At 44.7% G+C, this 71897-nt stretch overlaps 2 protein-coding genes and 1 long non-coding RNA gene across 4 annotated transcripts; 1 reads left to right on the top strand and 2 right to left on the bottom strand.

The window, feature by feature from the left end:
• Nucleotides 1–23026: 23026 nt before the first annotated feature.
• On the bottom strand, nucleotides 23027–29205 carry LOC111854089 (uncharacterized). Of its 2 annotated transcripts, XR_002840599.2 has the most exons (7): nucleotides 28911–29205; nucleotides 28166–28275; nucleotides 27890–28083; nucleotides 25232–25303; nucleotides 24910–25143; nucleotides 24706–24812; nucleotides 23027–24168 (listed from the first exon to the last, which is right to left on the bottom strand). It is a non-coding gene; the product is annotated as an uncharacterized lncRNA (long non-coding RNA). The 2 variants fall into 2 exon arrangements; XR_011984781.1 differs by having other exon boundaries at nucleotides 25232–28083.
• LOC111854088 (ladderlectin-like) lies at nucleotides 28554–33073 on the top strand. Its single transcript, XM_023831689.2, has 6 exons — nucleotides 28554–28805; nucleotides 31078–31107; nucleotides 31251–31320; nucleotides 31609–31655; nucleotides 32294–32388; nucleotides 32600–33073. Exons 1-6 carry the CDS (start codon nucleotides 28754–28756, stop codon nucleotides 32711–32713), a joined length of 408 nt encoding a protein of 135 aa, XP_023687457.1. The 5' UTR covers nucleotides 28554–28753; the 3' UTR covers nucleotides 32714–33073.
• A 22592-nt stretch (nucleotides 33074–55665) lies between these two features.
• LOC111854086 (lactose-binding lectin l-2-like) lies at nucleotides 55666–63176 on the bottom strand. Its single transcript, XM_023831687.2, has 8 exons — nucleotides 62880–63176; nucleotides 61579–61608; nucleotides 61366–61435; nucleotides 61032–61078; nucleotides 60034–60128; nucleotides 56784–56918; nucleotides 56519–56630; nucleotides 55666–55921 (listed from the first exon to the last, which is right to left on the bottom strand). The coding sequence occupies exons 3-8, from the start codon at nucleotides 61422–61424 to the stop codon at nucleotides 55836–55838; spliced, it is 534 nt and encodes a 177-aa protein (XP_023687455.2). The 5' UTR covers nucleotides 61425–61435; nucleotides 61579–61608; nucleotides 62880–63176; the 3' UTR covers nucleotides 55666–55835.
• Nucleotides 63177–71897: the final 8721 nt, after the last annotated feature.

Genomic DNA, 71897 nt, shown 5'->3' with positions numbered 1-71897 from the left:
AAGTGGGTTGAAGCATTTCCAGTGAAAACCAAATCTGTTGCAGAAGTCGCAAGATGCCTTTGCAGTGTTATATACAGGCATGGCTGCCCAAAGCACATTCTCTCTGACCAGGGAAGAGAGTTTGTTAATGAAGTATGTATATTTTAATAACAAGCTTTCAAAGCATCGGCACAGTTGTGTGTTAGTCTTAATGTCAGATAATTAGTTGGATTTTTACTGATTTCTCTGTTTTAAGCTCAACAACAGACTTTGTGATTTGCTCTGCATTGAGCGAAGTGTGACAGCAGCGTATCATCCACAAACAAATGGCCTGGATGAAAAAACTAATGATAACATCAAACGGTACTGTTGTAGTAGCTGTAAGTCAACACATTCATTATTGTTTCAAATGTACTGTTTTTCATGATTATGGTTTCATTTTAGAGTTCCCAAGAAACTGGTCAATGACTAACAAAATGATTGGGACATTTATCTTGAAGCAACCTTATTTTCTTTGCGATCCAAAGTTCACAGTACTACAAAGTACTCCCCCTTTTTTATGTATGGAAGAGAAGCAGTATTTCCATCAGAGGTACCTGCTGAAATGCCGGTGAGTGTGTTATGATGTATGATTTCATTTTATCTGTATGGTAAAGTTTGTAATACTTGAGCCTGCAGATATCTGACCCCTCCCTGAACTGTTTGTAAGAGAAATCAGACTCTTAATTTAATCGACTTTGTCCAAATGTCATGCGCACCAGCCAGGTGATCGCCACTAGGACCCGGAAGTAGGTGATCGTCCGGAAGATAAATAGCGGAGCTTCACAGTCTTTCGCCGCTCAGTCATTGCTAAATGACCCAAGCCGCTTCTACCTCCATCGTCGGTACTGTGAGTACTTCAGCCTTTGGTTCCAGGATTCTGATTGTGTGTTATATAGAACGGGGATTCCGGTGGGAATTCCTACTCGTTATAAAAGGAGCGTTCTTAGAGTAATCGCGTGGTTATCCTACCTTTTCGTGTACACTCCGCGTCTGGGTTATCTTCCACGCTACATTAAAAACCCGCTGTCTTCATATCTTCGCCGTGTTTTGCTACGGGAATTCCTGACAGAATGACTGAGCCCGGTGCGGTTAACCCAGCGGAGTTCGCCGCTATCTGCGACGCTGTCGCAAATCAATCGGTACTGCTCGATCAGCTCCAGCGTGAGGTTGCGGAATTACGCCAAAGCAACCAAACCCAAGCTGCGGCGAGGTGGAGGCGCTGCGGCAGGAGGTCGCGAGCCTTCGCGAAGCTGTTCGGGAGCTGGCTAGCGAGCGGCACGCACCGCGGGCGGCGGTTCGTCTTTCGTCACCTGTTGTTGACTCCCATCTTTCACTGCCTGAGAAATGGAACGGGGTTGACGGGAAGTGTGATGTTTTTCTCACTGCGTTAGATTTAGTGTTTGAGTTCCAACCTACCCGATACTGCACAGATAGGCAGCGCATTGCACTTCTCGTCTCCCTTCTTACCGGGCAAGCAGCGGAGTGGGCTACTGCCATTATTCGGTCCGGATCCGACATCGGACACTCTTATCCCGAGTTCATTTATCAACTCCGTACTACGTTTTGTCATCCGGATAGTGAGGTGGAGACCGATTCAAGGTTGTACCATCTGCGGCAGGGGGGCTCGCCCGTAAGCCGTTATACGGCGGATTTCCGCACCCTCACAGTACAAACCACCTGGGGTGATTCCGCTCTCCGGACGGCCTACTATGAGGGGTTGGCTCCCCGTATTCGGGATGAGCTTGCAGGTAGGGAGCTCCCCGCCACTTTGGAGGGTCTCATTCAACTGGCCCTCCGGATCGACCAACGGATGAGCTCGCGTCCGAAGCAAATTCCCCGTAACCTGCCATCCACATCGTCACCTCATTCACCTGCTGCGTTCCCAACATCTGCGGGGGCTATCACCCCACCTTGATCTGTGGACCACCTGGGAGCTGGGGAACCCATGCAATTAGGGCGTGCCTCTCTGACCACAGCAGAGAGGGAGAGGCGTTATAGGGAAGGTCTGTGTGCCTACTGTGCCTCTCCCAAGCACCATCGCGCCGTCTGTCCCTTCCGTCCGGGAAATGGTCAGACCCGGTGAGTCCTGGGAGGAGCTCACCGGGTCTCTTACATCTTTTCTCCACTACTACGGCGGTTTCCCGCCTCACGATTCCGGTACACCTCCAGTTTGACCACAAATGAGTTAAAACCTCGGCTTTTATTGATTCAGGAGCCGCAGGGAACTTTATTGATCTAGCCTATGTCAAACAACTAGGGATGGAGCTGGTGGCGTTACCTCAGCCAGTTTCGATCACTGAGGTGGATGGTCGACCGCTGACCACCAGTCCTATTACCCACCAGACTCAAGTTATCTCCCTAAGCATCGGTCAACACCATGAACGTATCCAGTTTTTTGTCACATCCATCCACTCACCTCCCATCATCCTAGGGCACCCTTGGCTCTTTCAGCACGACCCCCTCATCACCTGGACCCAACAGCGGATTCTTCAGTGGGGTTCGACCTGCTCCGAACTGTGTCTACAGACAACAGCGGGGGCGTGTGTCGGGGATTCCGAGGTCCCTGATGTCGACCCAGAGGCCATCCCTCCTTCATACCGTGACCTAGCGGAAGTCTTCTGCAAGAGACGGGCCGTTAAATTACCTCCTCACCGGCCCTATGACCTCGCCATAGACCATTTACCGGGTGCGACGCCACCCCGCGGCAGACTTTTTTCCCTTTCTCCCATAGAGATCAAGGCTATGGAGGAATATGTTGCTGACGCTCTCCGTCAGGGCACTATCAGGCCCTCTTCCTCACCCGCGGCCGCGGGATTCTTCTTCGTGAAGAAGAAAGACGGTGGGCTCCGTCCCTGCGTCGACTATCGGGGGCTCAACACCATCACCGTGAAGAACTGTCATCCACTTCCGCTGACCAACACCGCCCTGGACGCTCTGTCCGGTGCTACCTACTTCACTAAGTTGGACCTCCGGAGCGCATACAACTTGGTGCGCATCAGGGAGGGCGATGAGTGGAAGATGGCTTTTATCACTCCCACTGGTCACTATGAGAGTCTGGTGATGCCCTTTGGTCTGTGCAATGCCCCTGCTGCCTTCCAACAATTTATTAACGATGTGCTACGGGACATGCTAGATCGTTGGGCATTCGTCTACCTAGACGATATCCTCATCTACTCCCATACCCTAGAGGAGCACATCCAACATGTCCGGGCGGTCCTTAGGTGCTCATCAGTTGTACTGTAAGTTGGAGAAATGCGCTTTCCACCAGCGTTCCACCACGTTCCTGGGTTTTGTCATTTCACCCCAGGGTGTGGCCATGGATCCCCAGAAGCTGGAAGCTGTGCGTCATTGGCCCCTGCCCAGGACGCTTAAGCAGCTGCAGCGTTTTCTGGGGTTCGCCAATTTCTATCGGCGTTTTATCCGGGACTTCAGTACAGTAGCTGCACCTCTCACCGCTCTAACCCGTCCTTCCACCCATCCTTACAGCCTCACTCCGGATGCCATCAACGCATTCCAGAAGCTATGTCTCTTTTTTACTACTGCCCCTATTCTTCTTCACCCGGATGCTACCAAACCCTTCGTGGTGGAGGTGGACGCCTCAGACGTAGGCGTCGGAGCGGTCCTCTCCCAGCGGGGTCTGGACCAGAAACTGCATCCGTGTAGTTTTTTCTCCAGGAAATTCAACCCCACTCAGCAGCGTTACGGGGTAGGGGACCGTGAACTGCTGGCCATTAAATGGGCCCTGGAAGAATGGCGTCACTGGCTCCAGGGTGGCAGCGAACCATTCATGGTCTGGACGGACCACCAGAATCTCATCACCATCCAACACGTCAAACAGCTCAACCCTCGACAGGCCCGATGGGCCCTGTTCTTTGAACAATTCAACTTTCACATTTCATATCGCCCGGGGTCCAAGAACACCAAGGCTGACGCTCTCTCCCGCCAACACGAGGCCGATGTACCTCGGATGGATCCGGCACCGGTGGTGCCCACCGCTCGAATCGTCGCCCCTCTCCAGTGGGATCTGGAGACCAGAGTGCGCCAAGCTCAGACCACGGAGCCCGCTCCGGCAGATTCTCCACCCGGCCGGCTCTACGTTCCCACATCCATCCGGCCAGAAGTCCTTTCTTGGGCTCACTCCTCTGCACTGGCAGGACACCCCGGTGCCAAAATAACCTTCCAGTACCTCCAGCGCGCCTTCTGGTGGTCGGCCATGGATCGGGATGTCCGAGAATTCGTGCGAGCCTGTCCGGTGTGCGCCAGGGCCAAAACTAACAATCAACCGTCTCCGGGTGGACTTCAACCCCTCCCGGTTCCTCGTCGGCCCTGGTCACGCATCGGCCTGGACTTTGTCACTGGCCTGCCGGAGTCGGAGGGGAAAACTACGATTCTCACTATCGTAGATCGTTTCTCCAAGGCGGTGCACTTGGTTGCCCTAGCCGGACTGCCGTCGGCTAAAACTACCGCTGAGCTGATTTTAGAACACGTGGTCCGTTTGCATGGGTTCCCCAGGGACATCGTCTCAGACAGAGGGCCTCAATTCACCGCCAGGTTCTGGAAGGCCTTTTGCCGCATGATTAACTCCTCTTGTAGTCTGTCTTCAGGTTATCACCCTCAAACCAACGGTCAGACAGAGCGGACTAACCAACAACTGGAACGCTACCCGAGATGCTTCGTGGCGGATAAGCAGCATTCCTGGGCGCGCTATCTCACAACCTGCACACTTCCGCCGCAACTGATCTCAGTCCGTTCGAGGTGTGCAACGGTTTCCAACCCCCTATGTTCGACTATCAAGAACCAGAGGTGGATGTCCAATCGGCCCAACGGTTGGTCCGTCGATGTCGCAAGCTCTGGACGCAGGCACATTCTGCCATCAAGAGGGCGAACCGTCAATACGTTGCCCAACACCGCCGTCGGCACCCCCCGGGTCGGTTGTTCCATGTGGGTGATAAGGTCTGGCTTTCCACCCAGAACCTTCGCCTCCGCACCGAGTCACGGAAACTCACCTCCCGTTTCATCGGGCCGTATCGTATCACCCACCGTCTTAATCCTGTCACCTATCGTCTCCTGCTGCCTGGGTCTCTTCGGGTTCATCCTGTGTTCCATGTTTCTCAGCTCAAGCCCTTTGTTACTTCTCCCATGGTTCCTCCGTCCCCCGCCCCTCCTCCGCCCCGTATCGTTGCTGGTGGTCCCACTTACACTGTGCGCCGGATCCTCGATGCGCGCCCTCGGGGTCGCGGGACTCAATATCTTGTTGATTGGGAGGGTTACGGCCCCGAGGACCGCTCTTGGGTTCCGGCTCGGATTGTTCTGGATCCGTCCTTGGTGCAGGATTTCCGCCGGCGGCTGTCCTCCCGGCCTGGTCCGTCGGGTGCCGGTCCTGGAGGGGGGGGTACTGTCATGCGCACCAGCCAGGTGATCGCCACTAGGACCCGGAAGTAGGTGATCGTCCGGAAGATAAATAGTGGAGCTTCACAGTCTTTCGCCGCTCAGTCATTGCTAAATGACCCAAGCCGCTTCTACCTCCATCGTCGGTACTGTGAGTACTTCAGCCTTTGGTTCCAGGATTCTGATTGTGTGTTATATAGAACGGGGATTCCGGTGGGAATTCCTACTTGTTATAAAAGGAGCGTTCTTAGAGTAATCGCGTGGTTATCCTACCTTTTCGTGTACACTCCGCGTCTGGGTTATCTTCCACGCTACATTAAAAACCCGCTGTCTTCATATCTTCGCCGTGTTTTGCTACGGGAATTCCTGACACCAAATTTCTACTACAGAGAACACATGTAATACTGGGCTTCAGGTGTATTGCCTGGCCCCATAGGTATGGCTAAGTTCTTACTGTTATGAACAGGTGCTGAGTGTAAACTATAAACTATTAAATATAATGTCTGATTAGTACATCCTGTGCCACTAATTACACTGTGCTGAATTGTTTTTAATAATAGCTTTTAGACATTGTTCCTGCAGAAGAAAAGTACAGTACAGTAGTGGAGCAAAAAAAAAGAAATGGAAACAGTTAAAAAAGAAGTTGAGGAAAATATTAAAAAGTCTCAAGAGAAACAGAAGGAGGCATATTCCAGGAGAGTAATGAAGTACAAAAGCTTAAAGTACTGTACAGTGTTTGGAGATGAGGTACTTTTGTGCAATATGAGGAAGCGAGGAAGGAAGGGAGGCAGGATTGAAGCGGACTTCTCTGGCCCTTACTTTATTCAGACTATCAGCAGTAAACTTGTTACTCTAAGTACACCTGAAGGAGCTATGCTAAAAAACAAGTACAACATGGACCATATAACACTTTATAGAAGAAGCCCAACTGCAGATGTACCAGGCCAGAAAGTCCCAATGCCTAGTCAAGTTGAGAACATGATGACATCTGATGTGTCTCCTGAAATCCGCCCTCCAGATTTACCTCCACAATCTCAACGGCCTTCTGTTATTCAGTTTTGTGTGAAAATGCCAACAGAACACATTAATACAGATAAACAGGTAAAAAAAGAGGGTAGCTGAAAGGAAGGAAATGGACATGATGCCATCAAAGATTAAACGTGGCATTCAGCAAGAAGGGCTGATTTCTGCAGTGAACTTGGTTCTTGAGTTTTGACCCGTTGATCAAACCTCTTTCACTGGTTTGTTCTTTATGTGGTGGAGATTTTGGCTGTTCTGCTTGAGGTTAGCCTGTTGGCTATTTTGATCTGCTTCTAACAAGACAATGAGGTGGCTAGGCAAGTGTAAAGTCATTATTACACTTTTATTAATACCCCCCACGTACCAACTGTCATGCTGGCCATCGGGCGAGCAGGGAAGCAGGCAAGCGGAGCCGCAACGATGGACAGACGGGGTTTATTTAGGTGACAGGACTAGCAGACAAGGAACAGCACTTGACAATACAATGACGGATCTCGGGAAACTAACTGAGACACGAACTAAATACAAAAGACTAGCCAGACATAACAGGACACAGGTGATCACAATCGGGGATGCACACGAGGTAATGAGGGGGGCGTGGCACACATCGGGATCGTACGGAGCAGGACGTGACACATTTCACCATGGGTAGTGAACTTCCGTTGTAGAAAGATTTAACTGAACGTTAAAAGACAAAGTACAGGTACTTTACGGCTAAAAACACTCGACGATATGTGGATGTGTTGGACGATCTAATAAAGGGGTACAATCAGTCATTTCACAGCGGTATTAAAATGAATCCTTCCGAGGTCACGACCGATAATGCTCATCGAGTATTTGATAATCTATACGGTCCCCTACCTCTGAAAAAAAGCAGACGGCCACGTTTTAAATTTAACATAGGGGACACTGTGAGAGTATCCAAGCACAGTCAGATATTTGTCAAAAAGTACGAGCAGACATTTACAGACGAGTACTTTGTCATATGCGAACGTGTACCCAGAACCCCGCCAGTGTATAAATTGAGGGACGTGCGCGGTGAAATACTCGAGGGGACATTCTATGAAGCAGAGCTGCAGAAAGTCAAAATATCTCCAAAATGTGTGTTCACGGTTGAGAAGGTTATAGGCTCTAAGACCGAAAAGGGGAAAAGGTGGATGTTGGCAGGGTTGGCCCTCGAGGTTTGATTCGTGGATACCGCAGTCGGACTTGATACAGGTTTAAATTTTTAATTTTTTTTTTTAAGAAAAAAAAATGGAGGATCGCCCCTCTTTTTACCTCACGCTACCGTCAAAGTCTTGTCTCTCCATCTTCCCCGATAACCAGAGTTCGGATTACACCGTGATGCTGTTGTCACGGCTACGTTTTTCGGCCCAAATGCCACGCTTAAAGAAATGGGGGCAGTTATAAAGCAACCCTGCTTTATCCCGATGGGTAACCTGATCACAAAGCCCCCAATAACCCTTGAAAGCCTCGACTACGCCACCTGATGTTACAATAGGGAACCAGGACCCTCCAATTTAGTTCAGACTGGTTCTGCTGGTATGAGTAGCTCCACACACACCCCAACACCTGACGGTTTGTGTTTTACCACTTTATTTTACAGGAAAGAAAACACACACTTTTAAAAAGATGCCAAGGCTAGCCAATGGCATACAAGGACATAATAAAACTTTATAAAAATCTGTTCAGGATCCACTATAGAATCAGCGGGGCCAGGCGATGTCTGTGCAATAAATGGTCCCCACTAGCCGGGTCCCGTCCGCCCGAGCCTAAAAGGGGCGACACACAAACAGGGCGAGCAAAAACAGATTCCGCCAAGGCACAACCCACAATCACCTTATAGGGATACCAAGTCTCACAGCAAAAAGCACGCTACCACACACTCATAACCCCCACAGGGCACCGCAATAATAATCGCACACGCGAATCGAAACACCCGTACACACCCACTACAAAACACCGTATCACGGTATCCACTACAGGGAGAATTGATATCCTAATCTCTAACACCGCCGACCCGATATATGGATCTATCCAGGCAAACAAGGTTTCGACTTAACTCACTGCGGGGGGAGTGCCCAGTTACTCTCCCCCGCTCCGACGTCCAGGCGGCTCCCTCTCCGAAAAGCGCCTTGAGACGCGATCCCTGCGTCCCTTCAGTCCCAATGCTGTCTTTCTCACCGGCACCCGTCTCCCCTGTGTCTCCTGGGTGTCTCTTCCGGGTTCTCTTGCTCCCAGTCCTCGGCATCCGTGATCTCCTTCCGGGGTGCTCCGCTGTCCGCCCTCCGGTGTGCACTGATCCCGATCTCCCGTCCCGTGTCTCTCTTTCTTTGTCATTGTCACCCTCTTCTCCTTCCAGGGTGCCTTTTCTCTCATGCGGTCGTCCTCCTTCACTTTCCCCAACCAATCCCAATTTCCCATCCATTATCCAGCACCGCAATTGCCAAGGCAATTAATTAGTCCAGCGATCCAGGCTCACACACCAAAGGCACGAGGGTATAAACAAAACCCCACATGCCCGTAACGCCCATGTGACACTCCTCCCTACTTTTTCATAGGCACGTCCTCGAGCCTGATCCCAGCTGTCCAGTAGAACTCCCAAAGGAACACCAAACATGAAACAACCATACCCCATAGCCAGCCTTCAGGTATACCTTACTAGTTTCTTTCCAAAATTAGCCCGCTGTGACCTGCGTACCGTTTCTACCACCCCACCAACATTGCTTCCTGGTCCTTGGGAGTCCTCCCACCTATGCCCAGGAGCTTGCCCTCTGGGCAAATAAGGAGCACCCCAACAGGGCCACCCCATCCACGTGGGTCCCTCCTGAGTTTATGGTGGCTTGACCTGAGGCTCCACCACTGGCTTCGGGGCAAACTTACACGTACGTAGTCGGTTCCTATGCACCGTCCTTAAAGGCCCATCCCTGCCTTCCAGCCTCACTTGGTAGACTGGGATCCCAGACGGTAATTGCCCTACCACCACACAAGGGGTTCTTTCCCAACGATTAGCAAGTTTACCCTGTCCCCCCTTCCTAAAGGTACGTATCAGCACCCTTTCCCCAGTTAAAAGGGGCTCCCCATGCACCTTCCTAGTATGAAACCGTGCCTGGTGATCACTAGCCCTAGCAGAGTGCTCAGTCACTTTCTGGTAGGCCCTGGCCAACCGCTGGTGATGCTGCTGTACCCACCCCTCTACAGAGACCTGCTCCTGCCCAGTCCATGTTCCCAACACTAATTCAACTGAGAGCCGCGCCTGGGTACCAAACATGACATAATGAGGGGTAAAACCTGTCGATGCATGGACAGCAGTATTATAAGCCTTCACAAGTTCTGGCAAGGCTTCCACCCACCTGCTCTGTTGCTCTACATTTAACGTACTTAACAGGTTTAAAAGGGTCTGGTTAAAACATTTGCAGGTCCCATTACCTTGAGGGTGATAGGCACTAGTTCTACTCTTCCTGCATCCATAATACTTGCACAACTCTGCCACCAGCTTAGACTCAAAATTGGCCCCCTGATCAGAATGGAAGCGCTGTGGGCAGCTAAATGGCTGTATTACGGTATTCACGTTCTAAATACGCTGCGTTTGAATCGGCGACCACGTGATTGCAGGCACACAGGCTTAGCCCACTGAGCTATGAACACAGGTATGAGCTTCGCTGCTGAAAGTGGCAACACTGGCGCAAAGCTTCAGCGGCAGAGACGTATCCGTGTGCTATATTGTAGCCGATCAGTGTAAACACTACCCAGACATGTGCTCTTGTTTATTTCGGTCACAATGGGCGTATTCACATATTTCTTTACCCAATACTAACTGTCGGATTATCATGTTATTATCATGCGAATAGCGCGATTTGCAAGTGGGTGGGCGATCAGAGCCGCTTCGAGACGCAGACGCTTAAGTCAGTCACTCTTGTTCTTTCAATTCGTATCACGAAGCTGTAAAAATATATTTAGTTTCTACCTATATATATTTGAAAAGTAGACCGTCTAAGGTTTCTGAGAGTATTTTTTAAATGTGTATATGACAAAAACTCGCGGGGTTATTTAAATGGATTTGCGAAATTTCTGTCAGATCCCGCCGGCGGGATCGCCGGTCCCAAGGGGTTAACTAATAGCTCAGAGTTGTTAAAATCTTATCTAGCTCTGATTTAAAGGAACCCATGGTTTTAGCTTCCACTACACTAGCAGGAAGACTATTCCATACTCTAACTACACGCTGTGTAAAGAAGTGCTTCCTCAAATTTGTTTTAAAATGTTCTCCCGCTAATTTCCACTTATGGCGACGAGTTCTAGTATTTAGACTAATATTGAAATAGTCATTTGGCTGAACAGCATCCAGACCCGTTAGAATCTTATAGACCTGAATCATATCCCCCCTTAGTCTCCTTTGCTCAAGGCTAAATAGATTCAGTTCCGCTAACCTCTCCTCATAAGACATTCCTCTAAGACCAGGAATCATTCTCGTAGCTCTTCGTTGCACCTTTTCTAAGGCAGCAATGTCCTTCTTGAGGTATGGTGACCAAACCTGCACACAGTATTCTAGGTGGGGTCTTACCAAGGAATTATATAAGTGTAACATCACCTCCCTTGACTTAAACTCCACACTTCTAGAGATATAACCCAACATTCTGTTCGCCTTTTTTATTGCTTCCCCACACTGGCGAGAGTGGGACATGGAAGCATCAACATACATACCGAGATCTTTCTCGTAATCAGCTACCTTTATTTCAGTGGAACCCATAAAATATCTGTACTTTATATTTCTGCTCCCTGCATGGATTACCTTGCATTTATCTGTGTTAAATTTCATCTGCCAAGTATCAGCCCAGTCGCTAATTAAATCCAGATCCCGTTGAAGCCTCTCAGCTGCTAGATTAGTATCTGCTACCCCGCCCACCTTGGTGTCGTCTGCAAATTTAACCAGTTTACTGTATGTATTTGTGTCAATATCATTAATGTAAATTAGGAACAATAGTGGTCCTAAAATTGAACCCTGCGGTACCCCACTATGAACGGAGGCCCACTGTGACATTGTGCCTCTAATAACTACTCGCTGCTTCCTGTCAGTTAGCCAGTTTTTGATCCAAGCTGCCACAGTTCCTAAAATCCCTGCAGCTTTAAGCTTTAGTAAGAGCCGTTTGTGGGGGACAACATCAAAGGCCTTCTGGAAATCTAAGTAAATCACATCATAGGCCTTTTTGTGATCAATTTCACTTGTAGCTTCCTCAAAGAACTCAAGTAGATTCGTTAAGCAGGATCTACCTCTCCTAAATCCATGTTGGCTATCCTTTATGATGTTATTTGCATCTAGGTAATCTACCATTTTCACTTGAATTATAGCTTCCATTATTTTTCCAGTAATGCTAGTTAAACTGATTGGCCTATAGTTTGATGGATTACTTCTATCCCCTTTTTTGAATATGGGTGTTGTATTAGCATGCTTCCAATCTGATGGTACCACACCCGCAGATAACGATTTCTGGAATATTAAAGTTAAAGGTTGGCTAATAATATCCCTCATCTCTTTTAAAACTATAGGTAAGATGCCATCAGGCCCCTGTGATTTATTTATTTTGAGTTTAGCTAGGCTTAGTATCACATCAACCTCAGTTATACATATATTGGTCATAGACGATGCTGTATTCGTATTAATTGGTGGTAAGTTACTTGTGTTCTCTATTGTGAACACCCTTGAAAAATAATCATTAAACTCATTTACCATATCAATTTCATTATCAATTATAAGTCCATAACTATCCTGCAAATTAGTGATTTCAGCTTTTAGTGCTCTCTTGGAGTTAAAATATTGGAAGAAACCTTTACTGTCATGCTTAGCCTCCAATGCAATTTTTCTTTCTACATCCCTCTTGGATAGCCTAATGTCATTTTTTAACTCTGCCTGTAGACTTAGATACTCCTGCTTAATTTTGAAATCATTAGTTATTTTCCAATTGTGGAACAGAGCCCTTTTCCTCCTGACTTTATTCCTAATTTCCTTAGTAAACCACCTTGGTTGTCGTTTCCTAGATTTAGTTTTGCTGGAAACAGGTATGAAGTCCTCTTGCACTTGCAACAATGTGCTTTTGAAAAATTCCCATGCCTCTTCTACTGTTTTGCTATTTAACTCTGTCCAGTTTACAGTTTCTAATTTCCGTCTCATACCATTAAAGTTAGCCTTCCTAACATTGTATACTTTTAATTTCGACTTTGCTCTTCGGACACTAAAATTAACCTCGAATTTAACCATGTTATGATCACTACCGTACAATGGGTCTAAAACCTCTAAATTTCCAATCCTATCCTGGTTATTACAGAAAACGAGATCAAGAAGGGCTTCTCCCCTGGTAGGAGTATTAACAAACTGAGTAAAAAAACAATCCTGTACTAATTCCACCATCTCAAGTTCATTTACAGAAGAGCCAGAGACTGTGTCCCACTGTATCCCAGGTAAATTAAAATCACCCATAACCACCACATCATTTTTATTACTCATAATCCTAATATCATCATATAATATTCTGCTTTCCTCTACAGTTACATCAGGTGCTCTATAACAAACCCCGACAATTAGGCCATTTGAATCTTTAGCATCAAGTTTTATCCATACAGCTTCTGAATTTTTATTTTTATCAGTGAGATCCCTTGCCTGCAAGTTTTCTTTTACGTATACTGCAACACCACCTCCCTTCTTGCCTATCCGGTCTCTATGGAACAACGTATAACCATCCATATTATATTCATCACCATCATTGTCACTCATCCATGTTTCAGTTATTCCTATAATGTCGTAATTGTCTGAAGAAATCAAAGCCTCCAAGTCATTAATTTTGTTTCTAATACTCCTAGCATTCAAATACAGACCACTAATGGTAGGCCTTTTACAGTGTCTACTTTTAATATTTATATGGGCTTTCCGTCTCTCCCCACATAAATTCTTAACTGACCTCCCTGCCCCCCCAGTCCCTAGTTTAAACATTCCTCAACTATTCTGCACATACGCCTCCCCAATACACTGGTTCCCCTATGGTTCAGGTGCAACCCGTCCGGCTTGAACAGGTCCCACCTGTTCCAGAAGGTCTTCCAGTGCCCCATAAACCTGAACCCCTCTTTCCTACACCACCATTTTAGCCACGCATTAAATTCCCTTATCTCAGCTAACTTTGCCTGACTTGCACGTGGCATGGGAAGTATTCCAGAGAATACCACCGTGGATGTTCTGCTTCTAAGCTTATCTGCTATTTCTATAAATTTATCTTGCAGAACAGCCCTTCTGCCCTTTCCTATGTCATTGGTGCCAACATGCACCACGACCACTGGATCCACCCCGGCTGGGGCCAAAAGCCTGTCCACTCGATCTGGAAGGTCCCCTACCTGGGCACCAGGCAGGCAAGACACCGTACGGGACCCTCTATCACGGATGCACACATAACTATCTACCCCTCTTATAATTGAATCCCCTACTACCACAACCTCCCTCCTACTGGGGCTAGGTGGCTCCTTGGTGCCCAAGGGCTCACCTGCCTCCCCAGTCTCTTCCGGCTCTAAAGCCGGAAGCACCTGAAAGCGGTTAGACACCGTTACTTCAGGTGATGCCGCCTCTGTGAATTGTGTACGCCCTTTTCTACGTCTACGACCTACGTTCCACCAGCTCTCTCGACCTACCTGTTCATCATTCTCCCCCCTCCCCGCTTGTGACGTACATACAGTCTCCCTAGAAGGCGTAATAACTCTCTCGTTAAACTCATTGTTGTGTTGGATGAGAGCCAGTCGCTCCTCTAGGTCACGAACCTTGAAATTGCATAAATTATCCTTACCGAGCGGAAAGAAAAAACAGACGAAGGTGTGGAGGAAAAACTGCCTGACGGCACGACCACGCATCTAGAAAAAACTTTTTCTGCAAAGGAAACATTTGCTGAGCTAAAACTTTCATTTGCATTTTGTCTCGCACATTCTTAAACCGATAATAATAAGTAGTATTTAGGGCTATACAGTAGTCCTACTGTACTTGCCCTGATGAAATACGTTCTGCATGAGGTAGATGACCGAGATTTGATGGTGATGTCTGAACCTCGTGAAAGCTTCTGCCACAAGTTTGTTTTCGGATGCGCTGTCCATCAAATCATCGATAATTTTCAAGGAGTCGGAGGGGAACCGCTCCTCATCTTCCCAACTTTTAGGAAGTCCTTCTAAAAATTTAATTTCACTGATCTGTTCACGCAGTTCATCATAAAGTGGCTGATAGGAAGCGTAACACCACATAATTTTTTTAACGGGTGCCCTATGAAACAGTGACTCTGATTTAAAAGCAATTCTTTAGTAAAATAGGTTTTCCCCGAAGAACTTGCCCCAGCAATTATCGCCGTAAACGACAAATCTAAACGGTGATCAAAGTCGACCTCTCTCATACCGCTACCCATCAGCGCCGCTTCCAAAAAGCACTGAAGAAACAGTAAAGACTACCCTAATCTTTTAAATCTTTCTGCACACACACACACATTCCCAAAGTGCATGGGTAAAAGATTATTTTTAAAAACACAGTCATGTTGCAATATATACATGTTTTTATAAACTCTTGTGATAAATGTACAAAACATTTTCATACAAGTTTGAAAAATAAAACACACAAGTTACATTTTAAAACAAATGTACTTCTTTGAAAAAACTTTCATGTTACATTTTAAAACATCTTACTTTGAAATATTTTTTTTTAAAACCGTTTTACATTTCAGTAACCAAAAGGCAGACGCCTGTATAGTACGGGGTCCTGAAATCTCTGAGGAACTGCAGCGCGCAGTCAGGCCCCTCGGCGGTCATTGTCTCATTCTGATCGGAGATGGCGCACACATAAACGGGGATATGAGTACCCGAGCTCTGGGATGTTTCAATGTCAAAAAATGCATATTTGGGGACCTTTTTACTGCCCTCACCCTCACCCCTTTTGGTGACCCGTTTCCCTTTTTTAGGCTTCTCTGGTGGATTTAAATAGCAGAGATGTGGGGTGGATATGCCTGATTCGGTTGTGTGGAGCTTACCGTTGCAGATATTACATTTTACTGTTCTACACGAGTGCGGTTTTGGGTTCTCAGGACTTTGGTAGTAGTTAAGCCCCCAAGCTTTGCATTTTCTGAACTTGTCACAGGGGATAGCAATCTCCCCCCTAACGGGGCAGACCCTTGGCGTACGGTGACGCTCGAAGCACACGTTATTTAACTCTATGGAGGGCACCAGGGGCCCCTTGCATGGGGGGGGCATTTCTTCCCTCTTTGGAATAATTACCTTATAACTTCAGATATAAAAGTCACAGACACATGCCTGATACCTAAAATCAAAGTTGACCCCTTTACAATTGATTGTAGGAAGTTCAATAACGAAATGAATAACCTGTGTATAATTTATGGACATGCGAATATAACAAAAACAGCTGGAAAAATACAAAAACCTGTCTTTGTGTCATGGATTTTTGTAAATATTTCAAAAACTACATGATGGAATAGGTCCAATTTTAAAAATCTGGTTCCCAAACTTGTTTTCTACATGTGTGCCCAATTTCATATCATTTGATGCAGCCCAACAGGTTTTACGGAGGAAAGAGCAAATGGTGCAACTGGGAGCCTTTCCTATCCAAAACCTAACCTAAACTAATCTGAAACTTATCCAAAATGGCAATAGTGTAACTAGCAGTGTTTTTTGGGGTAGCAACTTTCTTTCTAAATGCATTACCACTTATAGGTCATAAGTAACAATTTGTCACACATCATCACCACACATTTGTAGGAAAATCTATATTTTATTCACACGACTTGTGCCAAACTTATCCAAAACCTATCCAAAACCTATCCAAACTGGCCACAGTGTAACTAGCAGTGTTTTTTGGGGTAGCGTCTTTCTTTCTAAATGCATTACCACTTATGGGTCATAAGTAACATTTTGTCACACAAAATCACCACACATTTGTAGGAAAATCTATATTTTATTCACACGACTTGTGCCAAACCTATCCAAAATGGCCGCAGTGTAACTAGCAGTGTTTTGGGATAGCGTCTTTCTTTCTAAATGCATTACCACTTATGGGTCATAAGAAACATTTTGTTTCTAACCCTAACCCTGCATAACTGTGCCCAAACAAAGCCCGACAAGTGCCCCGCATAACTGTGCCCAAACAAAGCCCGACAAGTGCCCCGCATAACTTTGCCCAAACAAAGCCGACAAGTGCCCCGCATAACTTTGCCCAAACAAAGCCGACAAGTACCGTACATAATGTTGCCCAAACAAAGCCGACAAGTACTGTACATAACTTTGCTCAAACAAGGCCGACAAGTGCCCCGCATAACTTTGCCCAAACAAAGCCCCGCGTAACTTTGCCCAAGTGAAAGCCAAAAGCGCTGCATTACTTTGCACACTTCAAAGCTTGACAAAGGCGATGCGGAACTTTTCCCAATGTACCACAATACAAGTGTTACCAAAGCAAATGTTAATTGTAATTTACTGAATCACGGAATTATAAAAATCTATAGAATAAAAGAGTAAACTGTAAATAAATGTACTTATGTCGAGCGTTGCATCCTCTCCGCGCAAAAAAGCGTCCTCCTCCATCGAATCAATGGATAAAAGCGACACTTTCTTCCCCCGAACCACTCTTCAAAATCATCTTCTGTGCTTTCTCAACAGTGAAAGTCATCCGAGCCATTTTTCTTAAGTCAAAAAAGTTGTTGTCCGAAAATAACTGGGTAAACTCACGGAGACTACGTGCGCAATGCGTAATCGAGACACTCCCACAAATAACGCACCTGCAGATAATATGTTGCGCATTCATGTCCCCAGCGCGAAAAACAATGCCCAATCAGCACATCCCATACCATTTTGCAAACCTTAGACACACCTCTATTGGATGAAGCAAATGACACTGTAATTTGATGTTCATGTAAAAAGTTTATTATGGTGAAACATAACCATGGGCAAAGGTTCAGTGCGTAAAAAATAATGTGCTAGCAGGGAAGCAGACCATATATCTGAAAAAATACTTGACAATGAAGGATTACAGTGATTGATTTATGTACATAAGAGATCAAGCTTTCAAACGAGGGTAACTTTGTCATTTTATTCATTGGTTTTCTTCTAAAACTCCGAAGATAAAAAACATTGCACGAATGTACAGAATGCCAACTGACATTTTTCCGCGATGAGTGAGCAAGCTATTTGAGAGCATTACAGTCATATTTATGGAAAAATGCGTGTTTTGTCTTAATACTGTGACGGTTTATGAAGTATTGGCCGTGAAAGAAATAGTTTGAAGTGCTTAGTTTTCATTTTATTAACACTTATATTTTACTTCCCGACACTCGACCCGTTTAAAGATGGCTACCATGGTCATTTTATTTTTACTTGTTACAAAAAAACCATGGCACAAAAATTGCGCAACTTTCTACAGATATTATCTGAAAGGTTTTTTGTAGTGTAACAAGCCGTTTTTGGTTGATTTGATACATTTGTTTCTTTTATTGAACGTCATTTTTTTTTGTTATTGAAAATTTGGACGTATGCGTCCGAACCACTAGGCGGCGACAATGAAAGAGTTAAGCATCTGAAATTACAACGCTCACACAGTATCGACGGTGTGGTTTAACCTTCTCTACAATTAGTGTGACAAACGCTGCAGAATTTTTCGCAGCGATGAGTTTGAGGCAAGTCGTACCCTTTGAAACAGCTTGTGCAAACATAGCCCGCCCCTAATTTAATGCCGTAAAAATGCTGATTGTGTAAAAAGAAATACACCACCTGTCTACTGCCGGTAGGTGTGGGTGTCTGGTAAATGTGGAGATTGTTTGAATATGGTTGTCTCAAAATTGATAATGTCATTCAAAGCGACAGTGTGGTCGGGGGTGAATCCCGCTTTCTCCTGTAACTCCAGGCCGAGCTTTTCAGCCTTGGCGTCAGTGAAGTTTCCATGGAGCAGGTGCGCCAAGTTTATGGCAAAACACGCTCTGCTGTCGTTCTGAATGATAAACATGAGTTTGGCTTTTTTAGAAATTATTTCTGTAGCTAGCATAGTCTGTAGTTTTCGTTTGTTCCCACCGCCGCGTGGGATATTGATTACATCTACGATTACTTCTAGGTTGGAATCGTTTAAAATTTCTTGATTAGACTGAACCAGGCGATCTAGCAGTTGCTGGAAGTCTGTCAGCTCCCCCTCCCCATACCGTACAATTTGCGACAGCTCGTCGTTAAAAAAGTCACCGCGCAGGGTGACCTGTATATAAGCTCCCCATGCGGCGTAAGGTATCGCCTCATTCACAATATTTTGAAACCCCCGATTACATTTTCGTAGTACTTGCGGAAATTGGCTTAGTTTCTAGGTTGCGGAATATTTAGAATCCACCTAATCTGTACATTATTGAATCTATGACGTTGTACAACCCCGTCAGGCTGGGGATCCAACATTTCCATGTCACCACCACCTTCCTGTTCAACATCGGCATTTTCAAATTCTCCCAAATCCCGTACACGATCATCCCAGCCCACCCCCAAGTCATTTTCAATCTCCTCATCATTGAGAAGAAATTCTACGTCTGACAAGGCTTCCAACAATTCAGAATCCGCGGGGGACCATGTGACTTCGTCGCCGGGCAGCCCCCATCCCGCTTCTGGTTCAGAACCCCTTTCATTTAACATGCTTATGTCAGGGTCAGCCCCTGTTGTCTCACTCTGTGTCCCTTCCCTGTTTGACCAGCAGGCATTGCTGGTCATCCCGTCCTTCATGTTAGTCTTTGTGTTTTTTCCCCCTGTTCTCTGTTAGCCTCATGGCTCGATAAGTTGAGCAGCCAGTTGTCTGTGTGCCCTTCTGTCCTGTGTTTGAATCCCACCGCCTTTGTTTTTGTATTTTTTGATCCCTAGTGTTTCATTTGAGTTTCTCTAGTTCTTGTGTTTGATTTTGTAGTTGGTTTTGTTTTGTTCCTTGTGGTCCTGCTTGTCTTTACCTGTCTAATTCCCCAGTGTTGGTTTCTTATTCCTTGGTTAGTTCTTAGTTTCCCTGTTTTTAGTTCCTTTGAGTTATTAGTTTCACCTGTGCCCTGTTTCCCTGGTCTTTGTTAATTAGTCTCACCTGTCCTGTGTTAGTCTCGTTACCCCTTAGTATTTTAGTTCCTGCTTCTGTTCAGTTCCTTAGTGGTTCATTGTTGTTGTTGTTGCTTGTCTAAGCTTTATTAGCTTGGTTAGATCTATATTCTGTTTACCTTCCCAGTTTTCGTTATTTGTGATATTAAGTCTTTAATTATCCCCTTTAGTTTTTGACTCCTCGTGGTCCTTTTGGTTTTGTGTTTGTAGTGTTTTCTGTTTTATTTAATAAACCCCTCTTTGTTCTTGGAGCCGCTAGTGGGTCATCCACGCTTTTTTGTGCCCAATGCCACGTCCTCGTGTCCGAGCCGCCCGGATCCTTGACAGCTTATTAATGTCTCTAAGGATGGTAGGAAACAGGGCTCTTCAACCCTCGCTTCACCAGAAGCTGCGGGTGGCGAGTCGCGTTGAGCAAAGTAGTTCTGATAAACCGCGTCATTTTCATTATTAGCGTTGTTGATGTTGTCGATTTCATCTATTAAGGCTTCGGGTATAGGAGGGGGTGTTGCTCTGTCCATACCTGCTGATTTCAGGTCTTTTTTAGATTTTCTCTTTACCGATCCACGCCGTCTCTCGTAGAAAAAAACAGAGAATACCTATTATTAGAATAAGTTATTTTAATGTATAGCATTCATCATAAAACATGTATAAAAGAAAATAAAATACTCACTCTGAAATTCCTGTGTAGTTTTCTTTTTTTCTTTTTCCAGTGGGGTACAACTTCATATTTGAAATAGGGCTGGGCAATACGGGCAAAATTATATATATAATTTTTTTTTAGGCTGAATACCAATACATACATCAGTATGCACTGATATTGTTATGCTTCGTGCGTGCGGGCGAGCGGACGAGCGGGCAAACAGGCAAGCGAAGCCGGAAATGCAGGCAAACGGGTTTTACTGGGGAAGGGACAGATCCAACACAGCAAACAACACCAAGAAACATTAACGAACATTAATGACGGATCTGGGGAAGACTGACTCAGACACGGACTAAATACAGAAGACAAGCCGAAATAACAAGGAACAGCTGGGCACGATTGGGAAAACACACGTGGATAATGAGGGGGCGTGGCACACATCGGGATCGAACGGAGCGGATCGTGACAGAACCCCCCCCCAAAGGCGCGCACACCAAATCAACGAGACACCGGAAACAGGACAGAGACACAAAACAGGAACAAGGACCAGAAAAACGACAAGACCTGACAGAGGACAGGGAACGCGGACAGGCAGACAAAGAAAGGAGACAGAGAGGGGACAGAAAATGGAGGAACAAAAGGGCCGGGAGTGAACACGGGAGGCACAGAGGGACGAGCAGCAAAACCCGGAGGGACAAAGGGACCAGGAGGAGACGGAGGAGACACAGAGGGACGAGGAACCGAGACAGGAGGAACAAAGGGACGAGGAGACGGAACAAAGGGAGGAGGAAGAACAGGGAGAGCTCGAGGGAACCCAGGCGGGCGAGGGAAGACAGCCGCAGGGGCTACAGGCGGAAGGGAGGCCGGAGCAGGAGAGGACCACACAGGGGATAAGGAGACAGACGTAGGGACCGACAAAGGAAACAAGGAGGGAGCAGGAGGGAACACCGGCGCAGGCAGGAGGAGGAAGCCGCAGCAGGCGGAGGCGCAGCCGGAGCCAGGGAAGGCGTCTTCCGACGCCCAGCCGAAGCGGGGGGGCCCGGAGGCGGCAGCCGAGCCGGAGCCGCTGGACCCGCAGGCAGCCACCGAGCCACGGCCAGGGGGCGCACGGGCGAGCCAGGGGTTAGGGCAGGTGGGACCAGGACCCGACGTCTGTGTCCCCGTCCCTTACGGGAAACGGACAGGCGGGGTCCTGGGGTCTGTCGGCCTCGCTGAGGTAAGGGAGACAAGAGGGAGGCCTGTGCTGGGCGGACAGAAGTCAAGGCCTCTAAAGAGGCAACAGGCAGGGCAGCCGGAGCCGCAAGCGTGGTCGCAGGCGGAGCAGCCAGAGCCGCGGGCGTGGCAGCCAGAGCCGCGGGCGGGGCAGCCAGAACCGCGGGCGTGGCCGCAGACGGGGCAGTCAGAGCCGCGGGCGTGGCCGCAGGCGGGGCAGCCAGAGCCGCGGTCTCAGGCGGGGCCGCGGGCAGAGCGGCGGCCTCAGGCGGGGCCGCGGGCATGGCCGTAGCAGCGGGCGCGGCCGGCTGGACAGGCGAGCAGGGCAGGGCCGGTTGGACAGGCGAGACGGGCAGGACAGGCGAGTGGTCAGCCAGGGGCGCTGCGGGCGTGCAGGGCTGGCCGGACAGGACAGGCGAGACGGGCAGGACCGGCGAGCAGGGCTGGCCGGACGAGACGGGCAGGTCAGGCGAGACGGGCTTGGGTGTGCGGCCAGCAGGAGGTGCCGCAGGCAGAGCAGGCACCTCGGCGGGCGTGGGTGCAGGCAGAGGCAGCGCCGGAACCTCAGACGCAGCCACAGGCACCACCAGCACGTGGCCAACAGGGGGCGCCGCAGCAGGCACCACCATCACACGGCCAGCAGGGGGCCTTGCAGCGGGCACCCTCAGGTCCCGGCCAGCAGGGGGCGCCGCCATCACGCGGCCAGCAGGGGGCGCCTCCGTGGGCACCTCGGGCAAGCAGCCAGCTGCAGGCGGTGCTGCAGGCAGAGCGGCGACGGCAGTCGCGGGCGTGGCTGCACTGCCGGCAGGCGAGCCGGGCTGGACCGGTGAGACGGGCAGGGCCGGCGAGCGGTCCGCAGGGGCCGCCGTAAGCAGCGCGGCAGCGTCAGCAGGGGGAGCTGCGGGTGTGGCTCCTGGATAGCAGGTCAGGCGAGCAGGGCAGGACGGGCAGGTCAGGCGAGCAGGGCAGGACGGGCGCCGCCGTCACGGGGCTAGCAAGGGGCACCTCGGCAGGCACCTTCGTTGTGCGGCCAGCAGGGGGCGCCTCGGCGTGCGCCGCCATCACGCGGCCAGCAGGGGCCACCTCGGCAGGCGCCTCGGGCGTGCGGCCAGTAGGGGGTGCCTCAGCAGGCGCCTCAGTCAGAGCGGTGACAGCAGCTGCGGCAGGGGTTGCTGCGGGCCAAGCGTTGGCAGCGGCAGGAACTGCAGGCAGGACAGGCGGGTCGGGCAGGACAGGCGATGCCGCGGGCAGTGTGGCGGCGGCAACAGCAGGCGGTGCCGCTGGCAGAGCGGCGGCAGCAGCAGCTGGTGCTGCAGGCGGTGCCGCAGGCAGAGCGGCGGCAGCTGCAGCAGGCGATGCAGCTGGAGCTGTAGGCAGGACAGGAACAGATGGGTCCACGGGCAAAGCGGCGGACGCTGCAGCAGGCGGTGCCGTGGGCAGAGCGGCGGCAGCTGCAGCAGGCAGGACAGGCGGGTCAAGCAGAGCTGCTGGCAGGATGGCAGCAGCAGGCGGTGCCGCGGGTAGAGCGGCGGCATCAGCAGCTGCGGGCAGATCGGCGGCGGCAGCAGGCAACGCAGCTGCGGGCTGATCGGCGGCGGCAGCAGGCAGCGCAGCCGCGGGCACGTCCGGAGCAGGCAGGTCCGCAATAGGCGCCAGGATCGGCGCCGGGCGTGCGGGCGCTGCCCCTTTAAGAGCCTTGGGGATCCGGGGAATTGCATCCCAGACGGCCCTGATCCCCTCACATTCCAGGTAGCCACCCTGGAATATAGAGGCTGCCGGTGACGGCAGCTGCGCAGCTGCAGTGATCCCCGCTGAGGTCTGCGTCGGGAGGGACTCCTCCCGATAATCAGCGAGGAGAGAGGCAAACCGGAGAGAGCAAGCCCCCAGGGAGACGGTCGGGGTGTCCTCCAGTCCTCTCCCCTTGCGCCTCTTCTTTTTCCTCCGGCTTTGGTTGGGTGGTTGCGACGGGGTTGCCAGAGAGAGGGTGAGCGGCTGGAGCCGCCTCTCCGTCACCCCGTCGACGAGCTGCCGGAGGTTTTCACGCACAGCCGCTATGGTGTGCGCGTTCCCGGACGGCGACATCTCACTCAAGAGGGTCCCGCTCCGGCTGGCTAAATCCCGCAGTTCGGGGGCCTCTTGGACCTCCGGCAGGTTCAGCCAGTATATGACCTCCTGGAGCAGATCGAGGCGTTGGTCCTCGATCCGCGGAGGCTTGTTGTCGAGATCCGTCATTCTGTTATGCTTCGTGCGTGCGGGCGAGCGGACGAGCGGGCAAACAGGCAAGCGAAGCCGGAAATGCAGGCAAACGGGTTTTACTGGGGAAGGGACAGATCCAACACAGCAAACAACACCAAGAAACATTAACGAACATTAATGACGGATCTGGGGAAGACTGACTCAGACACGGACTAAATACAGAAGACAAGCCGAAATAACAAGGAACAGCTGGGCACGATTGGGAAAACACACGTGGATAATGAGGGGGCGTGGCACACATCGGGATCGAACGGAGCGGATCGTGACAGATATGTCACCTAGCCCTAGTGTCAAGGCTTTTTTTTTTTTTTTTGATAGACAAATAGCCAGACAGACAAAAACTTACCGGCATTTCAACAGGCACTTCAGAAGGAAATCTAGCCTCTCTTCCGTACATTAACAAAAATGGTGAGAATTTTGTTGTGGTGTGCACTTTTGATCGCAGTGAAAAAAGTGTTGCATTGAGGTATAGGTCCCAGTCGTCCTGCTGCTGATTCACAAGCTTTTTTAGTGCTCTATGAAGAAGAATTTTTAAATATATGTGCATTAATAATACAGGAAATTGGAGCAACTCTATAGTAAATAAATTAATTCTCATAATTTAGGGACACACAAAGTTCTACTTTAACTGGAGATGGATGTATTTCAAGATGCAAACTATCCAAATTCAACACTTCTCTGATGTTAAACAATTATAACAAACAACAAAAATGTTTTAAAACAAAGCATGGTGTCACGCCCCGCTCCGTCCGCTCCTAGTGTGTGCCACGCCCCCTCATTATCCACGTGTGCTTCCCCGATCGTGCCCAGCTGTTTCCTGTTTCTTTTGCCTTGTCCTGTGTATATGAGTCCGCGTCTCCCCATGTATGCCAGATCCGTCATTGTATTGTCAGTAGATGTCCGTCACTCGTCCGAATAAACCCAGTTTACCTGAAGTCCTGGCTTGCTCTCCTGCTTCCCTGCTCGCCACCTCCGCTGAACGTGACACATGGCGCCAAATAATAATAAAAGTTACCAAAAAAACAAAGCAAAGAATATCATGGCATTTTTACCGTTTGATGTTGTCATTGGCCTTCTCATCAAGCCCATTTGTCTGGGGGTGGTAGGCAGCAGTTACACTCCTCTCAATGGACAGCTGTTTGCAGAGATTGCTGTTAATCTAAAAGAAAAATTAAGCACATTACAGTTATATTTTGTATAAAATCAAGCTGGTAAACTTCTCATAACCATTACAAAATGTATATAGCACAGCTTACTTGATTTACAAACTCCCGTCCTTGGTCTGATAGTATGCGCAGGGGACAACCATGTCTATAAATAAGCGGACAGAGGTTTTTCGCTACTTCCACTGCAGACTTTGTCTTTTGAGGGAAGGCCTCCAGCCACTTGGAAAAATAGTCGGTTGCCGTTAAAATATATTCAAAGCCAGAGGATGTTTTTGGAAGTGGACCTGTGAGGTCAATTCCAACAAGCTCCCAAACAGCAGATACCTGTCAGTAATATACAGTAATATTTGATTACCCAGAATAAATACTGCAGTGAATTAATAAAATACAGTGCATTACAACAGATGGTCACCTTTATGCAATCCAGCGTTTTAACTGCACTCAAAGGCGGCCCCACTCTTTGACACTGCTCACATTCAGACACCTTGAAAATAAGTGTCAAGTTGTATATAGAGATATGTACATTTATGCTTAATGACAGGCACATCAAGAGTATAAACACTGGATCAGCAAAACCACGGGATAGGTAACATGTTTCTGGGGACACGCCCCCTTCGTCAGACCTTGCTGAGCTCCCAAAGGAATGTTCATAAATAGCGTGAGGGTGGCTAAGACCCCTCCCCATCCTGTATTATACCAGCCAATAGTAAATGCCAGAGGCTAATTCACTAAAGCTGAATGGAACAATAAACCTATGGGAGCTGCCATGCTGTTTGTTTTCTAAGCTGTTAACCAAACTGGAACTGTCAATGATAGAAGGAAGATAACAAATAGAGGGAGAGAGCAAGTGCCGGGCAAGTCCCTAGCAAGTTTGCTGGCGTGACAGTTTCCCTTTAAAAGCCTTCAAACTCCTGTTCGTCATCTGATATTAAAAGTTCATCAATGACATCTTGTGATACAGTTGCAAGGCAGTCATCATATGGATCTAATTCCGTGTCAGATGATGTGGCCTCAGCTTCAGCTTCCTCTTCATCTTGCCACAAGTACAGTACTCGTCCTCCATACCATCTAATGAATTTGATATGCCACACTTCTTGAAAGACTTGATTACTGTTTGTGCATCAATATCATTCCAGGCTTTTATGACAAATTGGCACAAAACATCCAACTGTGGAGCTCGCATGTTTCCTCCTTTTGTGTATGACTTTTCGCCGCTAACCATCCATTCATTCCACTGTTCTCGAATGCGATCTTTAAACGGCTTGTTTAGGCACACATCCAGGGGCTGTACCAATGATGTCAATCCTGCAGGAATAACTGCTGCATCTGTTTTTATTCTCGCAAGCCTTTCCTTGGTGGTGGGAGTTAAATGAGCCCTGAACATATCCCACACAAGTAGACTACGTTTTTGAAGTAGACCACCTGGTCGTCTGCTCCATACATTATCCAGCCATAGTTTCACACCCTCCTCATCCATCCAGCCTTTTTCATGCACGTGCACAAAACAACCAGCAGGGAACTTGAGTTTTGGCATTATTTTCCTTTTAAAAATAATCATAGGTTTCAGTTTGTTGCCATCAGCTGTGCATGCTAGTACCACTGTAAAACTTGACTTCTCATGTCCTGTTGTTTTTATCAAAATAGTTTTTTCACCTTTTTGATGGACAGTTTTATTTCCAATCATATCAAAATTCATTGGAGTTTCATCCATATTTCCAATATTACTTAACGCATAGCCATGTTTAGTGCGCTGTTGTATTACGTATCGATGGAAACTATCCACTTTGTTATCCAGATCTGCAGGTAATTTTTGGGCAATTTTTGTCTTTTGCCTTAGTACCAGATCATGCCTTGCCATGAATCTACTACACCAGGATATAGTGGCCTTAAAATTGTTGCTGTGATCTGGGTTAGATTTGGCCCACTGAAGTGCAAACAAGCGTATTGTATTTCGTGTCACCACATAACCGTTTTGGCGATGCTGAGCCACCATGTCTGCTACATGTTTTTCGAGTTCTGGCCAGTGTGGGGTGCCTCTTCTTAATGCACACTTACCCCTTGGCATACTCTTTAATGCTTTTTCATTTGATTTCCAGTCCCGAACCATCTTTTCTGTTACTCCATATTGTCTTGCAGCAGCACAATTATTATGTTCCATGGCAAAGTTTACAACTTTAAGTTTAAAACTTGCATCATATTTCTTTCTTTTTGCTGGGGCCATGATAGGGTTGATAGGGTTTTGACTGCTGGACATTTTCTATGCTGTACTGTACTGTACAATGGTGCAGTACTGTGGTTGGCTGTTGGCTGTATACAAAGCCTGATTGGATTGGTCCCTGCTCCCTGTCTGCCCTCCCTGTCTCCCTGTCTCCATGTCACTAGCAGCAGTCTGGTCCACCCTTGAATCCAATTATGGATAGTACCAGTATTATAGTACCGTACCATATATTAATACCAAGTGACATACTGTATATTATGACCTGATAAGAGATTTGGATAGGGAGCATTTATCAAGGTATGCATAAGAAGGGGGGTGAGGAGAGAGTTGCAAAATGTATAAAAGTGTACCCCTGTGTGCTATTATTGTTACCGGTATTATATCGGTATTACATGAGTGCCATTAGTATTAGTATTAGTGCCATTACAGTACCTGTCATTGTCACCATTGTACGGCCGTAGCACGACCGCAGCGCCTCCGGCCCGCCCCTGCATCTCCTTGTGACCGGCACTAGTGCGCAAGTGCACATGTGCGAGCTCTGAGTAGACAAGGGGCGGGCCGGAGCGCCGCTGCTTCCCGCCGAACAGAACGGGCCGGTCACGCCGAAAAGGCTGGCACCCCTGTCTCGCTGCTGATGCTCGCCGCAGCCACGCTGATGACCCACCGCGGCCGCGCTGGATACCGCGCGATACTGGATGGTATGTAGAATGAGGTGGGTGGGCATCGGGAGGCCACTATGGGCAGCTATGTCTATCCCAACTGAAGTGCACCCGGCGTATAAGACGACCCCCCCACTTGGAGGCATGTTTTTCAGGGGGAAAAAGTCGTCTTATACGCCGGCAAATACGGTACCCATTTCTCAATGTCTGTTGTCATGCCATACCAATAGAACCTTGAACACATGGCAGTTTGAGTTTTCATAATACCAGTGTGTCCTCCAATTGGTGAGGCATGAAATTCCTTAAAATGCACGGCCTCCTCCTTTGTCTTGATTACTCTTCGTCGACTTGCACCCTTGCGACTTGCATCGAAGAATAGTTTTCCATCTTTATAAAATTAATTAAAATATTATTATACTAATAGCATTGTGATCATCATAGCAATTAATTTTGAATGTTAAATACTTACCATGAATACTGAATTTAGAAGAGTATTTTCTAAGGCTCTGGTGGGTATGACGCCTTAGAAAGGTAATCGAAAATCTCCTCCCACTTTTTCTCCATGGTTGTGGATATGCACTACAAATAAACAATTTTAGTGATGAAAAGTAATTTTAAAGTTAAACATTAATTGACAAATGAACTAACTGGATACTATTGAGGGCTTGTAAAGGATCTTACTCCACTTACAAGAATAACTACAGAAAACTGCAGAATAACTACGCTTTCATAAAGTACAGCTGCCTTTTTTAAACGAACTACACTCCAACTTAAGTTATACAACAGATGCACTAACAATATGCAATTACCATTACGGAGCCCGCCTGGGTCCAGGTGAGAAATAAAATTAATCCGTGCTCACGGTTTACAAATCGTTCCCACGGTTTAGCAATCCGTGCCCTACTTGTTGTGCTAACTGATTTTCCTTTGTACTAGTTTTTACAGTACTGGGATTAGTGCTACAATTTAAAGTAAGCGTAAAGCTCTGGAATGTTAACACTGTGACTTTGACGGAGATTACATACACATGACATGTGCATGTACAGTCGTGCAGTAAATGGAAGTTTCCAGAGACAGTTTGTCTAACATGAAAACCTGGGAAGCTAACGGTAACTGTGTGGGTAAGGGTTTCTAAAACTTGCGCACGGATTGCTAAATCGTGCACAGGAATGTATTTATAAACCGTGTGAACGGATTATGAATTCATTTCTCACCTGGACCCAGGCGAGCTCCGTAATTGCTCACCTTCGATCAGTGGTATGCTAAATTTATGCAATCACGCAGAATAAAGCCTATTTCTGTTGTACGCATACGCATTTGAGTTGAACGCATGCGCATTAACCCAGGGTATGCCATTCTGGTAGGTATGTTGTTCTGCCAGAACACCTGGCGTGACAGTTTTATATACTTTTGAAAATAAATGGTTCCATTTTACTTCTTTAGTTCTTGCATCAGACAGGTTAAGAAATTTCAGCTGATTGTGTAATCACTTACTCTGTTTAAATCAATTTTTCAATCACAAATCATGGAGTAGCCTAAAACAGTGTCTACACAGCACTGTAAAATAAAATGGATTAGCAGAGCTGTAAGTCTGCATCGCGCAGGGGTTAGCTAGTTAGTGAATTTTCAAAACTCAATACGACACAGCATGTCGGGAGTGCTAATATCAGACCTAACATAAATTACCAATAACCTTGGCATATTGAAGGAGGGCGGCACATTTTCTGTCAACGGGATCAGAAGTGCCAGTGTGGCTTTAAAGTGAGGTACACACTTCGCGATTGGTTGTGGTGTTTACGCATGCTGTCAGTGTTTACATCTTGTTTTGTTGTCCTATGCACCGTATCGTATGATTGAGGTGGTGTTGTCGTCATACAATCTGCATAACCATCATAGCCAAGATTATCAGCTCCGTATCGCAGTGTGATTGGTAATGATTTTATAAGATTGCTGAAATCACACAGTGTGTACCGAGCATTACACTTTAGAAGCATGGTGAGGCACGCCGAAGGTAGGCATGTCTTCCCTGCCTTGTTTAATATGACTGTTTGCAGTTACTGTAAGCTGCACTTACCTCTAGATGTTTCCTTAGGTTGGACATGGACTGTTTAGTTGTCGACAACATCTTAACAGCCGGTGAACACGTACTGCATTGCAAAGTTAAATTTGTGCCTTTTCACGTAACATATAGGAAATGTTTTTTATACTTCCAGTAATGGAATGCATTCCTTTCCTTGTCTGCCATTGCCTGCAACAGAAACTCAGACCGCTCAGGCAAGTTAATTAGCAGAATTGGCCGCAAATGTAGACGCGACAGGATAACCAATCAGAAGCATCGAATAGTTTCAAACTTTCGGCTGTGGAGGGAAATAGGTACAAAATAGATCAGTATGTAGAGGTAAAGAGAAAGGGGGATGCAGAGGGAAATAAGGAGAAAGGTGATGATCCACTGCCCGACTGGTTAGGGGAGGTACCAGATTGCTTGTGGGCAAAAGGGAAAAATGATTTTGGCAGAGTTTTGTCAGCTGAGCCTTTGTTGGTCCACCCCAAGTCTGACTTTCGACCTCATAAGGCCCAATATCCCTTATCTAGAGAAGCAGAGGAGGGACTGAGAGAAGTACATGCAGATCTGGTGAAAAGGGGGGGGCTACTAAGGAAATAAGCTATTGTCCAGTCAATTCTCCTATCTTACCTGTGAAAAAGGCAAATGGTACTTGGAGGTTTGTACAAGATCTGAGGGGTGTCAATGCAGCCATATACCCCAGAGCTCCTAAAAAAAATTTGGAGGGGTTCACTACGTCTGGGGGCAGCACTGGTACAGTATGTGGATGATTTGCTGCTTTGCTGTCACACTCGTGAGTCCTGTAAACAGGACACCATAGCTATGTGCTACTTCCTGGTGAAAAATGGGCACAAAGCCTCCAAAGAGAAGCTGCAGCTGGTGTCACAAAGGGTAAAATACCTTGGACATGTGTTGACAAGCGAGGGAAGGTCATTAGGATCAGACCGAGTGGCATACATACAGGAGATGCCCAAATCAGAGACTAAACGGCAATTGCTTTCAGTACTAGGCATGATTGGCTATTGCAGGCCTTGGATTCAGGAGTATGCGCAGAGGTAACGGCCCTTGGTTGAGTTGACAATTGGGTTAGGGCTGACAGACAGACTGACGCAGACAGTTTAATTTAAAACAGGTGTTAATGTCAGCCCCAGCTTTAGGGGTTCCTGACTATAGAAAGCCATTTTAATCCGCCTTAGTGAAGAAGCCACCCACTTCCTCTGAATATAAAAGTTTTGGTTTCAGGTGTAACACTGGGCACAAGTCAACTACTGCACCACTTACTGTACCTGGAAATCACGTAATACTTTTATTTCATTCAGGTAAGGAAAAAAGACACAGGCTCTTTACAGGTAAGATCTATTCAACTTTACATCACTATAGAACGTATCAGAACCATCCTCTGCTTTAGCATCGTATATGATGAAAAAAGAATGATAATATCCCACATGAGAATGACTGATTTTATGATTCTTATGTGTTCTTTCCTTATTAGGGACACCAAGCATGGCTCACACCATAACAGCGGCTCTGTTGCTTTGCCTTCTTCCCTTGTTCGGATATGGGTAAGTGTTTGGTAGCAAGATGTCACCTCCATTGGATCCAAAGCTGCCCAACAGAAACAAGTTGTAAAAAGTTAAATAGGTGGTGCAATAAGTTTGTGGCTTAGAGGGTTGGACACTGTGCCCGTGATGTGACTAGTTGTATTGTAATTATCCACAGCAGGCAAAGTGATGATCCTCCTTAAAATGTCTTTGTTTAGGCCTCAGTCTCTCTTGACTGAAATCTTGAATTTCAATATTATAACAAATCCAGTTTTCTGAATAGATTCTCTTTTCGTTTGTTTGTTTTAGTGTGGAAGGGCAGCTGAGGCAGCAGAGAGAATTAAAGCTGGATACAGGTCTGAAAATGTTACATCTAAACACTGAACATGTTGGTCTCTTTCAAAACCTGAGGTTGTCAGGTTAAAAATGCTGATTGGTCTTGACTAATGAAATATTCAAACTCAAAAATGACCACTTGAAAACGAACAACACATGCAGCTGATACAGTGAGATCAGAAAAATACTGGTAGTTTGGTTGTTCTTGTTTATCACACCATGGCACTGTTGTGCAGTGAAAACCAGGAGGTACATAAAGCTAAATTAAGATAATTTTTTCTGTATATATTTACATTTCTTTGCCTCTGCAGCTTTACATTTTAAATGTGTAACGTACAACTTGGAGTGCATTAACAACACATTTGGCTTATATGTTTGTACCTAAAGATTGGCTTAGCAATGCTCAATTTCTAGTTATTGACTAACTTACAGGATTAACAACGCTAGTGACTTGGGACTTATCTAAGCAAAATGCTTAATCATTAGCAAAAGAAAATTCTACTAATAGATGTGGTTTTGGTTCCTTACAAATTTTCTTTGTAAAAATAGGGTATACTCAGCTAAATCAGAAAATGAATTAATCTTGATTTACAGTCTTTGGCACATTTGTGTTCCACATTAATAGGTGTTTTTGTGTGTTTTTGCTCCTCACTGACAGGCTTTTGCCAGGGCCCCTGTCCAGCTGACTGGGTCAGTTTCAAAAACCGCTGTTTCCAGTACATTGCCGATGGGAAGACTTGGATTGACTCTGAGGTAACGTTACAAAAGGCCAATGAATAATGAACACCTGAATATCTTCAAGTACTTAAAACTATCCTTCCAAATGACAAGAAACCTAAATATATTTGAACTTCCCAGACAAGAGGCATGTAAGAAAATGTAACATTTCCAGTTAGCCCAAAATGGTTTTCTTACAAAAATGGACTTTGACAGACAGTTACTTTGGGAAACCATTCCTTTTCAGTTACACTGCCTGTCCAGTGGGGGAAACCTGGCCTCTATGCACAGCGAAGAGGAATTCCAGTTTATCAAGGCCCTGATCAAAAGCAGAGATTCTGCAGAAAATCCCTGTCACTAGCCTCGCAATAACTGCCACCTGCAGTAGCCTACTACAGGTACTACAGCTACTACAGGTACTACAGGTACTGTAGGTGCCAGTTGTCGCGAGGTTAGTGTGTGAGGTCAGATGATGAGTTGATGAGTGACGACGCGGGAAAAAAAAGAAGAAAAATCAGACAGATGATGGACGCCAGGACAGAGAAGGAAGGCACTCCTTCCAAAACAGTCTTAAAGAATGCAAAGTCTGCAACAAATGAGTACAATAAGTCACTAAAAGAGTAAAGAAAAGTTATGTGAAATGAAAAGAAAAACTGTACAAAAAAGCAATATGAAATGAATGAGTGTGTGAATGTGAAAAGAATGTGGAATGAAAATGAAATGTAAAGTCAAGCAATGTTAAATGAACAGAAAATATGCAAATAAGCCTTTAAATAAATGCTCTTCAAATATACCCTTTTGCGTTTTCATTTAGGCTATGAATGTTCACAGCATGTCAATATCAACAAAGGTAGGCCTATCATTGGCTTTATGCACAGCTGCACTACTTCCTGAACTTCAGGCAGCTCCTTTGTTTCCTGTCTGCCATTATTGGACAAACTGATCACCTGGATTAATCAGTTTGTCCAGTAATGGCAGACAGGAAACAAAGGAGCTGCCTGAAGTTCAGGAAGTAGTGCAGCTGTGCATAAAGCCAATTGTAGTTTATAAGTGGTTGACAAGTGGTGATTAGCTTTCTTGTCACCTGTCTTAAAATGTAAGAGATACTGGAGCTTGGTTGGGGTGGTGGGGTGGCTCGCGGCGGGCGCCGGAAAATTTCCCTTATTTTCAAATCCAAAACTTGACAGGTATGTAAATCTGGTTTTCATTGTTTATAAAAACTTCATGTTGTTAGCATGCATGTTCTGGTAATACTTCTAGATAAAATAAATATTCTCTTACAGGTAAATTGGCAGAATTCTTATGTTAGCTCTTTAAACATAGTGTTGCCTCCCCTTAGTAACACAGGAAGCATTCAGAACAATTCAGGAGCCCAGATGTGACTCTTTTGGTTTTGTTATACCTACAGGGGAAAAAGACTGGAACGACATGCCCTGTGACTTCTCCTCTGCCTTTGTATGCGCTCGGCACTCTGGCGTGTGACACGTGGCATGAAGCCGTGGTCAAAATCAGCAGCATTTTGATGTGACTCCCTTTCCTCTTCTGCGTTCAAGGCACTATGGGACCCTTTCAGCTTATATCAACTTGTAATGCATTAAAAATGTCACCTCTTATAATTTCAGTTCTTGTTTAAAATACTGTATTAAACTATATTCATCTGCATCAAATGTATGTTTTCTATTTGATATTTGGCAGATACTTTTACTCAGATCATTAAAACATTCATACAAGTGTTCATAGATCAACTAAAAACAGAACATTATTTCAAAAAGTACTGTATGACAGTTACTTAAAAATTTACACACTGAGCAGAACATTATTGTCATGTCAGAACTCAGTAAAGGAGAGATGATGGACTTCATTACAGAACAAAACACACACTTACTCAGAAACAAAAGGACCACAAGGGCTCAAAACAAGAGGCAGGGAGGGTAAACCAGGAGGGACAAGGGCTGACATAAACACAGGGAAGGGCTTGGGTAAAACAGTAACAAAGGACATCAACACCAGTAAAGCACAATGACAATTACCCTCCAAAATTATACTGCCAGAGACCATTTTTGATAATCCCCCCAACAAACACACAACACTAACAATAACTGTCGGGATAACAGGGCACAAAGAGGTGTGTGTGTGTGTGTTATTAAAAACAAAGCTTGTGAAAACTGTGTCTGCTGACTACAGAGTGGAGAGAGTCACAGGCTGCCTCCGCGTTGGCTGAGGGGGGGGGACATACGCTGTTATCGCGATAATATGCGAGAATTCCCTGGGGAGATACAGTCTTATGCAAAAGTTTGGCCACTCCTCGATAAATAACATATTTTGGTAGAGATGGCAGTTTCGGCACCCAGGATCGATCCGTTCTGAAGACATCTGAAACTTCTGGTCTCGATATGGAGTTTACGAAATGTTTCGAAACATCAGTCATGTGACCACCGTGTCATTGTTCATGGCAAGAGAAAAACCCCGGAAAAAAATCGGGGCTTGTTGGGTGTTTGTGGCGTTGTTGGTTTGAACGAGTAGTTTGGCGATTATTATTTGAAATCCAGTTGTATCAGTGAAACAGGTTAGCAGTTAGTGTGATTTAGGCATAAATATAGTGAGGGACATATAGTAGGTGTAATATCAAGGTTTTGCTTACATTCAGTTGGAAACATAAATCAAAAAGCTAGAGTATGCATAGGCATAGATTACAAATACATATATTAACATAGCTAACATAGACAAAGACTGTTATCTAAAACTGCGTTTTTGCACTGTTCTATTCTATACAAATTTAATTAAAACTAAACCATCCCTATAACCTGCTCAACACACACAAATCTAGATAGGATGAGTATTCTAACATCAGTAGCTAATTAATTACTATGCACACTCAATACTCAGATGGTATGCAAATACAGAAATTATGTTTTAACAATACACAACCATGGGAACAAATAATCCCTATAAATGACCCAATTTAGGTTTTGATTGACTGGGGGAAATTCTGGTGCATACAAATAATCAATACATTATTGATCTCTGTAGGGAAATTGTGTTTACACCTCCCTGAACTTGCTCTTTGTAGAGTAAGCTGTCTGCGAAGGGCTGGCACCTGTAGCAGCTCCCAGGGTGCTGGGGGTTAAGGGCCTGGCTCAAGGACCGGCAGAGGCTGGGTTTGAACCGGCGCCCTCCTGATTACAGGCACAAAGGCTTAGCCCATTGAACCACACACTGCCCCTAACATGCAAATAATACCAAACAGACAAGGTACAAATACTGTACGCATGGTGCAAGCAAAGTAAACTTACTGCAGCAGATTTAAAAAGTACATAGTGCACAAATGGATGTAAAATCTTGAGGAGCAGAATGTGAGACTAAATGTGAATATTTAAATAAATTACATGCAGTTAGAACACAAGGCACCGGATTGTATTATAACAAGAGAGGATGCTTCCTGACGAATTATGGCTATGGATGGAGAGTGTAATGTCTGGAGAAAGTGTGATGTCGGTCAGTTGTCTGACGGCTTCGGGATGCGATAATCCCCAGTAGCATCTTTAGCACAGCATGGTGGAATGAGCCGGTGGCTAAATATGCTCCATTATAGAGGCCATGGAAGTGGACGTGCAGACTTGTAGGCCTACATAATATTGCTAACATCCTCTTCTCTGCTTCTGAGTGCGAGAGGTTTCGCGACCAGACCATACACAAGTGACATTAATAATCGAGCGTTTTTATGATTCGTACGAGTTGAATTGTAATTGGCAAAACGTGATCACACGCTAATTGCAGATATAGGATGCCTATGACAGAATATAAAAATATTCAAAAAGAAATTACATTGTATTATATGGTGGCCGAGAAGGGCAAATCAAATTAGCATTGCATAAAACATATTTACATTTCATTAAACTATTCAAAAATTAATTAAAATTCATACGTAAAGCAATCTGGGAAACAACCCTTACGAAAATTAACCATGGTTTTACTATGATTAAATAACCATGGTTTACAATGGTTTGCCGTTTTTTATGTTTTTTTGGGTAACTATGGAAACCATGACTATGGTTTTATCATGGTTTCGCTACAGTTAAACCCTAGTATAATCTTGGTCATAAACCATGGTTTTTGTTTTACCATGGTCTTTCCAAACCATGGTAGTACTATGGGTAGTACCAAAGTACCATGAGGTACCATAGTAAAACTATGGTCACTGCATAAAAACCATAGGAAACCATGGTGAATTTTCATAAGGGAAAGGGATGTGCAGCAATCGCTTTGAGCCCAAAATGCTAAACCATCATGTCATTACAGCTGAAAGGACCTATTATATTAGCTATTAACACGATTTTGCACAAATCACGAAATGGTTTGAAACGCAAAAAAAAATCGGTGTGCATCGTTGTCTGTGTACTGGACATTCTGACAATTCTGTCATTGCAAACGCCCCACCTTACTTCCGTTAAAAGTTATTACAGTTTTTTTTAATTGGTTTTCCGCAGTTTTCACAAGCAATTTGTACATTTTCAAAACTCTTAGTACTTATATCACAACAGATCATCAAAAGTGCACTTTTTTCAAACATTTCAGCATATTTTCAATTGTGTTAGTACAATACACATAATCACAAAATATCCTTTTCACTACACAAAATAAGTGTTTCATCTAAATAAATGTTTCGTTCACAGTAACCGCCTTTCATAATGTTATCACTATCAAATTTTTGATTTGCCTCTATTATTCAGTTTAATACATTTGTCTTTCAATACATTTACACTGTCATTTAATTCAACTGATCTTAATGTTTAATCAATGAATCATTCATTATGTACATGGATTTTCAACTTGACTGATTGTTGTCTGGTCATTTGTAAGTTACAAATTGCTGCAAGAGCTTTCAATCAAGAAATACTAATTACTAATTGTTTCCCCTGATGATCACAATTAGTTACCATATAAGTAGAACTGTGTTTGAGACTTTGCACTCTTCAAATATGGAGCAGGATAGACTCATAGGAAGAGGAAACCTTCATCGAAGAGGTGGTGGTGCTCCTCGACAGAGAGGTGGGCACAGGCAAAGGGAAAGAGGTGGTGGTGCTCCTCGACAGAGAGGTGGGCACAGGCAAAGGGAAAGAGGTGGTGGTGCTCCTCGACAGAGAGGTGGGCACAGACAAAGGGAAAGAGGTGGTGGTGCTCCTCGACAGAGAGGTGGGCACAGGCAAAGGGAAAGAGGTGGTGGTGCTCCTCGACAGAGAGGTGGGCACAGGCAAAGGGAAAGAGGTGGTGGTGCTCCTCGACAGAGAGGTGGGCACAGGCAGAGGGAAAGAGGTGGTGGTGCTCCTCGACAGAGAGGTGGGCACAGGCAAAGGGAAAGACGTGGTGGTGCTCCTCGACAGAGAGGTGGTCTTCAGAGAAATGTAGGCAGAAGACAACGCACCATCATCTCTAATGAAGTCCGGGCCATCATTGTTGACCATGTGGTTAACACAGGCTTTACCATGGCTGAGGCTGCCAGGTTGGTACAGCCTAATTTACAAAGGTCACCTGTCAGTTCTATCAAGAAAACCGGTAAGTCTGCTATAGCAACTTCACTTCTAAAATATAGTACTCCATTGTATAGATGAACAACATGTAATTGTCAGTTTACAGTAATGTAATTTGTAATACTACAGTATTGACAGTATATGGTTGTCCTCAGAATTAACAGGAGACAACCTGGTGGTGGTCACCCACATGTTTTGACTGACCAGCAGGAGTTGGCTGTGGTGGAAATGATTAGGGCAAGGAATGACATACAGCTGTCTGAAATCAAACAGGCTATTGAGAACAGCAATGACACCTTTGCCAATGTGCCATCAATTAGCCTTCCAATGATTGGCCGGCTTTTGAAGAAGCACCAGGTTTCCATGAAACAAATTTACTTGGTTCCTTTTGAGAGAATCAATGTCTGGGTGAAACAACAGCATTCAGAATATATTCAGGTACAACACTAAACTGGCATGCAATTACTGTAACAGTATTGACAACTATTAGTTGTAAAAAAACTAACCAAATTTATCATTTTAGAGGGTGATGGAGCTGGACACTGCTGTGAATCATCACAAGTATATTTTTGTTGATGAGGCCGGTTTCAATCTGGCAAAAACTAGACGCAGAGGACATAACCTTATTGGACAAAGGGCAACCATCCAAGTCCCTGGACAACGTGGGGGAAACATCTCAATGTGTGCAGCTATATCTGAAGATGGTGTGGTAGGCTGTAGACCAGTTCTAGGGTCATGCAACACTGAACACCTGAGTTTTTTTTAAAAAATGAGCTTGAGCAGACCTGTCAGGGAGAAGACATCATCTATGTTGTTGTGTGGGACAATGTCAGCTTCCACCATGCACAGCTGGTTCGGGAATGGTTTCAAACTCATCCTCGCTTCATGACCCTCTATCTTCCACCATATTCCCCTTTCCTCAAAAATATGTGCAAATACAATGAAATCATGACATCAGATTTGAAAGAATGACTAGTGGTGTTACAAATGTGATCAGTTAAAGTTTTGTACTAAGAGATTTGAAAATGCACACTTTACTTATGAAAATAGTACCAAAACGATTAAAAAAAATAAACTGTAAAGCCAGGAAACTTACTATCGAATATGAAGCTAACTAACGTTTCCCACATGAAACACAAAAGCGAGCCAGTTGGCTGTAATAATTCCCATAAAACGGACAAAACATCACGTCTCACGCACCGTTTACTTCAACCGTCGAAACTGTGTGATTGACACGACACAAACTTCCTCTGTATCGTACCTAACCTTTCCCTGTGATTCTCCGCTTGTAAATTTTTGTCAGTGATTGGTAAAAGTGTTTCGCGTGTTGTAAATTTGTTTTCACTTTTGTAAATTGGTTTTGGGACTGGTTTGTTTTATGCAATGTTAATTTGGTTTGCCCTATTCAGCCACCGTAGTATTATGCACACTTTTGACAGTTCGAGCTTCATGACATTCGAAACTTGCAGCAATAGGTTTTTATTCTGCCGTATTTGCTATAGCTGCAGCTCCGCTTTTACCAGCAGGCTGTTCACAACTAGTGTTTCGAAACTTTTCGAACCGTTTCGAAACATTGTTTGTCTCGAATGTTTCGAAATTGTTTTGATGATTCGAAATTGCCATCTCTATTTTGGTCTTTTTTTTTTATTTGAAAAGATGTAAACACAGTCTCTCTAGGAAATGGAAAAAAATGCACAATATTTTCAGCAAACACTGATGCATAGTTACTTTTTTATGTCATAAACTGAACAAAGATAAAAAATAAAAACATTATTGTGGCACTCTGCAAAGGTTTGGGCACCCTACATAATCAGTACTTAGTAACACCTCCTCTGGCAGATATCCCAGCTTGCAAACACTTTTTATAGCCAGCTAAAAGTCTTTCAATTCTTGTACTTGGGATTTTCTCCCATTCTTCCTTGCGAAAGGCTTCTAGTTCTGTAATATTCTTTGGTCGTCTTGCATGCACAGCTCTTTTAAGATCTACTCACAAATTTTCAATGATGTTTAAATCAGGGGACTGTGATGGCCATTCCAAAACCTTCAGCTTGCGTCTCTTGAGGTAGTCCATGGTGGATTTCGAGGTATGTTTAGGATCATTGTCCTGTTGGAGAAGCCATCCTCTTTTCAGCTTCAGCTTTTTAGAGATGGTGTGATGTTTGCTTCCAGAATTTGCTGGTATTTAGTGGACTCCACCCGTGCAATGTTTCCTGTGCCACTAGCTGCAACACAACCCCAAAGCATGATAGATCCACCCCCATGCTTAATAGTTGGCAAGGTGATCTTTTCATGAAAGGCTGCTCCTTTTTTTCTCCAAACATGCCTTTGCTGATTGTGGCCAAAGAGTTCTAAAATGTTAACTTTGTCAGTCCACAGCACTTGTTTCCAAAATGCATCAGGCTTCTGTAGATGGTCTGTTGCATACTTCTGACATTGGATTTTATGATGGGGACGCAGGTAAGGTTTTCATCTGCTGACTCTTTCATGAAGGTCTTATCTGCAAGCTGACAATGCTTTGCTATCTTCTTGTAGCCTTCTCCTCCATTGTGGGCATCAATAATTTTCATTTTCAGAGTCTTAAACAGCTGCTTAGAGGAACCCATGGTTGTTGAGTGTCCACAAGTGTGTGCACAAGGTTTGAAGTCAGAGTATTTGTAAAGCTTTGAAATTGGCACCAGCTGACATTTACTAATGACAGCTGTTGCCATGCATCAGATCTAACGAGCTGATTAAGGTCTGAAATGTTACGGTGCCACAATAATGTTTTTATTTCTTATCTTTTTTCAATTTATGCCATAAATGCCAATGTTTGCTGAAAATATTGTGCATTTTTCCATTTCCTAGAGAGACTTGTGTTTACATCTTTTCAATTAAAAAACATGACCAAAATATGTTGTTTATAGAGGGGTGGCCAAACTTTTGCATACTGTAAGACTGCTTGTATGCTAACGGTTAACAGCTCGATGTCTCTAATGAATAGTTGTTCTTTCACAGTGATGTGTCCAGGGATACACCATCTGTCGTTCACAAACACTGCCAGTCCCCCTCCTTTCCTCTTACCGCTCTCCTTTGTCCTGTCCGCCCACAGCAGCTGGAATCCGGGCAGCACCATGTTCTTGTCCGGAGTTAGTTGAAGGAGGGCGGCACATTTTCTGTTAGCCTGGTTTCCGTTAGCATCATGATGCTACACTGCCGGAATTCAGTCTGGTACCGGATTAGCGCCGCTAGGTCATCCATCTTGTTGGGGGGAGATCTCACATTCCCCATAATGATGGAAGGGAGAGATGGTCTGTATCATTTTCTTCTTGGGCGACGACGCTCCCGTCTCTCCCTTCTCAGCTCGCTAGGGATGTCGGGTCTGTCCGTCAGTAGCACCACTGCAGGGTGCCGCGCTAATAGCTCCTCACGAGTGTAAACAAACGAGCCACGCAGGAGTCACCACACAGGCGAAAAAAGTAAAAAATGTCAAATAATGGTAAAAACTAGCATAGAACGGTAGTGCATGATGTCTGATTTAAGTTACTAAAGAATTAAGAAGTAAGAGAATAAAAAAATTAAAAACAAGAAAGAAGCTCAGAAATAAGCAGAGCTGCCGTAACAGGCTGCCACTTGCTGGGGGCGCCGAACACATAAGCATTTACATAGAGATGGAGCTGAGGAAAAGTTTCCTTAAACTCTTGGAGGTGTTTGCAAATGGTGGAGAGATCTGCAACAGCAGAGGGGAACTTCTAACATGACTTTTGCAAAACAAATTTCATTGGCAAGGCTGTCGCTGCAGGCAGCACCTGCCAGCTTCTGCAGGGGGCTTAACAATGCAGCATCCAGAAAAGAGGAAGATTGAGGGAGAAGGCAATTCACTGCCATCATCAGATCAAGATTGCCTCTAGAGAACCTGGTCTCCATCTCCACAATGGCTCTGTCCAGAATGTTGAGAAGAGCTCTCTTCAGAGCCTGGCTAGGACTCTGAGGTTTCAGTGTGACCTACGCTGCATAAAGCACTGTCTGTAAGCGGTGAACTCATTGTTCTTTTAGTTGCGGGAACAGGGGTGTCTATCTCAAAATTAGTCAGTGAGTCATCATCTCATCTCCCTCAGAGCCTGTAGAGATGCTCTGACTACTTCACCAGCAAGGCAAAAGTCAACATAAGGAGCCTGTAAAACAGCCTTTGCAGGCTTCAGGCACCAAGTATTTTCAGAAGGAATCTGATCATTTCAAAGAAATGATGTCCTCAGCATCAACAAACCTAATGCCTCTGTGCAAATACACACACCTGCTACACTGTCCTCTGAAAGTCAAGGATTCGGGAGGTTCTGGCATGGGGGAGAGGCATGGTGCAGGCAGGAAGGAAGGTGGACGACCCACTTGCGGCTCACAGGACAAACGGGGTTTATTAACCAAACTGAAAACACTAGGAACACTACTAAACAAAGACAGACCACGAGGGGTAAGAAAAAAAAAGGGTAACAAAGATTAACTACAACATGATCACAGCAACAAGGAGCAGGTTGGCAGGGAAACTGTTGGGGAGTAACGAGTTACATATAACGGCGTTACGTAATTTAATTACAAGAAAATGCAATTGTAATCCGTTACAGTTACAAGATAAAAAAGTGTAATTAAATTACAGTTACTTATGGAAATATTCATGATTACAATTTTAGTTACATCATAAGATTGTATGCAAAACCTCGGTAATATCTTTAATAACTATTTTTTTTGCTCTTCGAGTATTTCCTATGCAAAACATCCTCCTTTGCTATTTCCCTCCACAGCCGAAAGTTTGAAACTATTCAATGCTTCTGATTGGTTATCCTGTCGCATCTACATTTGCGGCCAATTCTGCTAATTAACTTCCCTGAGCGGTCTGAGTTTCTGTTGCAGGCAATGGCAGACAAGGAAAGGAATGCATTCCATTGCTGGAAATATAAAAAACATTTGTGATATATCATGGGAAAAGGCACAAATTTAACTTTGCAATGCAGTGCGTGTTTACCGGTGTTATGCGCCACTGTTTATCCAGCTCCGCCTATGGCCAGGTCCACTCAGCTCGGCTCTTGCCCCGCCTCCCCGTCCGGACCCCGCCCACTACTACCTGCAAGACCGGCCGTCACTTCCGTCCGGCGAAGGTGAAAAGCCGGAGAGCAAGGACCTTCAGGAGCTCTGCTTGATTTTTGGATTATTGTTAGTTTGCTTTTCTTTGATTGGATTATTGTGTATTGCGGTTTCGGTTTATTGGTTTACGATTATTCGCTTCGCCCTCCTCTGTACTTCTGCCTTGGTTTGTTTGCTTTTTGGTTTCGATCTCTTGCCCGGTTTTTGGTTTACGTCTTTGCGCGCCCCTCGGATTCTGACGCTTTGCCTGTGTATGTTCTGTGTGTTTGTTAGGTGCGTAGGGAGTGGTTGCCATATTTATTTTGGGGGTTTTTGTGTATGCTGGTTTTTGGGTAGAGAGTGAGGTGTAGTACTACCCCATTGTCCACGTGTGTTCCCTTGTGCACCACACCCTGTGTTCCCCTTATTCCCCTTTCCCTTCCATTCTGTTACGCCCAAACCCTAGACTGGGGCTTGTAACACCGGTTGTTAAGATGTTGTCGACACCTAAACAGTCCATGTCCAACCTAAGGAAACATCTAGAAACATCTAGATGTAAGTGCAGCTTACTGTAACTGCAAACAGTCATATTAAACAAGGCAGGGAAGACATACCTACCTTCAGCGTGCCACACCATGCTTCTAAAGTGTAATGCCCGGTACACACTGTGTGATTTCAGCAATCTTATAAAATCATTACCTCTCACACTGCGATACGGAGCTGATAATCTTGGCTATGACGGTTATGCAGATTGTACAACAACAACACCAACTCAATCATACGATATGGCGCATAGGACAACAAAACAAAATGTAAACACTGACAGCATGCGTAAACACCACAACCAATCGCGGTGTACCGCGCTTTAAAAACACGTCGGCACGTCTGATCCCGTTGACAGAAAATGTGCCGCCCTCCTTCAATATGCCAAGGTTATTGGTAATTTATGTTAGGTCTGATATTAGCACTCCCGACATGCTATGTTGTATTGAGTTTTGAAAATTCACTAACTAGCTAATCCCTGGGCAATGCAGCCTTACCGCTCTGCTAATCCATTTTATTTTACAGTGCTGTGAAGACACTGTTTTAGGCTACTGCATGATTTGCGATTGAAAAATTGATTTAAACAGAGTAAGTGATTACACAATCAGCTGAAATTTCTTATCCTGTCTGATGCAAGAACTATTCAGATCAGAAGTAAAATGGAACCATTTATTTTCGCAAGTATATAAAACGTTTGTATCATAATGTAATCCTGAAGCGTCACGGAGTAGTCAAATCATTCGTAGTTTATCTTGCTTTGACTCCCAAAAGTCATATTATGAAGACACATTATAATTTAATAACTGTAGGCTGAGTTTTAACCATTTATTTTTTTTGACATTTTAGGTATATTTTATGTAACATTAATCATATGACTTGTTGCACTGTGGGAATCTGGGTTGAAGTATGAAGTGAAGATCTATTCTTACCCGTTGTTTAAAATCATTATTAGGCCTATATGGTATGTTTGGTATATTTGTCACGTGCCACGCCCACCTCGTTAACTCCTGTTTCTGCCTGATTGTTCCCACCTGTTGCTCGTTACCCTTAGCTTGTCTTTTGTATTTAGTCCGTGTCTCAGTTAGTTTCCTCAGATCCGTCATTGTATTGTGATGTATTGTTTCGTGCTCGTCTTATGTACTGGAATAAACCCAGATTACCCGTCAGTCCGGCTCCTTTCAACTACTTCCCCGCTCGCTTGCCTGCGTATACGGAACCGAACGTGACAATATTTATTAAATTGATCAATTATAATCATGTTAATTCATGTATTGAAAGGAATTTGACAGTACTCAGTGTTTAGTACTGCTGTAAGGTAAACACTGCCAGGTTACAAAAACAGTTGAGAATATTCATTCATAATTTAGAAAAGTAATCAAATGTAATTAGTTACATTACTTTCATATAGTAATTGAAATAGTTACACTACTATTACATTTTAAATAGAGTAACTTGTAATTGTAATGAATTACATTTCCAAAGTAATCTTCCCAACACTGTTGACAAGTGAGGGAAGGTCATTAGGATCAGACCGAGTGGCCTCCATACAGGAGATGCCCAGGCCAGAGACTAAACAGCAATTGCTTTCAGTTCTAGGCATGATTGGCTATTGCAGGCCTTGGATTCAGGACTATGCACAGAGATCACAGCCCTTGGTTGATTTGACAATTGGACTGGGACTGATAGACAGACTGACGTGGATGCCCGAAGCTGAAGATGCCCTGACTAAAACAGGTGTTAATGTCAGCCCCAGCTTTAGGGGTTCCTGACTATAGAAAGCCATTTGTGCAGTATGTGGATGAGAAGAAAGGGTTCATGACTTCAGTTCTGACTCAGTATCATGAGGGAAGGGAGTGTGGAGGTAAAATTGGACATTGGTAGACCCGGGAGGGGAGACATATTGGGTCTGTTATGTCTTAGGCCTTAGGCAAGAAGAGATTGTTTTGAATACTGTGTGACCCTGAGGGCAGTGGTGGCTTGATGGTTAAGGAAGCGCACTTGTAATTGAAAGATTGCAGGTTTGAATCCTGACCAGCAAGGCGCCACTGAGGTACCCTGAGCAAGGCACCGCCCCCAAGCACTGCTCCCCGGGCACTGAATTAGCTGCCCCCTGCTATGTCACAAAAGTCACGTATGGGTTAAATGCAGAGATCACATTTCATTGTTGCGCACTGTGTGTTGACAATGACGACTGATCACCAAATTCTAAGTCTAAATTCTAATTCTACTGTGTATCTCTCCAATTTTACTCTCCCTGCTGGCGCCTGGAGGTTTGGCTCCCCCTTTGAGTCTGGTCCCTCCCAAGGTTTCTTCCTTCTTGGGAGATTTTCCTTGCCACTGTCGCCTATGGCTTACTCCCTGGGGGCTTTGGGTGGGGATGCTGTAAAGCGCTTTGGGACAATGTAATGTTGTGATAATGCGCTATACAAAAATAAATTTGTTGTTGTTGCTTCATGATAACTGCCTGGCAGGTGCGTACAGGTTACACACCCTCAGAAGCAGGGTGTAGCCCTACAGCCTGAGGGGGGTGACAGGCCAGTACTTGGGCTGCTTCTTGTCGCATTTGTGGTGAAAGGTGAGCTGCATAGCAGTCTCCATGCCCTGGATCTTGGCAGCATCCTCTTCATACAGCTTCTTCATCTCCACCCTGCGTCTCTCTCCCGGCCTCTCCAGAGGCGGCCCAGCCCCACACGTGAACTCTGTGAAGGTCATGGTTAGCCTGTAGGTAAGAGCTCTGTTGCTTGGCCTCCAGCTGCTGTAGATTCCTGAGCTACTCCCGGTGCTGCTCTGTCTGGGTGAAATACTGCCGCAGCTCCTCCGTGATCTCCATGTTGCTGACATCACACTCGATCTCGCTTTCTGACTCACAATCGGAGCTGCTCTGTGGGGGCCCAGGGTACCGCAGCGTTACGCAGACTGACACGTCGGCGAGGACATGGGCGGCTCGCTGAGGGAAGGTGCCAGGCTGCGAGCAGCCCAAGTTCTGGCCTGTCATGAATCTGTCTGAATCGATATGCAAATACACTTCTTTCCACTCACTAAGCGGAAATTAATTTTCCTGCTCAGTTCTTTTGAAGCAGGACTGCCAAATTTAGTTAGCTGGCTGGTGTGAGATTTTCAATTCAAGACAAGTCTGTAGACATTTACTTGCACGTAACAGTTTTATTACTTTGTAAACAGAGTTGTAGTTCTCGAGAGCCGTTCTTGGTCTTGACACTGGTTTTGCGACCACTCGACCTGAGGTCTAGGTCTTGAGTCCATTTTGCCATTATCGTGTCTTGGTCTTGCACATAAGTCTCAAGATATTGCAAACATATTATCTGAATCAATATGCAAATACACTTCTTTCCACTCACTAAGTGGAAATTAATTTTCCTGCTCAGTTCTTTTGTAGCGGTGCTATTTAAAATATACTACATCTCCCAGCTGCCCCAGCAGTATAATGCTATTGTACAGCTTCAGGGGGTGCAGTGGCTACTGGGAAGAGATATTGAGCAAAAAAATATCAGCAGCTGAAAATATCTGTGGACCAAGTGCATTCTTAATTCATTTCGAATGTGTTATTAATCGTGTCTGCTCTGTGTGTGACAGAGAGCTAGAGTATTCAGTATCAGCATGATACAGGATGCATGACTTGTGAATCGCACACGTGTGTTGTGCCTGTGAAGCTTTGTGAGGAAGTGTATGCGGGCTGCATATCATTCGGTAAGAGAAAACGATGATCATTATCTGTAAAAACAAAAAATGCTCCAAATCTACGACCTGCTATAGCATTTGGGGTAAAGATAATTGTATGAAACATGCTAAATATAAGCATAGGCTAAGCTACTCTGGTCATGTTAAAGGTTGGGTTTCTTTCATATTACGCCTAATGGGCTAAATTAGGCTAACTAACGTTTCACATTACGTCATTAATGAAAAAATGACAATAAACAGCTTATGAAGGGGACAGTATCAATAATAGTATCCATAGAGACATTTCAAAGGCAAATTTGATAGCAAAACAAGTGTATTTGATGTTGGCTTGTAATGGTGTGTTAATATCAAGCATTTCTCTTTCATTTTTATTTTTATATATGGTTACAGGTGATTCTTAAATTACATGCTCCATAATATTTTACTGCTCTGTACTGTTCTTATGATATAAGCAGCTGGATCCTCCTTTACTTCAGGATGTTGGAGCCAATGAATCACCTCATCCACCAGACTGAGGTATTCCTCTTCCGTGAGGCGAGGTGGCTTTTTGGAGTCCAGTCATTCTGTCATGATGTGCTGGCATGGTGAGGGGAAGCAGGAACAGGAGTCCAGGGAGTTGGGGAAAATATAGGATTTATTTGGGGTAGATACGCGCAGGACCATGGAACTGGCAGGAGCAACATTATGATGTTAATGACATTAATGACTGGAATGGGGAAACATTCATGGAAACGCGCTTAAATGCATTGAATTAATTAAACACAACTAGAAACAGCTGATGACAAAAGGATTCCACACAAAGTAAATGAGGGGGCAGAACAATCGGGATGTGACAGATGTAGTTTGTGGTGCTGTTACAGCGTTTGTTATTTAGCTTAGCCTTACTGTTAGAAAGGTGAAGCAGGGCCGCCAACTTTGGTTAGCTGGCTGGCATGAGATTTTCAATTCAATACTGTAAGGATTTATCTCTGCTAGTCTTGTCATGTTCCTGTTTGACCAGCATATGTCAGTGGCACCATCCCATATGTTCCTGCTCATTCCCAGCCAGCTTCTCACACCTGTCTCTCATTTGTAGTTCATTCGGGGCCGGTTCTAGGCAGGGGCACGGGGGGGCAATGCCCCACCAAATGCTCTGCCTGCCCCACTAATGCCAAAGGTTCTACATAGGTGGAGGTTTAGCTTAGCAAATGCCAAATATCCAACCCCTAAAATCTGATTGGTTGGTTTGTCCAGAGTAAAATACAGTGATGCAGTCAGAGCAGCACAGTCAGTGTCAACTCTCGTAGTTGTATGCATCCTGTCCGTTCTCTCGGTCTGTAAGATTTTGGCCTGATATATCAGGAAATATTTACATCGGGTAGTAGTTGGATTACTATAACAGAGTATAGTAGGTGGCCACGTTAGTGTTAGATAGCGTTAGCTGCACTCCTACCGTTGATCGTATGTATCTTTACTTTTTTGGTATTCCTTTTCTTTTTATTCTTTCTTGGCTTCACTTTTTTGGCTTTGTCTTGGGAATTTCCTTTAAACATGTTTTAGATTTATTTTAAGATAATGTTAGCTGCAAGTGGGTGGTTAGCTGACTGCTGTCATCTGTGTATCTGAACATTTCAGATCCCCCCAATTTCACTGTTACTTTCCCTTGGCTTTGCACTCTTTCACTATCCTTTTTCTCTTCATTATGCATCGATTTCTGATTGTTAAATCTAGAAAGGCTGCTGCTCCAGAGCAACATTCAGCAAAGTTGAACATCCCAGTGTTTGAAGTGAGTCCTTCTAAACCCAGCACATCCCAAGCCATCATGGTGCAGCCCAGTTGACCAAGCACCTCACTCCTCAATCCCATTACCCCGTGCACTACGCCCCTGGAAGGTGATCGCGGGACCGCAATCACTGATGGTAGCCATGGATTGAATAGCTGTGCACCGTCTCAGCCCACCAACCTAGCTTTTCCTAACCATAACTTCGGCCAGACTGCATGTGCATTCAACCCCGGTTGGTACCATGGACGACCGTGGCTAGAGTACTCTACAAAGCTAGATTCATGTTTCTGTTTCTGTGTCTAATGAGAGAGATACTGTTTCAAGGATTTAATAATTGGAAAATGGCATTAGAGAAAGACAAGGGATTCAGCAAGCATGCATCTAGCATTTGAAGAATGTAGTAACGTGGTCTCAATTGCAAAAGACGGAGGCAACTGGGGAAACTATCACAAGCCTTTTGGGGCCCCACCCAAATGGAAAAAATGCATAGTATGTGAAAAGCATAGGAGAGGTGGTAAAATTCTTTTCAGTTAATGAATTTCCTTTTCGTGGTAGCCAAGAAAGGGAGCATGGTGATGATGAACAGCATTTGTCTGCTGGCCTCTTCCTAAAGCTTTTTGAATACACACTGGCAAAGAATCCCACACTTAATGAAATTGCAAAAAGTATTCCTCAAAATGCAAAATACTCATCCAGAAACATTCAAAATTATGTAATTGACCCTCTAGCCACTTTAATATTAAAGGAGATCAAAAATAAATACAATAATGCAGATCATACAGGGTTTGGCATTAAAAGTGATTCTAGAGATATATGCAATGTGGAAACTCTTTCATTTATAATTAGGTTTGTGAGTGATGGCATTCCTGAGGAACACCTGATTAGTCTTCTTCATCTGAGTCAGCTGGATGCAGAATTTATTACCTCCCAAATAACACTAGCTGACATCAAATTTGGCGAATAATATCGAATGACATTTTTCAAACACCCTTCATAAATGAACATTTTTAGTGTATTTAGTTTTGCTCCAGCACGTCTGGTTTTTCTGTGATTTCGGCTTAACTTTTTTTTCATATACAATGCATTGTATACCTAATAATGTCATTTTGATACCAGTCATATAAAATCACCAGTAACCTGTCATAGACTAACTTTTTGTACAAATTAGTCAGCAGGGTTTACAGGTAGCTTGCACTTATGTAAACTTACAGGTATGCTGCTGCAGGTTCACTGACGCCGATCTTTGTATGCAGAACTGTGGTCCACTTTCCGGTACTGTCACTCAGTACCGGAAGGCGGACCATAGATAAGAAGGTTGCTGAAGAACAGTGTATTTTCAGCCAAAATGGTGACAGTGGAGTGGCAAGCCTGGGAAGAATTCCGTAAAGTTGTTGATGGATTTCTCGGAAACAAGTCATCTGACTATGAGGTTCACGTCAAGGATATGATATGTTGTTTTCAAGATCTTTGATGTAGAATGAGTGTCGATGCATTTCCTAGACTCGCACCTTGATTACTTTCCTGAACATTTGTGTGAGTATAGTGAAGAGCAAGGTGAGAGATTTCACCAAGATATTAGTGAAATGGAGCGAAGATACCAAGGACGTTGGAATCTGATTATTGTTGGAGTATGTACAGACAAAATCCTGATGCTTCATACAAAAGAAAATCATACCGGAAACAGTTTTGCAGTGCTAAGTGACCAGCAAAGATATGATGAACTGTTTCTTTAATGCAACATTTGCTATAATTTATGTTGAACTATAATTGTAAATTGTGACAAAACCAGACGTGTGGCGCCAAATTGCAAGCCATATTCTGAAACTACATGAAAAACTGTATAACATGCACTTGTTTTTGTTAAATCACCTAACAAAAAAATTGAAATTGTTGGCCGGTGTAATAAATCATCTTTCTGACTCAGGTTACAGTGCAGACCAAATTATTAGTCAGTACTACGATGAGGCCTCAGTTCTGAGTCGGATCAGGGGTGAGGTCCAGGCCTTGTTGCGAAAAAGATAGGTAAATATATTCCTTATATCCACTGCTATAATCACCAGCTGCACTTTGCAGTGGTTCATGCAATGGAGGCAGATCCATGTGCTAAAACATTTTTTGAGTTATCAAGATCACTACAGTCCTTGTTCCATCGTCACTATGTGTCACAAAACTATCAAGTCCCCTCCTTTAAATTCCTGCTGCAGATTCGGTGTACAAGTCACCAAAATGCGACAAGGAAAAATGTAAAACAATATTTTCACGGACCGGTATAGAAACAACTCTTACGAGCTGGGTTGGGGGAGGGAGCGGAGACGTGTAACAAAGATAATGAGGTGCATAATATTTAACTACAGTAAAATCCCATTTTAACCGACTTCAAGGGACCTGGCAAAACAGTCCATTATAATCAAAGTCCGTTATATCCAGAGTTGCTGTATGCTCAGAACACAACTACAGGACACCATTTACTCATGCCACACCCCAGCAGACACACTTGTGGTATAGATTATTATATTGTACATGTAGTAATCCAACTTTACCTGACCAGATGCGTGACTATTAAAAATCCCGACTACGTACGTATCTGCGCTGGATATCACCGGCACGCCACGCGCCTTGTAGGCGGAGCCTGTATGTCCATTATAACCGAACAAAACTACAGCTAAAAGCGGCCATGGGGACCAAATTGTTCTTCCGTTATAGACGATATTCCTTTGTATGTGAGTCCGGTACATCCGATGCTTTTTCTGCATGTTCTTAAAGGCGCACGGACCTCGTCCGTTATAGATGATATTTTGTTATAAGCGAGTCCACTATAACGGGATTTTATTGTAATCACCAAGTGTGTTGCCTTATCACCACCTATATGAGCCAGAGATAGAAGTGTTTTCCAAAATAAAACAGCCTCTGTTATGCATTCGCCACAGCCCAGTACCGGTACGTGGGCCGGTGGATGGAGACCCCTGTTCTGGAGTGTTGTGTATTTTGTACTTTCCCTGCCAACCTGCTCCTTGTTGCTGTGATCATGTTGTAGTTAATCTTTGTTATCCTTTTTTTTTTACCCCTCATGGTCTGTCTTTGTTTAGTAGTGTTCCTAGTGTTTTCAGTTTGATTAATAAACCATGTTTGTCCTGTGGGCCGCAAGTGGGTCGTCCACCTTTCTTCCTGCCTGCACCATGCCTCTCCCCCATGCCAGAACCTCCCGAATCCTTGACTTTCAGTGGAAAGTTACTGGTGTGTTTGTTACTGCTGAGGACATCATTTCTTTGAAATGGGCAGATTCCTTTTGAAAGTACTTGGTGTCTGAAGCCTGCAAAGGCTGTTTTACAGGCTCCTTCTGTTGACTTTTGCCTTGCTGGTGAAGTAGTCAGAGCATCTCTACAGGCTCTGAGGGAGATGAGATGATGACTCACTGACTAATTTTGAGATAGACACCCCTGTTCCCGCAACTAAAAGAACAATGAGTTCACCGCTTACAGACAGTGCTTTATGCAGCGTAGGTCACACTGAAACCTCAGAGTCCTAGCCAGGCTCTGAAGAGAGCTCTTCTCAACATTCTGGACAGAGCCATTGTGGAGATGGAGACCAGGTTCTCCAGAGGCAAACTTGTTCTGATGATGGCAGTGAATTGCCTTCTCCCTCAATCTTCCTATTTTCTGGATGCTGCATTGTTAAGCCCCCTGCAGAAGCTGGCAGGTGCTGCCTGCAGCGACAGCCTTGCCAATGAAATTTGTTTTGCAAAAGTCATGTTAGAAGTTCCCCTCTGCTGTTACAGATCTCTCCACCATTTGCAAACACCTCCAAGAGTTTAAGGAAACTTTTCCTCAGCTCCATCTCCATGTAAGTGCTATTGTGATTGGAGAATTTTTTATTTTATTTAACCTTTAATTAACCAGGTTTGTCCCATTGAGATCACAGATCTCTTTTGCAAGGGAGACCTGGCCAAGGTGGCAGCAACACAGTGACAATGCAGAGTCTTACAAAGTAATACAAGAAAGAAAAGAAAACATAGTTAGAATTTACAATTACATATAGATAACCTCGATTCCAGAGTCTTTAGAAGAGTTTTAAATTCCTTGAGGGGTATTAAATTGTGCAAACGGAGTTCAACTTGAAGTCTGTTCCACGAGTAAGGTGCTGAGAATCTGAAGGCTTTCTTTCCTAGTTCGGTTCTTACTTTAGGAACAACCAGATTTAAGAAGTCCATCGAGCGAAGGTTATGACGTCCTTGCTTCCAGGATAGGAGTGAGGATAAGTAAGAAGGAAATTTACCCCTGATGGTTTTATACTGTACAGTAGATGAACATATGCCAGTGAGTGAGGCGACGAGCTTGTAAAGAAGACCAATTTACTTTGGCATAAAGCACACAGTGGTGAGTTAGAGAACTGCTGTTTGAAATAAACCTCAGTGCTCCATGATAAACGCTATCTAACATGTGAAGACAATGAGCAGATGCATGCATGTATATTACATCACCGTAATCGATGATAGGTAAAAAAGTTGATTGAACTAGTTTTAGTTTTACATGGGAAGAAAAGCATGATTTGTTTCTGAAATAGAATCCTAAAAGGGATTTCAGCTTTTTTGTTAAATATTTAATATGTTCCTTATAAGACAGATGGTCGTCAATTAAAAGTCCTAGGTATTTGAAATTTGACACCAATTGTATTTGGTGACCATCCCTTGTTAAAATTTTTCCAGATAATATTAGTCTGTCTATTTTGAGGTGGTGAAGAACACTTTTGTTTTGTCCGCATTTAAACTGAGTTGTAAGTGACAAAGTTGTTCTTGTACTTTGTCAAAAGCAACTTGAAGGTATTCAAAAGCCTTTGCGGGAGTAGGTGCAGAGCAGTAGATCACGGTATCATCAGCATAAAGGTGAAAAGTTGAATTTGGAATATTCCGACCCAGGTTATTTATGTATATGCTGAACAATAATGGGGCTAGAATTGAACCTTGTGGGACCCCTTTATGAATATGGAGTAACTCTGAGGTAGAGCCTTCTGCTTGAATTGCCTGGGTTCTTCCTGTGAGGTAGTTTGCAAACCATTCAACTGTTTGTTTAGAGAAACCGATATCTATAAGGCGATTAATCAAAATTTTATGATCAACAATGTCAAAGGCTTTGGATAAATCTAAAAACAAAGATAGGCAACATTGTTTGTCATCAAGGGCTTTTATGATGTCGTTTGTGACCTTCATCACAGCAGTGGTAGTGCTATGGTTTTTACGAAAACCTGATTGATAGGGTGAGAGGACAGAGTTTTTATATAAATAATCTTTTAATTGCATATTGATCAAGGATTCAAGCACTTTTGCGACAACAGAGAGTTTTGAGATTGGCCTATAATTATTTAGATTTGTTGGGTCACCCCCTTTTAGTAGGGGGATGACAAAGGCTGATTTCCAGTCATTGGGGATTTCGTTAGTTAACAATGATAGGTTAAAGATATTACGTAGTGGTTCAGCTATAATTTCAGCTGCTAATTTTAAAAAGACGGGTTCTAGGTTATCCGGTCCTGATGATTTTCTGGGATTTAATTCTTTTAGAGCCCTTTCTACATCTGCTGAGGTAAAAGGAATAAGATTAAAGACTTGCATGTTATCATTTATACAGTATGAGACTGGTGATTCTGTGGATAAGTTATTATACTGAACCAAGTTGCCAGATGAAATAAAATGTCTGTTACAGTGATTTAATATTGCTGTCTTATCAGTTATTCTGGTGTCGTCGACAAGTATATTGGGAGGAAGATTAGTTGTGTCATTGTTAGCGGACAATGATTTGATAGTTTTCCAAAAATTTTTTGGGTTATTGAGATTTCCGAGGGTGGAGGACAGGTAATAGTCGGCTTTAGTTTTTCTAAGCAAAAGGGTAAATTTATTTCTGAGTTGTCTAAATTTAAGCCAATCAGTCTCTAAATTTGAATCTGTCGCATGTGAGTTTTTTCCCCACTTTGTCACGTGTCCTAACACCCTTCCGATGCACAGTGTATTAAGCTCAAACACTGAGAATATTATGGGTGTGAGGTCAAAATACTAAGGTTATGCATTAGTGGGTTTAAAAATATAACTATGGTTTACTTTAGCTTTTGTCTACAGACCACTTCATAGCTTAAACATAAAGATATAACACTAGATGTTAGCGATCCAGAAACATTTCTTACTGTCCCCCCATTGAATGCAGTCTAGAACCGGACCTGGGTTCATTATATACACACACACACACACACCTCTTTGTGCCCTGTTATCCCGACAGTTATTGTTAGTGTTGTGTGTTTGTTGTGGGGATTATCAAAAATGGTCTCTGGCAGTATAATTTTGGAGGGTAATTGTCATTGTGCTTTACTGTTGTTGATGTCCTTTGTTACTGTTTTACCCAAGCCCTTCCCTGTGTTTATGTCAGCCCTTGTCCCTCTTGGCTTACCCTTCCTGCCTCTTGTTTTGAGCCCTTGTGGTCCTTTTGTTTCTGAGTAAGTGTGTGTTTTGTTCTGTAATGAAGTCCATTGTTGGTCCTTCACTGTGTTCTGGCATGACAATAATGTTCTGCTCAATGTGTAAATTAAGTAACTGTCATACTTTCTGAAATAATATTTTGTTTTTAGTTGATATATCAACATTTCTATGAATTTTACCATGATCTGAGTAAAAGTATCTGGCAAATATCAAATACATACAAAACATACACTTGATGCATATGAATATAGTTTAATAAGGTATTTTAAGCAAGAGACATTTTAATGCATTACAAGTTTTTATTTGGATACTACAATTTGATATAAGCTGAAAGAATCCCAAAGCGCCTTGAACGCATACGAGGAAAGGGAGTCACATCTATATCCTGCTGAGTTAGACCATGGCTTCATGCCACGTGCTGCACACCAGAGTGCCGAGCGCATACAGAGGCATAGGAGAAGTCACAGGGCATGTCGTTCCATCCTTTTTCCGCTGTAGGTATAACAAAACCAAGAGAGTCACATCTGGGCTCCTGAATTGTATTGAGTGCTTCCTGTGTTACTAAGAGGACGCAACACTATGTTTAAAGAGCTAACATAAGAATTATGCCTTTTTACCTGTAACAGAATATCTATTTTATCTAGAATTGTTACCAGAACATGCATGCTAACAACATGAAGTTTTTATAAACACTGACAACCAGATTTGTTTGTTTTTTATTTGCTATGATAAATTACAGGCTGTATTGGAGCTGATGTCAGGATATACAGGTCACATGACATGGACGGTGTGCTGGTCCATCTCAAGGCACAGATGCACAGACCCCACTACTTATAAATCATGTAAACCGTGTGTCTCTGCACTCTGAGAAGACACTGGATTCCCTGGGGGAAGCTCATGCAAACACATGGGAGATTATGCAACTCCACACACTAAGCCAGGCCAAGAGTCAAACCCGTAACCCTGACAGTGACAAGTCATAGTGATAAAAATAATTAACAAGAATTGTAGCCTATTTAATCAGCACAACTGTGGAAGAACCAGGAGGACCCCAGCCACTGGAAAGGCAGGGAAGGAAGTCACCCTTACCGCCCCAGTTTGTGTGACCACAGTCTTCTCCTCCACTTGATTCATTTGGTTCACCCCTGTTCCACTTGGTGAAATCAACTTTGGAACCATCTGTCCACAACCAGGTACCTTCCTGAAGAGGGTCCAGTATAGAAGACAACAGAGAACACAGTGTGACATAAGTGTATTCAAGCATGACTGAAGATATTCGAGAGAATAAAACAAGCTCAGAGATATAAGCAGAAAAGAAAAGAGACTGAAGGAAAGAGTCCCTTTTTGCCATTACCTTACTACAGTCCGTCAGGCCGATCCAGGTGTGATTTTCTGCAGAATCTCTGCTTTTGATCAGGGCCTTGATAAACTGGAATTCCTCTTCACTGTGTGTAGAGGCCAGGTTTCCCCCAAGGGACAGGCAGTGTAACTGAAAAGGAATGGTTTCCCAAAGTAACTGTCTGTCAAAGTCCATTTTTGTAAGAAAACCATTTTGGGCTACCTGGAAATGTTAAATTTTCTTACATAAGAACATAAGAACATAAGAAATTTACAAACGAGAGGAGGCCATTCGGCCCATCAAGCTCGTTTGGGGAGAACTTAGCTAATAGCTCAGAGTTGTTAAAATCTTATCTAGCTCTGATTTAAAGGAACCCATGGTTTTAGCTTCCACTACAATAGCAGGAAGACTATTCCATACTCTGACTACACGCTGTGTAAGGAAGTGCTTCCTCAAATTTGTTTTAAAATGTTCTCCCGCTAATTTCCACTTATGGCCACGAGTTCTAGTATTTAGACTAATATTGAAATAGTCATTTGGCTGAACAGCATCCAGACCCGTTAGAATTTTATAGACCTGAATCATATCCCCCCTTAGTCTCCTTTGCTCAAGGCTGAACAGATTCAGTTCCGCTAACCTCTCCTCGTAAGACATTCCTCTAAGACCAGGAATCATTACATGCCTCTTGTTTGGAAAGTTCAAATATATTTAGGTTTCTTGTCATTTGGAAGGATAGTACTTGAAGATGTCCATCCATCCATCCATTATCTTCCGCTGGATCCAAGGTCGGGTTGCGGGGGCAGCAGTCTCAGCAGGGAAACCCAGACATCCCTCTCCCCGGCCACTTCATCCAGCTCCTCCGGGGGAATCCCGAAGTGTTCCCAGGCCAGCCGAGAGACATAGTTCTTCCAGCGTGTCCTGGGTGTTCCCCCGGGGCCTCCTCCCAGTGGGACATGCCCGGAACACCTCACCAGGGAGGCATCCAGGAGGCATCCTAATCAGATGCCCGAGGCACCTCATCTGGCTCCTCTCAATGCAGAGGAGCAGCAGCTCTACTCTGAGTCCCTCCCAAATGACCAAACTCCTCACCCTATCTCTAAGGGAGAGCTCAGCCACCCTGCAGAAGAAACTTGCACTCGCAATCTCGTTCTTTCGATCACTACCCACAGCTCGTGACCATAGGTGAGGGTAGGAACGTAGATCGACTGGTAAATCGAGAGCTTTGCCTTTTGGCTATGCTCTTTCTTCACTATGACAGACCGATGCAGCGCCCACATCACTGTTGACGCCGCACCGATCCACCTGTCAATCTCCCGTTCCATCGTTCCCTCACTTGTGAACAAGACCTTGAGATACTTAAACTCCTCCACTTGGGGGAGGACCCCATCCCCGACCCAGAGAGAGCATTCTACCCTTTTCCGGCTGAGGACCAGAGCTTTAAGGAACTCCAGGCGAATCTCATCCACCCCGCGTTGGAAGGCGTGTCGGTGGGATTGAGGAGGTCTTCGAAGTACCCAAAATGTCTCGAGTTGAGGTCAGCAGCACCCCATCCCCACCATAAACAGTGTTGATGTTGCACTGCTTTCCTATCCTGAGCTGCCAGATGGTGGACCAGAATCTCCTCGATGCCGTCCGGGAGTCGTTTTCCATGGCCTTGCCAAACTCCTCCCACACCTGAGTTTTTGCCTCAGCGACCGCAGAAGCCGCATCCCGCTTGGCCTGCCGGTAGCTGTCAGCTGCCTCTGGAGTCCCACAGGCCAAAAAGGCCTGGTAGAACTCCTTTTTCAGCTTGATGGCATCTCTCACCACCGGTGTCCACCAGCGAGTTTGGAGATTGCCACCGCGACAGGCACCGACCACCTTACGGCTACAGCTCCGGTCAGCTGCCTCCGCAATGGAGGCGCGGAACATGGCCCATTCCGACTCATTCCGGGACCTGGGAGAAGTTCTGCCGGAGGTAGGAGTTGAAACTCCTCTTGACAGGGGATTCCGCCAGACGTTCCCAGTAGACCCTCCCTATACACTTGGGCCTGCCAGGCCTGGCAAGCTTCCTCCCCCACCAGCAGAGCCAACCCACCACCAGGTAGTTATCAGTTGACAGCTCTGCCCCTCTCTTCACCCGAGTGTCCAAGACATGCAGCCGCAAGTCCGATGACATGACTACATGACTACTACCCTAGAAACTGCGGCCTAGGGTGTCCTGGTGCCAAGTGTACATATGGACACCCTTATGCCTGAACATGGTGTTCATTATGGACAATCCGTGATGAGCACAGAAGTCCAATAGCAAAACACCGCTTGAGTTCAGATCGGGGGGGGGCGTTCCTCCCAATCACGTCACTCCAGGTCTCACTGTCATTGCCAACATGAGCATTGAAGTCCCCCAGCAGAACAAGAGAGTCCCCAGGAGGAGTGCTCTCTAACACCCCTTCCAAGGACTCCAGAAATGGTGGGTATTCTGAACTGCCACTTGGCACATAAGTGCAAACAACAGTCAGGACCCATCCCCTAACCCAGAGGTGAAGGGAGACTACCCTCTCATCCACTGCAGTAAACCCCAATGTACAGGCACCCAGCCAGGGGGCAATAAGTATGCCCACCCCTGCTCGGCACCTCTCCCCGCGAGCAACTCCAGAGTGGAAGAGGGTCCAACCCCCCTCAAGGAGACTGGTTCCAGAGCCCAAGCCATGCGTCGAGGTGAGCCTGACTATATCTAGTTGGAACTTCACAACCTCGCGCACCAGCTCAGGCTCCTTCCCCACCAGAGAGGTGACATTTCATGTCCCTAGAGCTAGCTTCTGCAACCGAGGATCGGACTGCCAAGGTCCCCGCCTTTGGCCACTGCCCAGCTCACATCGCACCCGACCCCTATGGCCCCTCCTATAGGTGGTGAGCCCATTGGAGGGGGGACCCACGTGCCTTGTTCAGGCTGTGCCCGACCAGGCCCCATCGGTGTAGGCCTGGCCACCAGGCGTTCGCCATCGAGCCCCACCCCCAGGCCTGGCTCCGGGGGGGGGGGGGGGGCAGTGACCCGCATCGGGGCAAGGGAAATCGTGGATCCAATATTTTTCCTCATCATTAGGAGTCTTGTGAACCACACTTCATTTGGTTCCTCATCCTGGACCTGTTTGCCTTGGGTGACCCTACCAGGAGCTTAAAGCCCTGGGTAACTTAGCTCCTGGGATCATTGGAACACACAAACCCCTCCACCACAATAAGGTGTTGGCTCCAGGTGTTTATTATTCATTGGCCTTTGTAACGTTACCTCAGAGTCAATCCAAGTCTTCCTGACATCAATGTACTGGAAACAGTGGTTTTTGAAACTGACCCAGCCAGCTGGACAGGTGCCCTGGCAAAAACCTGTCAGTGAGGAGCAAAAACACGTAGTAATGTGAGACACACACCTGCCAAAGACTGTAAGATTAATTCATTCTCTGAATTAGTTGAGTATACCCTATTTTTACAAAGAAAATGTGTAAGGGACCAAAACCATATCTATTACTAGAATTTTCTTTTGCCTATGATTAAGCATTTTGCTTAGATAAGTCCCAAGTCAATGGTGTTAATGCAAAACTTGTCTGTTGTTAATCCCGTAAGTTAGTCAATAACTAGAAATTGCCCATTGCTAAGCCAGTCTTTAGGTACAAACCTATAAGCCAAATGTGTAGTTAATGTACTTCAAGTTGTATGTTACACATTTAAAACGTAAAGCTGCAGAGGCAAAGAAATGTAAATATATACAGGAAACATTATCTTAATTTAGCTTTATGTACCTCCTGGTTTTCACTGCATTATGGGTAAAACCCAAGATACTTATTGTATACTGATTGTTAAACCCAGACTGCACCATTTATTTTAAAATTAAATTCTACATCTGAAATTATAAGCAAAGTTAATTAGAACTGAAGATTATAATTATGCATTAATTTTGTACTGTGATTTGCCTGACTGGCATTATGTATGTGGCTACAGAAAATTAACTGAAAATTCAACAGTGCCATTGTGTGATAAACGATAACAACCAAACTACCAGTATTTTTCTAATCTCACTGTATTAGCTGCATGTGTTGTTTGTTTTCAAGAGGTCATCTTTGAGTTTGAATATTTCATTAGTCAAGACCAATCAGCTTTTTTAACCTGGTAAAAGAGGGTTTTCATTGGTGAGAATATTGTGGCCCTCACACTCTGAGCAATGGTAGGACACCACAGTCAGGTATTAAAAGAGACCAACATGTTCAGTGTTTAGATGTAACATTTTTAGACCTGTATCCAGCGTTGATGCTGTCTGCTGCCTCAGCTGCCCTTCCACACTAAAACAAACAAACAAAAGAGAATCTATTCAGAAAACTGGATTTGTTATAATATTGAAATTCAGGATCTCAGTCAAGAGAGACTGAGGCCTAAACAAAGACATTTTAAGGAGGATCATCACTTTGCCTGCTGTGGATCATTACAAAACAACTAGTCACATGACGGGCACAGAGTCCAACCCACTAAGCTACAAACTAATTCCACCACCTATTTAACTTTTTACAACTTGTTTCTGTTGGGTAGCTTTAGATCCAATGGAGGTGACATCTTGCTACCAAACACTTACCCATATCCGAAGAAGGGAAGAAGGCAAAGCAACAGAGCCGCTATTATGGTGTGAGCCATGCTTGGTGTCCCTAATAAGGAAAGAACACATAAGAATCATAAAATAAGTCATTGTCATGTGGGATATTATCATTCATTTTTCATCAAATACGATGATTGAGCAGAGAATGGTTCTGATATGTTCTATAGTGATGTAAAGTTGAATAGATCTTACCTGTAAAGAGCCTGTGTCTTTTTTTCTTACCTGAATGAAATAAAAGTATTACATGATTTCCAGGTAAATGGTGCAGTAGTTGACTTGTGCCTGGTGTTACACCTGAAACCAAAGCTTTTATATTCAGAGGAAGTGGGTGGCTTCCTCACTAAGGCGGATGCAATGGAAAACTATATCCTCATAGAGGAAATATGGATATTCACATTCTGAGCACATGCTGTTTTATATTTTGTTGTTTGAAATGCTGTTTGCATTTTAAAAACCTGCTACTTATTGACAATTTATAGTATGAAATTTGGCAGATATGTAACACACAAGTTAATCTATTTGTTTCTCTATAATGACTTTTCATTATATTCACTGTAATCCAAGTAAGCTTAGCTAAAACATGTCAGATGGGCCCCTCATTCCCAGTATTCCCATTACACACTTTTATGTCAGTAATTATTTAATTAATTAAATAATTAAATGTTGACTGCTCAGATCTTACCAACAACCTGCTTTTGTTTTTCTTTCTTTGTCAGAGATTAGGGTGAAACTAAATTGCTGTTCTCATTTTAATAGCTGTAGAAGAACTACTTACACATATGGAAACGAAAGGAACATTTCCTTATTTCCGTTTCTTAGAGTTACACCTGTTTCCAGCACAAACCTCATAGACTCACTTAGTGCAATTATTTGTTCAGCAATGGCATAAAGAAGGCCATTGATAAGCAAGCAGCTGCAGCAGGTAATACAAAGCTTAATAACAGTGACAATGATGCTGGTGTGGTGTTTCATGACAATTTCAGTGACACTGATAACACAACCAACTATGAAAGTGAGCCGTCAGAAGGCAGTAAAACTCAGGGTGCTGGTTAAAGGAGTGATAGGACAGATGTGGTAGAAAAATTATAAATCAACTTCTCTGATAATAAGACTCTGGACCTCTCAGAGAATGATTAAAGTAATTTCTTTTATTCGAGCAATCCAGCAAAGTGCTCCCCTCACACTCTGGCACTCGGTACCAAGTAACAAGGAGCACAAAGAGCAACCAGTTAATACATCATAACTCCCAATTCCCAGTAAGTACTATTAAGTCCTGATTGGTCACAAAACAACAACAAACCAAGCTCAAACGTATAACAAACAAAATTCTCCCGCTGTATTGGTTCACCTTGGTAGCAAAGTAGGGATGAACGATTTATCAATTTAAAATCGAAATCACGATTTGAAACAACACGATTAGCAAATCGCAAAAGCTGCTATTTAGGACATACATTATACATTATACGTAATCCCTATATGACAGTCATGCTCACCAATCAGAAGTGGCCCGAGCCGACGGAGTATACGCCCACAAATAGCAAACACGTGAAACCCGAAGAAAATGTTGCATTTGCAGTGCAGAAAAAATACTGATTCCACTACTGAGCTGTAAGTGAATTGCCTTCCTATTTCATGGTACGAGATTGATTCAGAAAGGTCCTGTCATGAATAAAACCGCCAACCTCCTTTTAACCACCAGCAGCAACATACTTCAGCATATCACACCTTTGTTTTTGTTAATGGGAAATCGTATTAGCATGACCCATCAAAAAAACAAGGAGACAGTCAGGAATCCTGTGACCCCCAGAAAAGAACCCATAATCCAGTCGTGTTTATGTCATATGTTTTTGTGCTCATTGATTTAAGTATTGATTTCCATAGATTAATCTTGTGAAATTGATCTTAATCCCACAACAGTAGTAAAATAAAACCTCCTTTTAACATAAATACTAAAAGAACAGATCGCTTTAATCGCTATTACAGTTGGGTATGGGCACGGTCTTATTATTTATAAAAGACATTAAAAAGTGACGCATATAATGTTTTCTCATTCGTTTTGTGTTTGTCAGAGCAACAAGGCAAAGGAATGATAAGCCGCTTCAGTCAAAAATTGCATTTTACGAGCTCATTTCAAATAAAATGCAGGGTTGCCAACTTTGGTCAGCTGCCTCGAGTGAGGCTTTCTGTTTGAGACAAGTCTGCACACACATTTACGTGTATGTAAGAGTTTTATTACCATGTAAATTGTCTGTAGGGTTTGCAAACTGCCCTAACATTTTTTATGCAGCTACTTCTAAGTTCATAATGGAATAATTTAGATTTGCCATAAGATTTCTTGGGTGAGAGTCTGAAAGCGTGTTTCCCAAACCATGCAGTGAGAGTTTGCAACCTTGAACACATACATTTTTTGTTTCCCCTGAATTGATTTGTATGGAGAATAACCATATACAGTTGTTAAAAAGCTGAAACTTCGACCAACATGAAATCACCAATAAACTACGTCTGTTTATAAGACATTTTATAAAATGCATACTACGTTCGAAATTTTTCCAGCTTTACCATATCAGAACAGCCATTCTGTTATGGACATTTTTAACACTCTTTTTGGTTGAGAGTGTTAGATTTGCTGCTGTTAATAGCTAGGGGACAGAGCTGTTTGCTGCAAGATCGCTATTGTTTTTCTTTCTGCTACAATTGTATTCATTATTACTTTATTTAACTTTACACACCACATCTTTAAATTCTCATCCTTGCATTAGAATATAGACCAGTTCATATTTTGACGGTATCTCATGTGGTAATGCTGCGTCATACAGTATGTTTTAAATTTATTACACACTTAATATTGAACTGAAGCTTGATATAAAAAATTATATCGCAAATCAAATCGTAATCGCAATGTCTTTCAGAAAAATCGCGATTAGATATTTTCCCCAAATCGTTCAGCCCTATAGCAAGGTAAAATCCACCCATTTAGCTCAATTTACCAGAATCTGTCTCCACTTCTAGACTCTACTTGAGATATGTATATAGATATTGATTATATGACATTGAATCACTGTTAATGTTTGGGTGTTCCATTGATTAATGATTAACACATTGATATATTGTCATTGAATTACTGCAAATACATGGTTAACATATGATTAGTACGATTAATGATTAATGTAACAACTACTTATACATTTGCACTACCGCGTAACATATTGTATATTGTTTACTGCAACTATTTTATTAAGCTATAATTCTTTGTGCACCAGTTGAGGCAGCTTCGAATCTCTTCCTGCAGGTGGTTTCTCCCCCCCCCCCTTTAATCCGCTGTCTGCCTCTCCAAGGTCCGATCTCTCTTCAGGGTCTGTGGAACTAATGGCAGGCAGCTATCAGGAAGCGAGGTCACACAGTATTCAAAACAATATCTTCTAGCCTAAGACCTAAGACATAACAGACCTATTATGCCTCTCCTCCCGGGCCTACCAATGTCCAATTTTACTTCCACACTCCCTTCCCTCGTGATATTGAGTCAGAACTGAAGTCATGAACCCTTTTTTTTCTCATCCACATACTGTACTGCACAAATGGCTTTCTATAGTCAGGCACCCCCAAAGCTGGGGCTGACATTCATGACTTCACTTCTGACTCAGTATCACAAGGGATATATATTTTTTGCTCTATGTACTTGTCACAATCTGATTGGTAATTGCTGAACTCTCCCTTCCCGGCACCAAGAATGTCCTGATTATTAATTTGTGGACTGGTAATGGGTGCTGGGCTGGGATAGGTTGTGCTTTATTATAAACTAGGTGGGGTCGAGAGGAGAGGGAGCAGAGATCCGACTGCACACAGGGTATGGGACGAGTGGCTGCAGACAAGGTGGTGGATAAGCTTGTGGACGAGGCTGCAGGTGTGCTACCTTCGGAGGCTGGAGGCACTGGAGATCAGACAGGCGGTAGCTGTTTCTTGCCAGCGGCCGAACGGAGGAGCGACGACGAGATCGTCTGTATTCCCAAGCACTACCGTTAAGTGAAGTCCTTGTTGTAAAGCCATGTGAAGTCTTCTTTAAGTCGCATTGTATGGAGCCTGCAGTTGGGGCACGGACTTGAACTTCGGAAAGCTGGGATCCCCTCCTGAGCTCCTCCCAGTGCTGCTCTGTCTGGGTGAAATACTGCCGCAGCTCCTCCGTGATCTCCATGTTGCTGACATCACACTCAATCTCACTTTCTGACTCGCAATCAGAGCTGCTCTGTGGGGGCCCAGGGTACCGCAGCGTTACGCAGACTGACACGTCGGCGAGGACATGGGCGGCTCGCTGAGGGAAGGTGCCAGGCCGCAAGCAGCCCAAGTACTGGCCTGTCACCCCCCTCAGGCTGTAGGGCTACACCCATGCTTCTGAGGGCGTGTAACCTGTACACACCTGTCAGGCAGCTATCACGAAGCGAGGTCACACAGTATTCAAAACCATCTCTTCTAGCCTAAGGCCTAAGACATAACAGACCCAATATGCCTCCCGTCCCGGGCCTGCCAATGTCCAATTTTCCTTCCACAAAGACAGTGATGGCCTGCTAGAAAAGCCTGGGCTCAAAATTCATTATTTGGAGTTTAATGCACTTGGTAATATACTGGAAGATGCACCTGATTTGCTTCCTCTATTTGATGATGACTGCATAGCAGCCCATATCAGCCAAGACCTGTCATGGTCTAACAAAAATGACAGGGACGGCCAATGAAGGTCTTCAGAGGCTTAACTTCACCACACACTGCATCACAGCATGCTACTCTGGTTTCTCCGCTCAGGACAGGAAGGCCCTCCAGTCCATTATTATAATGGCCCTGAAGAACATCAGTTCACAGCTTCCATCACTGGATGAATTCCATATTACCCACTGCTGCTGCAAAGCTGCAGATGTCTGCAGAGACTCGACCCACCCCAACCACAGCATCTTCACTCCTCTGCCATACAGCAGGCACTGCGCAGCCCTGTATGCTCACACGACCAGGGTGAATAACAGCTTCTACCCTAGAGCAGAGACATTTTTGAACATACAGTGCTCACTCCCCACTTATAGCTGAACCACTACTGTAACTAAACTGGACTTTAGTTACACTCCGCATATTTACACATGGTGTGTGACTGTGCCCTGCAATGGGTCGGCGCCCCATCCTGGGTTGTTCCCGGCTTTGCACCCACAGCCTGTGGAATAAGCTCTGGACCTCCGGCGACCCTGAACAGGATAAGAGGATACAGAAAATCAATGGATGAGGAATATTTACAGAGAATTTTACATGTTGAACTATATGCATTTCATTTTTTTTTGCACTGAATGCATCAGAACTTATCCACTGTGATTATTCAACCCCCTTCAATGGCATCTCAACGCTGTGACTGGATGGATGGATAGATAGATAGATAGATGATAGATAGATAGATTGATAGATAGATAGATAGATAGATAAGCAGGCAAGAAGGCCAGTGAGACACTGATCCCCAAATTGCTCCCAGTGTGCTGGTTGGCACCTTGCATGGCAGCCTTTGCCACTGGTGTGTGAATGTGAGTGTGGATGGTGAATGTGAGGCATGTATTGTACAGCGCTTTGAGTACTCGTAGGAGTAGAAAAGCGCTATATAAATGCAGTCCATTTACCATTTACTTCTTCAGTCTGTTGGTAGAGCAGGACTGAGGCCCTGTTCACACCTGGCATTAAAGTGCATCCTGGGTGATCCGATCACTAATGGACAGCACTAATTACAGGTGTTAACGCACCAAAGACGCATTGAGGATGCATTGAGATCCGATTCCTCAGGCCACGTTCTTACAGCAGTGTGAACGCAAATGTGTCCAAGGCCGCACTGAAGGACCGCCTACTCAACTGACATCCTTGTGTGAGTGGAACTATGTACGTTTCAGAAGTACATGTATATGTATATACTCAGCTGCGACTTTACTAGATACACTGAGCGAAAACGAATGCAGTTCTGCAGTAAATCCCATTAATGATTATTATAATGTTTAGCTTATGTTGAAAGTTTAATAGTGGTAATGATTCAACTGTACGATTATTTTAGAGGATATGTAGTTTGTGATGCTCTTAAAGTGTTATTTATCTTAGCCTTACTGTTAGAAAGGTGAAGCAGGGCTGCCAACCTTGTTTAGCTGGCAGGTGTGAGATTTTCAATTCAAGACAAGTCTGTACACTCATTTACTTGCACGTAACAGTTTTATTACTTTGTAAACAGAGTTGTAGTTCTCGAGAGCCATTCTTGGTCTTGAGACTGGTTTTGGGACCACTTGACCTGATGTCGGCCTCCTCTAGGTCTTGAATCCATTTTCCCTTGATCTTGTCTTGGTCTTGCACATAAGCCTCAAGATATTACAAACATATTATCTGAATCGATATGCAAATACACTTCTTTCCACTCACTAAGTAGAAATTAATTTTCCTGCTCAGTTCTTTTGTAGTAGCCCTACTTAAAATATACTACATCTCCCAGCTGCCCCAGCAGTATAATGCTATTGTACAGCTTCAGGGGGCGCAGTGGCTACTGGGAAGAGATATTGAGCAAAAAAATATCAGCAGCTGAAAATATCTGTGGACCAAGTGCATTCTTAATTCATTTCGAATATGTTATTAATCATGTCTGCTCTGTGTGTGACAGAGAGCTAGAGTATTCAGTATCAGCATGATACAGGATGCATGACTTGTGAATCGCACACGTGTGTTGTGCCTGTGAAAATGCGTGTGACCATATAGCTTTGTGAGGAAGTGTACGCGGGCTGCATATCATTCGGTAAGAGAAAACTATGATCATTATATGTAAAAAAAAAAAAAAAATTATGCCCCAAAACTACGACCTGCTATAGCATTTGGGGTAAAGATTATTGTATGAAACATGCTAAATATAAGCATAGGCTAAGCTACTCTGGTCATGTTAAAGGTTGGGTTTCTTTCATATTACGCCTAATGGGCTAAATTAGGCTAACTAACGTTTCACATTACATCATTAATGAAAAAATGACAATAAACAGCTTATGAAGGGGACAGTATCAATAATAGTGTCCATAGAGACATTTCAAAGGCAAATTTGATATCAAAACAAGTGTATTTGTTGTTGGCTTGTAATGGTGTGTTAATATCAAGCATTTCTCTTTCATTTTTATCTTTATATATGGTTACAGGTGATTCTTAAATTACATGCTCCATAATATTTTACTGCTCTGTACTGTTCTTATGATATAGAGCTAAATTCATTCAGTAAGGCACATTAATATAACACACAACCTGCTGTAACATAAACTATCAATTAATTTATATGAACTCTCATTTAAAACTGCCTATGCCCCAGAAAACAAGCCACCCCCTCACCCCCGGGTCCCAGAACTCACTATTTCTTTCACTCATCCATCATCAAATGCCCCTGTTATACTGGACTGTTTTGGACGTTGTTGGCAGTGCTTATTGTTTAGTGTTGATTGTCAGAATTGTAATTTTCTGTTGCCGTTAAGCAGCTGGGGGAGGGCTTTGTGTTCATGATTTCGTTATATTCCATGTTACATTATTACTACAATATTGTTTCTAGTTTGTGAACATTAAAAATTTTCAATAAAATTTTGGAATTACAAAAATGAAAATGTAGCCCCAATAAGGGTGCACTCTACCAAAAAAATATAAAAATTCTGATTGTGACTTTTCAAGTCATGGTCTTCTTTTGGTCTTGATTCAAAGCCTTGATCTTGTCTTGGTCTTGGTTGGAATGGGTCTTGGTCTTGACTTGGTCTTGGGTTGGATGAGTCTTGATTTTGTCTTGATTGTAGAATAGATGTTCTCAAACGCATTACTGTTTGTAAATAGTCTGTAGGGTTTGCAAATTACCCCAATGCTTTTGATGTAGCTCAGGTTAGGTCAGGTCAGGTTGGAAATCATGCACTGATGCAGCGCGTTGCCGCACTCACCACATCGCAAAACTCCTTGGGATCCTGGTCCAGTCCCACGGTCCAGAAATGGCCATCCGTCTGCCACAGCCAGGTGTTTCATGGATGTCCCCTCGGCCTGGTCCAGCCCCTTGGGTCTTCAGCAACGAGAATCCTGCGAGCCGGATCACCCTCAGGGAAATGCAGCACATAGCCATAGTGCCCTAATTAACGCTCCCTCACAATGCAGGTAATGTGCCTCATTCAGGACTCCTCTAGCAACCGCTCATTCCACACAAAGTCAAACCAGCGATACCCAAGGATTCTCCCAAAAGACACAGTACCAAAGGAGGCCAATCTTCATCTCAGCTCACTGGATAGCGTCCATGTCTCACAGCCATGCAGCAAGACCAGGAGCACCGGGACTCTAAAGACTTTCGTCCTCTTGCAAAGATATCGGGAGCCTCACACACCGCTTTCCAGCAACCTCATGACTCCCCACGATCTTCTAATCTGTCTGCTGACTTCATAGGAAGAGTCACCAGAGACATGAATGTCACTACCGAGGTAAATGAATCTCTTTTTTTTTTTTTTTTTAATGTGTCCTGTCCGGCAGCTTTAGCAATAATGGTCTGAATGCACTGCTGTGTCAGACATATTTGCTTTGCCATGAGGGGCTCTATAGACTCTGTATAGGCCCTTCATGTTGGTTGATTTCTTTTTATTTGTATATTTATTGTATTTTATTTTTAACACATGTGAAATATTCCAGTTGCCGAGCTGTCCGGAAGGGAGTGATAGTGAAGAAAAGGGGTAGGGAGAGAGATTAAAGAGGAGGCGAGAGAGGAGAAAAGAAGGAAAAAAAAAAAAAAACGAACAAAGGGGGAGACAACAGTGGGAGAGAGGCTAAGAAAGACAATAGTAACGTAAAAAGCACATATCAAGGAGAAAAAAAAAAAAAATAAAAAAAAATAAAACAGCATTTGAAATACAACCAAAAATGGACAAATACAAAGACACAACCAGAATTAAAGAAAATAAAACAGATATACAGACATCCAAAATTGTTGCATGTGCTTGGAAGGGAGTGTGGAAGTGGGTTTGCATGTGTGTTCTTCTGTGTGGGGGTATACGTGTGTTGGGTGCGTGTGAATTTCTCCATGGAATGTACTTGATAGCAAGGGCGGGGGGACGCAACCCCACCCCACAAGAGCCAGAGGCCAGCGGAGACAGGCCCAGGAGACCCAAGGCGTCCACGGCCCCCCAAGAGCACAGAGGAGCCAAGGCCCCACGCTCCCACGACAACCGCGTCCCCACCCCAGCAGGAGGAGGAGGGGGGAGACCCCAGGCGCAGCCCCCCGCAGCCAAAAGGGCACGAGCCCCAGAGAACCAGAGGCAACAGGCAGCCGACCCCGCGAGGGGGACGGCCGCTCCCGCACGGGCCAGAGCCAGGGCCCCAGGACCCCAGGCGGCCGGGAGCCGACCGGCCCCCGGCAGAGAGCCCCACCGCGCCGGAGAGGCCCGAGCCCCCCCCAGGCCACCACCCGGGGAGGAGGGACAGCAACCATGCCAAGGAGGCAGCCGCGCCTAGGAAGGAGCAGCTAGCCCCGGACCCAGGCCCACACTGCCCACGCAGACACCTCGCAGACACACCTCTCAGCCATACACATAGACCATACACCCACTCACACAACATACACAGACACATACACAGAGACAAAAAGACATAAGCCCATCCACTCCGGACCGCCCTCCGCCATGCGGGGGAACGGACGCCACCCCCCAGCGCCAGCCGCAACCCCAGGGCACCGCCAGCCGGACGCCCGCCCGAGTGCCCCCCCACCATCGCGGGCAGGGAGCGGGGGTGTAGGAAGACCCGCCCACTCTCCTCCCCCACGCACCTGTGTGAGAAGTGGAGTGTTGGATGCATGTGTTGGTGAATGTATGTGGTGTAAGGAGTGAGTGAGTATGACTGTTGAGAAACTTAAGATGGATTTAAAATTGACGGGGGAAGCGCGGGGGAGCACTGCTTGCAAACAGCTCTCCTCCTCATCACCCCCCCGCCAAGACCCTCAATGTATATGGTGTAAGTAAAATTGAGGGGCGGGCAGCAGTGAAGAGGTGAGTGAGACCACCTCAGCGGCCCCACCCACCAACCTCTAGGTAGTGCCCCCACCCCCCAAGGCCCTGTGTGTATACTGATATGTGATGACTAAATCACGTAAATGAATCTCTTGACGAGGTCGACACCTCCCCCACAGACAGACACACTACTGATGACTGTGCCTAAGAAGTCATTAAAGGCCTGGATCTTGTTTTTTATCCAGGACATTCGCAATCCCAGACACTCAGACTCCTTGCTCAGTCTCTCAAGAGCCCGATCAGAGCCTCCATTGACTTTGTGAAGATCACAGCATCGTCGGGTAAATCAAGATCAGTAAAACTTTCTTCACCAACAAATGACCCACAACTGCTGGACCCCACAACCCTGCCCAACACCCAGTCCATGCAAGCATTGAACAGGTAGGAGAAAGAACAAACCCCTCAGTGATTGGTGCAATCTCAGTGAGATTGGATGGTTCACAATTGATTGGAGGATCAGCCTCA

This window comes from Paramormyrops kingsleyae, chromosome 22, assembly GCF_048594095.1.
Source record: "Paramormyrops kingsleyae isolate MSU_618 chromosome 22, PKINGS_0.4, whole genome shotgun sequence".
Lineage (NCBI taxonomy): Eukaryota > Metazoa > Chordata > Actinopteri > Osteoglossiformes > Mormyridae > Paramormyrops > Paramormyrops kingsleyae.
The sequence above is the reverse complement of the archived record's forward strand: the minus strand, read 5'-3'. Positions and strand labels throughout refer to the sequence as shown.

What these genes read in the sequence shown, in the direction of transcription:
- LOC111854088 (XM_023831689.2), top strand. Translation starts at nt 28,754, where the DNA reads ATGGAAGTTTCCAGAGACAGTTTGTCTAACATGAAAACCTGGGAAGCT. An exon ending in GAAAACCTGGGAAGCTAACG is followed by an intron (nt 28,806 to 31,077) that starts GTAACTGTGTGG and finishes TATTTCATTCAG; the next exon opens with GTAAGGAAAAAAGACACAGG. An exon ending in CTTCCCTTGTTCGGATATGG is followed by an intron (nt 31,321 to 31,608) that starts GTAAGTGTTTGG and finishes TGTTTGTTTTAG; the next exon opens with TGTGGAAGGGCAGCTGAGGC.
- LOC111854086 (XM_023831687.2), bottom strand. Translation starts at nt 61,424, where the DNA reads ATGGCTCACACCATAATAGCGGCTCTGTTGCTTTGCCTTCTTCCCTTC. An exon ending in AGACTTGGATTGACTCTGAG is followed by an intron (nt 56,919 to 60,033) that starts GTAACGTTACAA and finishes ATTCCTTTTCAG; the next exon opens with TTACACTGCCTGTCCCTTGG. An exon ending in TGGTCACACAAACTGGGGCG is followed by an intron (nt 55,922 to 56,518) that starts GTAAGGGTGACT and finishes TTATACCTACAG; the next exon opens with CGGAAAAAGGATGGAACGAC.